The sequence below is a fragment of the Populus nigra genome, chromosome 6, assembly GCF_951802175.1.
Source record: "Populus nigra chromosome 6, ddPopNigr1.1, whole genome shotgun sequence".
Taxonomy (NCBI): Eukaryota; Viridiplantae; Streptophyta; class Magnoliopsida; order Malpighiales; family Salicaceae; genus Populus; species Populus nigra.
In genome coordinates, this window is record NC_084857.1 from 21,810,814 (window position 1) to 21,882,902 (window position 72,089).

Here is a 72,089-nt window from a genome sequence, read left to right on the forward strand (position 1 = left end):
ATATCTCTAAAGAAATGACTGATCTCCGTTAGTGCATCCCATATCCCCTTTGGCAACAAATCACAAAAAGCTAATGGGATGAGTGTTTGCATAAACACATGGTAGTCATGACTCTTCATTCCATATAATCTGCATTCCTCGGTATTAACCAGCCTTGATATGTTCAAGGCATGTCCATCGGGAAAACACAGACTCTTAAGCCATTTGTAGACTAGTAGTTGTGCGTTTTTCTCTAACACGAAACTTGCTCTTGGTTTTGCGACCCGTGACCCATCACAAACCAACTCCATATTTTTACGGTTACAAAACAACGCTACATCTAATCTAGCCTTGATGTTGTCCTTTGTCTTCCCCTTCACATCCATGATGGTGTTGAAAATGTTCTCAAACACGTTCTTTTCAATGTGCATGACGTCAAGGTTATGACGGAGAAGATTGGTCTTCCAATAAGGAAGCTCCCAAAATATACTTCACTTCACCCAGTTATGGGTCAAACCAAAACCAGGAAACTTCTGCTTCCCTGATTGGAGACCAAACACAATGTCACCATACTCTGAAACAACATCAAACAATTCTTCACCGGAAAGACGCGGGGGTGCAACATCCTTTTCAACTCTGCCAACAAAGAAATCCTTTCTGTTCTTTCTGTACCTGTGATTCGGCGGCAAAAAGAGACGGTGACAGTCAAAAAAAGAAGCTTTACCCCTGTTTGTTAGCGTGAATGCCTTGTTGTTCTCCATACAATATGGACATGCTAGCTTTCCATGCGTGCTCCAACCAGAAACCATTCCATAAGCTGGGAAATCATTGACAGTCCACATCAAAGCTGCTCTCATAACAAAATTATGTTTCCTCGAGATGTCATAAGTCAAAGCTCCAGAGGACCACAATTGCGTCAACTCATCAATCAACGAACGAAGACAAACATCTATATTCCAACCCGGACTGCTCGGACCTGGTATGACCATAGATAGAAATATGAACTCCGGCCTCATACACATCCCCGGTGGCAAGTTATAAACCGTCACTATGACCGGCCAACAAGAATAAGGAGCAGCAAATGACTCGAATGGGTTGAATCCGTCTGTACACAACCCAAGACGCACGTTCCTTGATTCAGCTAAAAAGTGAGGATGCACACTGTTAAAGTGTTTCCAGGCTTCACCGTCAGAAGGATGCACCATCACTCCATCAACCGCATGATGTGATTGGTGCCATGTCATGTGCTCAGCAGTCCTTGGTGACATGAATAACCTCTGCAGTCTAGGTGTGATTGGGAAGTATCTAAGTTTTTTATATGCCACGAGAGTCTTTACTCTTCCAATTCTGGGTTTGTAACGGGAATGCCCACATGTCATGCACTCGGTCAGCTCAGCATTTTCAAGGTAGTATAACATGCAGAAGTTAGGGCACATGTCAATTTTCTGGTATCCTAAACCGAGGGGTTTCATCATGGACTTGGCAGCATAGAAGTTCTCTTTCAGCTTGTTCCCCTCAGGTAAAATGCTTCTCGCCCATTCGATAATCTTGTCATAACCGGCTTCACTCAACCCGTGATCTGACTTGATGGTGAACACCTGTGCTACGGCCGATAATTTACTGTGGTTCGTGCAGCCATCCCATAATGGCTCGTCAGAATCTTTCAACAGATTAAAAAACCTTATTGCATCTGCATTAGGTTCTTCTTCTATGTTTGGAAATTCACTGGCATTACCTTCACTCATTCTCATTGCATCCATAACCATATTCCTGTAACGATTACTGTTCTCATTTCCAACTTGATGCATGTTGCTAGCACTAGAAGTTGACCCGACCACCCTTTCAACCATGCTCTCATTAGGAACAAATAGTTCTCCGTGTGCATACCAATACAGGTAGTCCTGCATGAACCCTTTGGCTAGAAGATGCATCGTTACAACATCTTGATGCAGAAACTTTAAATTTTTACACTTCCTGCATGGACACCTAATACCGCCATTAGTAAAATTCCTCAGGATAGATGTTGCAAAATTAATAAAACCCTGAACACCGTTACAATAATCCATCCTCCGCAATCCTTAGGGTGAGTCCCGATACATCCATGAACGATCATCCATGACTTCTGTTGAATCTTTATAAAACATAAAAAAAAATATTGGTTTCTTATGTTAAATATTCACTATCAATTATCCAACAAACTAAAAAAACACTTATGTTAAATATTCATTATCAATTATCAACTATCAACGTTCATACACACAAATTTATACATATATAAATTTACAGAAATCACAACTTCACAGTAGAATTGATAACAATTAAAACATACCCATTAAACAAGCTATAATATAATTCGGTGTAATTCAAACAAAATTTCAACAATTTACAAACAAATATAATTTGATAAAATATTCTAAAACAAACTATAACAACTACAAAATTATACATTCATACAAGAAGTTTCTTTAACAAAATACATATACTAAAAAAACAATAAAATTCACATTTAAAAGTTAAAACTAAAAATGATAGATTTACTTACAAAAAATGATAAAATCCACATGAATTAACGGATGTTGTGACCACGTACAAAAGCATAAGAAACTTGAGTGCTAGCTTGTGTTGAGAAGAGGGGAGAGTTGAGATGGGTGGTTGGCTGCAGTTTGGGAGGGGACAGGTGGGATGTGGAAGAAGGGGAAGAAGAAGGAGAAACAGAGGAAGAGAGGAAGAGAGAGTGTCGGTAGAGGCAGTATATACTGGCGTTTACCGACGGACTCACCGACGGAAATATTCCTTCGGTAACACCGTCGGTCGCCGGTGTTAGCAACACGTCCCTGCTTGGCTGTCCGGGTTTGAATCCCTCGGTATTTTTGTCGGTAAATTCGTCTGAATAAAATCCACGTCATCCCGCCGTTGCAATTTTCAAAAAAAATTTCTCTTTGTCGGCGATGCCGCCGGTATATACCGACGAAATTTTTCCGTCGGCTAAGTCCGACAGAATTTGAGATGGAATTATTTCCGTCAGCAATTTTTACCGACGAAAAGTTTCTGTCGGTAATTCCGTTGGTGTTATCCGATTTTCTGGTAGTGTCAGAGATTGGATAAATAACACCAGCATCTAAACATTTCAGAACTTCTTTCCGAACTACCTCTTTCATTGTCGGATTGTTGTTACCCATTTTTGGATCCCCACACAAAAAGGAGAAAATAATAAAAAAAAGAGTTGAAAAAAATTCAGAAAAAAAAGAAAATAAAAAAATATGTAGCAGTGAGAAAAGATGCTGGAGTGCTTAAAAAATAGACAAAAATTGGTTGAGGAGGTTAAAAAATACAAAGATTGAATTTTAACAGTATATCGTTGACTGATGAGAGCTCTATTGACAAAAAAAATTCAATTTGAAAAAAATATCCAAAATCAATTTAGATCGATAGAGTATCCATGAAAATTCAATGTTTATGGACTCAATTAAATTCTATCAAGGTTTAATTGAATTTATGAAGGGTTTGATTGCAAGAAAAATTGACTTTTAAGTTAATTTATGATTTTATTGGAAGAAATTAAAGTTTTAAGGTCAAATTACAATTTTGAAGAGTTGATTTGGTCAAATCAGCGGCTGAATTGCATAATTATTAAAGTTTGATGGTCAATTAGGAACTTGATTGATAAAATCCAAAACCAAGGACCAAACTAGAAAAGACGCATAAATAGAGGGGCTGAAATTGACCAAGGCAGGGGCTAAATTGAAGAAATCAAAAGTTTATTGATCAATTGAAGGTCAAATCGCATGAATCCAAAACCAAAGATCGTCTTGTAAATGACGCTAAAATCAAGGGATGCAATTACAATATATCCAGGGGCTTGATTACAAAATTACAAAACAATCCAATGACCAAATCAGAAATATTCATTTTGAATTTTGAAACAGTGTCATGTCCTTAACAACTGTTCATTGCCTTCTTCATCAACAACGGTTTCGACAGTAAAGGCGTTAGCAGTAAAGAACAGTGGAGTTGCTTCAATCTAGAGAGCACGTCTCATGGTTGATATCCCCCGCCTCCATGATGCACGCCTGCCATTACAACCTTATGGCATTCTCTAGCCTTATAAAAGCTAGAGAAAGGCTACGAAAAAAATAAGGAGAAAAAAGAGAAGAAGACTAGTGAAGATGCAAACAGACACGGGAGAATAGAGGCAAACAGAGAGCACTGAGAGAAACCAAAAATCCCAAACGATAGAAATGAAATTACACAGCACACGGAACTAAAAAAACCAAAGGAAGAACATGTTGGAATATTGCCAATTATGTAGCTGCCATTGTCAAAGAAGATGGCTGCCATGTGAGAGTCAAAGAGTCAAGAAGGAGGCTATAATGGTGGGTTGTTGGTGGCAGCCAACAACCATTATCTAATGTCAAAGTTTGGTAAGTTTGGCAGCCACCATTGTTGACAAAGGAGCAAGAGGAGCTATCATCGAAGCCTATAAATAGACACCAAGAGTGCAGCACAAAATGAGAGAGAGAGTCTAGTAGTAGAGCTACAAAAGAGAGAAGAAGAGAGAAAGAAAAAGAAGGGCTGCAACCAGCAGCCCTGCTGCTGCCCTATGTAGCAATGAGAGATGGGAGTTGAGTGGATGTGATCCTCCTCCGTGTGTTGTATTCTTTCTCTATCTCTAATAATATTGATCTCTCCCATGGATGTAGGTAATTAGCCGAACCACGTTAAATATTGTGTCAGTGTGCTTAGCCTCCTTTGAGCAATGATCATGAACACCACCATTCCGCAAGGGGGAGCAGAATCCCCAACAATTGGTATTAGAGCTTATGGTTTAAAGTGATGTTTGATTTTTGCTCAAAACTGAAAGTTGTCAAAATGGTGTTTTGACCATACCACTGTGTAGAGGAGGAAGAAACGAAGCCACTAGTGAAAATGTTGTAAGATTCTGACGTGGGACATGTCCGCGCGCACCAACACGCGCTGGAGAGGAGGCTATCCATGCGCACCAACGCACCACACGCGAGCCACGCGTTTTCTTTGCCCGAATGGCAGACCAGCCCGAATACCAGATGATCCGACCCACAAGACTGACCCGGATAAGGATGACATCAGCATGACATAATTGTGACGTCAGCATGCACAGTTGGCATGCCATGTCAGCGACCAGTTAGTTGACACATCAGCATAGTGGGACCCACTAGATACGTCATCAGCCACGAGCCGAGCTGAGAGGAGCCGAGCCAAGCCGAGTATGGTATGGTCATTTCAGATGCAATGGTATGGTCCGATCGTTGAGATTGTGACCAGAAATGGTGGTGGTGAATTAACAAAAGGAAATTGCCCGATCAGGAGGCATCTGAAGGTCATCATGGTGGTCGATGGTGATGATGAAGAAGAAGGTGCACATGTTTACCCAATTACATGTGTTGAACTGCTAAATGGGGAGATTTTTTATTTGCCGAATGAAGGCGAAATTGGGACACTTTGGACACCCGATCATGTGGACGATTTGAGGTGAAGAGTGGAAATTGATGAAGACCAATCTTGTCGAATCTAAGCACTAGCAGTCTCGCCAGATGTTGAGAAATCAGGTATAAAACCAGGATATTCCAGATCTCTTGTAAAGGAAAGCTGCAACAAAGCTAGCAAATGGGTGCTCATGTTTACCCAATTACATGTGTTGAACTGCTAAATAGGGAGATTTTTTATTTGCCAAATGAAGGCGAAATTGGGACACTCTGGACACCCGATCATGTGGACAATTTGAGGTGAAGAGTGGAAATTGATGAAGACCAATCTTGACGAATCTAAGCACTGGTAGTCTCGCCAGATGTTGAGAAATCAAGTATAAAACTAGGATATTCCAGATCTCTTGTAAAGGAAAGCTGCAACAAAGCTAGCAAATGGTTTTATATACGGAAAGATAGTATGATGGATAAATATGGCGTAAGAAGTTCTGTCTAGGAGATTGAGTTTTAAGCGGGACCAATGTGACCCCTTCAATCTTTCCTGGGAACTTGCTTAGTTGAAGGATTATCCATACGGTACTATTTTCGTATATATAGTAGTTTGAAATGAAATGGTTGAAGACTAGCAAGACGACAGCACAAAGGAACAGTTGCGTTCCATAAATTCAAGGATCTGATGGAGTGGTGATTTCTCCAAAGAAGTTAGATTCGGTGACTGTGATTTCTCGAGGGTAGAATTGATGAAAACCCTGACAATGGAAGAGAAATACAACAAGGAGATAAAGATTGGCACCCTATTTTGACTTGGACAGGTGTTGTGACAGGATGAGTTGCTGTCAAACATAAGCAAGGAATAGGGAGAAATCTGGAGAACATAAATTGCACGAGGGCACACGGAGATTGTGCTGGAGTACCCGTGATCCAACGAGGTACTGAAATGAGACAACAGGTGCAAGGAGAAGAAGAGTTCCCAGATGAAGCTCAGAGCAGAGATTGTGTAGAAGTTGTGTACAATATGAAGTCTCTTGTGCTCTTGATGAAGACAACATGCGAAGACCTTTTCAAAGCATGCAAGGATGGAAAGATGAGCTGTTGCAGAGGTACCTAATTGAGGGGGTGCAAATGCCTGTGATAAAAGACGACTGCCTATGATGAAAGGCGAAGACACCAAAAGAGAATTGGTGTAGGTGGAGCTGTCAAAGCAGAAAGGCATAGAAACTCCAAACATAGAAATCGAGGTGGAGGATTGCGAGGAGTATACCGTAACTTTCTCTTTCTATGTAATCAGTGGTAGTGATCTCTTCCATAGCCACTTTGAAGCATCCCAGCTGAAGAAGGATGCGACCGCCTATGAAAAGCGAAAACACCTTACAGAAGTGTGCGGGCCACAATATGAGCCCAAGTTCAGACCGCCGTATGACAACAAGTGGAGACATCTCAGACAGAAGGTGTGAGGGCCGTGATATGAGCCCAAGTTCAGACCGTCGTATGACAACAAGTGGAGACACCTTAGAGAAGGTGTGAGGGCCATGAAAGGAGCCCAGTTTAGAACGCCCCAAAGCCAATGTGATCGCTAGATATGAGTGGACAGGTGTATAGCCAATGAAGTGGCTATGATGAGTATAGATACAAATGCAGGATTGACTTTCATGCCCCTAGGCTAAAGATCAATGAGCTAGATAACATTTGCCTTGGACAATAAATGGATGACTTGTGGAGCATTAAGACACGACCGCTAGGAATGAGCAGAGGACATGCGCAGGTTCCGAGAACATGTTGACTCTTATCAAGGTAGTGAGCTCGGTAATGGCATTGTAATACTCAAAGTATGAAGATAGATATGGATCAACCTTTAATGGGCTGCCCCCATGGTTAAAGGTGAAGAGCTACTTGGACTCTTTGAACTAAGAGAGACTCACAGCGAAGTAAGGCGTGGTTCCTAGAGTGGAACAAAGGGCAGACGCAACTCCGGGACGAGTAGACTCTTGGAAGAGTGGTGAGCTCGTGATCACATTGAAATACTCAGATAATGACTATTGCACTTGGAAATAGATATTTCCATTTGAGAGGGTGTTGTAAGCCTTGATGTGAGGCTTGATAAATCATTCCGAAATGAGCATGGTTGATAAGCTCGAAGGGTAATGTTGTCCCAGAGACAAACGTTAACACTCTTCAGATGTGATGTGACAGACCATCTAGTTGTAGTGATCCTTTTGTGTGAGAAAAGGTGTGCTTTGGTAACTCTGGTGATTGAAAAGTTTGGGAAGTACCTGTAAACTTGGTCAAAGATGCTCTTAGAATGGTAAGCTTGGAAGAGCTGCAGGATGCAAGCGTGTGCTGAAGAAGCAAGAGGACAATTGCCCACATAAATGGCAAAGGGGGTGATTGTTGGAATATTGCCAATTATGTAGCTGCCATTGTCAAAGAAGATGGCCACCATTGTCAAAGAAGATGGCTGCCATATGAGAGTCAAAGAGTCAAGAAGGAGGCTATAATGGTGGGTTGTTGGTGGCAGCCAACAACCATTATCTAATGTCAAAGTTTGGTAAGTTTGGCAGCCACCATTGTTGACAAAGGAGCAAGAGGAGCTATCATCGAAGCCTATAAATAGACACCAAGAGTGCAACACAAAATGAGAGAGAGAGAGAGTCTAGTAGTAGAGCTACAAAAGAGAGAAGAAGAGAGAAAGAAAGAGAAGGGCTGCAACCAGCAGCCCTGCTGCTGTATGCAGCTGCTGCCCTATGTAGCAATGAGAGATGGGAGTTGAGTGGATGTGATCCTCCTCCGTGTGTTGTATTCTTTCTCTATCTCTAATAATATTGATCTCTCCCGTGGATGTAGGCAATTAGCCGAACCACATTAAATATTATGTCAGTGTGCTTAGCCTCCTTTGAGCAATGACCATGAACACCACCGTTCTGTAAGGGGGAGCAGAATCCCCAACAGAACGAACAAGGAAAGAACAGAAAAGAGAGAACAGGGACGAACAGAGGAAGCCTGGGAATAGAGATGCGAAAGAGTAAGACGTGCACAAAACAGAAGGAAATCTACGAGGAGAAAATATAGGGGAAGAGGAAAACCAAAAATAAACGAGTAGAGAGAGAAGCAAACAAACAGAAACAGAAAGCAAAAAACACGCAGAAGAATACTAGGAGGGAGGAGAAGATAGAGACGAAAGGGAAGGAACAAGGCCGCAAGAAGAACATAAAATAGAAACAGAGAGAACAGGAGACTAGAAACCAGAGAAGAAGCAAAAGGAAAACAAAAAGAAAGAGAGGAGAATCGTCCAGCCATTGTCTTTGGCTCTACATCCCCGCACCTGGTAAGTTCTTTTTTTCATTTCATCTTTTGTAGTTATATAACACTGTGCGAAGGTAATTTTAATTACCTTCACACTATGCACTACGTGTGTGAATAGTTCATGCATGCAGGCCTTAGTCAGCAAGGTCAGTGGCTTGGGCTAGTGACCCAGCTAGGCCTGCTGGTATAGCCCAGCTACATTGGCTAAATTGGACCCAACCCAAAAATAAAAATAAAATAAAATATGTATGCATAGATTTAAATTCATTTTATTAGTTTATTCACTAACGCCAGAGTCAGGAATATCATTTATTTTCTTTTTTTGCTAAGTAATATTTACCAACGCCAGAGTTGGAATGATTCATAGTTGAATATTCACTGACGCCAGAGTTAGGAATATTATAAGTAAACTATCATAGCATAAATTAACAAACTCTTAACAATTTAAGACAAAACCAGTAATGCAGCTTACCTTAGGTAGGGTGTGCTAGGTGTCATAACCCATTTTTGGGTTGTTCCCCAATTTACATTTTTCCTCTCTCTTAAAAAAAATATATAATACAAAAAAATAAAAAAATATATTATCAAAAAAATATAACAGTGAAAAGAGGATGCCAGAACACTTAGAAAGTAGTCAAAATTTGGTTGGGGAGGTTTAAAAATACAAAAATTAAAAGTTGGCAGTATTTTATTGACCGATGATAGCCCTATTGATAAAGAAAATTCAATTTCAGAAAGAAAAGTCCAAAATTAAATGTTGGTGGACTCAATTAAATTATATTGAAGGTTTAATTGAATTTATAGAGGGTTTGATTGTAAGAAAAATTTATTTTGGAGTTAATTTGGGCTTTAATTGGAAGAAATTAAAGTTCTGGGGTCAAATTATAATTTTTGAGAGTTAATTTGGTCAAATCAAGGGCTTAATTGCATAAATATTGAAGTTTGATGGCCAACTAGGGACTTAATTGAATAGATCCGAGACCAAGGACCACAATGCAAAACGCGCTAAAATTGAAGGATTGGCTTGAAATCTGGCGCTTTGGCACCAATTTTAATTTAAATGAAACTGCGCGTTTTATGCAAAACAATGCCGTTTCATGCGGTTTAAAAAAAAAAGAGAGACGAAACGGTGACGTTTTGAGGCGGCACTGTTTCTTCTTCTTCTTCCCCCGAACATGCGGCAGGGGAAGAGATGTTTTTTTCTTCTTCTCTTTGTCTCTTCCTTTTCTTCCCACGTGCTCTGTCACCCACCTCATGATGAGATGCCCGAGCAGCCGTGCTCCGCAAGCAACGCCTCTATTGGCCACCACGGCCGGCGTCGTGGCAAAGGTGGCAATGTGCGCCACATGCACGCGACTATAGGACGGGGCAGGGTCGACCCCACTCCCCCTGCCCCTATAAATACCACCCGAACGCAGGAGGAAGAAGAAAAAAAAAGGCAGAAAACGGGGAGGGAAACCGAGAGAGAGAAACCGATAGTGTTGAGAGAGAAGGAACCGAAACAGTAGAAACCGAAAACCGGGGATATTGACAGGGAGACCAAGAGAGGCAAACAGAGAAAAGGAAAAAAAAGGACAGAAGGAGTGAACCGGAGTGGCCCGGTGTCTCTACGCCATGGAGAAGAAGAACCGCCGCGGTCATCGGGCTTCTCCAGTAACCGCCACCGCAGCGCCACTGAGAATAGTAGCCAACACCACCGTCAGCCCAGCCATCCGAGATCATCGCCTCAGGTAAATTCCCTTCCCCTCCCTAGCCGCCGGGCATTAGTCATCTTCTTGCTTGCAGAACGTGCACTGTGCACGTTCTGCATGCAGGGAGAAATAATTAGCCGGTTACTGTGCTGTGCACAGTAACCAACTAATTAATTAACTGGTTACTGTGCTCATGCACAGTAACCAGTCATGGTTTTTCTGTTTTTTCTTTAGGTTGGAACATCAGCCCAGCCCTGTTTTTTTGCTTTGGGCTGGAACATCAGCCCGACCCTGTTTTCTGCAGGCTGGAACATCAGCCCAGCCCACGCGGCTAGGCTGAGTCTAGTCCATTTCAATTTTTTATTTTTTTTTGTTTTTCTTTTCTCCTTTTTGTTTTGTGTATTTTTTATTATCTATATATATTTTTTGAAAGTTGTGATTTTCGCATGGATTTTTCTACGTCATTTCGACTAATATTGGTCTATATTTTTATATCTTAAAAATATAAATTCGGTATTAAAAAATACCCGGTTTAAAAAAAAAATTTGTTTTCATGCATACGACCAAGTCTCCCAAAGCTAAAAAATCATATTGTATTTTTATACAATAAAGAAAACTTCAAAAAAAAATATTATTTTAGCATGCATTTTGGCTTTAATAACCGATTTATTAAAGTCATGAGAACTTTGGCCAATATTTCAAAAAATAAAAATAATAAAAAAATATTTTGTTTTGTTTTAATGTCTGGCATTATGAATTTATATGTAAAACGTAATCCTGATATTAAGAAGGTAGTTCTTTTATAGACATTAGACCGGTTAAGTTTCGCCCTATAAGATAAGAACCTCCTTACTGAGCATGCCCCCTAGTGTGGGGTGTGATCCTAGTCGGGATTTTTTTCATGAAAGAAATATTATTCAGGCTCAAAAAAGAATTGCAAGGGATGTATTTATTTCAGAATGTGAAAGGAATAACAAAGATGGCCTTTTCTCATTTCAAGCACAAGCAGTTAAGATCAATAAACTTTGACCTCATCCAGTATGATGTTTTGGTCTTTGCAAAGATGCATTTCATGAATCATGAGCAACGAGTTCACTACGTACCATTATTCATACATTTAAAAACACATGATTCAAGAGTCATGGGGTAAAGGTGTTTATTCATTTCTTTTTTTTTCACAAATATTTTTTTTTTTATAATTTAGTCACCTCAATGATAGAATTGCTGGATTCCCTTGTCATTCTACAAGTAGAATGTCAAAAATATCGTTTTTGAATAAACATCAAATTATTTTTGAAATCAAAACGCCAGATCAAATTTTCAAAACTCCAATAAGAAAACTGATTTTGGTATGAGAGATGAATTGCGTCTATGAGATCGCGCAACGCTTTAAAGATGTGTTTGTGAGTCTTTATAAGAAAACTCTCTAAAAAAAATGAATAATGCTTGGTCATAAATACGATTAAATGACAAATTCATTATTTTTATTGAAACTTTTAAAAAAAGTTCAACAAAAAAAAAACTCATGAGAACATCTTGGGCTATATGCTTTTATTCACAATTCACAATCCCAACCATGTGGCAAACACGCATTCTGTCACATCGTTATTCACGTCCGCCAAGTGTCCCGAAGCTTTTAACCTATTTGATCAGCACGATTAAAACAAGTTTTGTGGGATGGCTAACTAAGCAAAATGGTCCCGAAGCTTTTAACCTATACAAAAACTATTTGCCATAGGACAATAATTTGTAGTTTTGTTGAACAAGATGAGCACGCTTAATGAAATGTATCAAATATTCCAAATCTTTGCACTCGTTCAACACATGAACTAGAAGGTGAACTAATGAGAATGTCATAACCACATTTTTTGACCTTTTTTTATTTTTTTGAAAACCAAAACAATTGCAAAATACAACAAAAAAATAATCCAAAAAAGATGTTCTTGACATATGTGATTTATTTTCAATATTTTCAGTGTCTTCCTAAAAGAATTCAAAACTTAAAATTTTGTTTCCAACATTTTCAGCTACTAACAAGCCCATTTTAAAATTATTGATTGATTTTTCAACTGAATCAAAGAAAGTGCATCCTGAGTTGTGTACAATGGATTCAACATCTTCGGGTCATTTGCTGCTCCTTATTCTTGTTGGGCAGTTATACTCACTGTTTACAACTTGCCACCAGAGATGTGTATGAGGCCAGAGTTCATGTTTTTATATACAGTCATACTCGGTCCTAACAGTCTGGTTCGGGATAACAATAGTGTTTGTGTTAAGGGATCGACTTATAGTGAGTTTGAAATTGAGTATGATGGTAAATTAGAAGGGGTCATTGAATTGCAATATCATAGCAAGTATAATAGAGTGTTTTTTTATTCAAATGCTATTGGTATGACACCACTAATAGAGGAATCATAGTAGATTTCCACTATGGTCTAGTCAAAATTAACTAAAAAACTAGACTCCGCAACGTAAATGATGTCTTTGTTATTGTCAAGCAATGCCAGCAAATTTATTACACATACACCCCTTCCTTTAGAAAGGATCATTCAATAGTTGATTGGTTATCTGTTTTAAAAATAAAACCCAAGGGTCGTGTCGAGGTTGTTCAAGATGAAACGAAGAAACAAGTGTGGGAGATGATGTCTTTTAAATTAATGAGTTGGTTGAACCATATCGAGTTGGTTCATCGATTGATTTAGAAAAAAAATTCAAATTTTCACATCTTCAATAATAGTCTTGTTGATGTTGATGCTAAGGAGTTATTTGTTGTTCTAATATCCAGCGGACAAGCACAAATCGATGAAGATGATGATAACAATGTTATCAAAGTTGAAGATTGCAATGGAGCTAATGATGATTCAATTGAAGAATAAGAAGATAATTCTGACTAACTATTAGAACATAAAAGTGTAATGCAATTTTTTATAATCTAATATTTGTGGATGAAATTATGTATAAAGAAATATTTATTTTATAATTTTTATGTGGACTATTGTTGTTGTGTTTTGTGTGTCACTTTTAATTTAAGTATTTGCAGGGAGATTAATATACAGCGAATGTAGACAAAATGTGTTATTCTTTCAATGCACACCAGGTACTCAAATCTATGCTCTCTGTGCATTCTATCAACTCATCAATAAAATATGAGTTGTTTTTAAAACATTACATTAATCATTTTAAAAAGTTAGTGGGAAAAAATAATTGTAGTGAATATATATGGCAGTACCTATCTTAAAATAAGATGAGAAATATTTTAATTGATGGAATCTTATAAACTATTAAGCACGAGTAAATAAAGTGGTCCAAAAGCTCAAAACCTAAACGACAACTCTTTGCCGCAGGACTATAATTTGTAGTTTTGTCGAACATCTACAAATGCGTGCACTCTTTCAACACATGAACTAGAAGACAAAATATTAGGACAACTAATTGATACTGATCTCAACAATGAAGATCACTAAACTTCTATCAAATCAATAAATTTTTAGATATCATTTTTTTGACAATTTATAAAATAGTATTTAGTGCAAGAAAATAGGAATAATTTTTTAAAACAATTATTAAAAAATCATCATTTTATACTAGGACCGATTATGGGCTTCACAACTTGAATTTTATCTTGAATTTTATTTGTAAGGTTAATTAGTAGTTTTAATTGAAGTTATTTATAGAGTAGACTATTTTGTTTATTTTCGAGTTGTCAAGCTCACCAATTATTACACTATTAATGATTAAAACAACTGTCATCTCAAAAGAATATAGTATATTTATTTATATTTAAAAGATTTAAATTTTAAGCTAATTGATAGGATCAATTATATAACCTATAAAGCACGAGTAAAACACTTTTTTTGGATAAATCAAGCAAGAGGCAAGAGCTCAAAACCTATACGACAACTCTTTGCTAAAGGACTATAATTTGTAGTTTTGTCGAAGGTCAGCACGAGTAAAACACTATTGGGATGATTGAATCGGAAGGATTCGTTGTGACCACAGGAGGTGTTGATAGATTGAATCGGTTTAAGATCACCAAGTATGAAGGTGATAATAGTTTTTATCAGCTTTCTTTTTGTCCAATATCCGAACCCTTCTGTGAATGCTCATTGGTCCCAGTAGGCGTCAACAGTGACAAGCACTTGGCTCCCAATGTCGACCCTGTTCTTGTGATGTTTGAACCAGATGCATAGAGAGCACCTAAAATGGTGTCAGAATGATATTGATCAGTAATATTATCTGCTGCAATCCAGTATGACGGAGTTCGATTGACTACTATCATGTGTTAGGCATAAATAAAACTAAAATAAATAAGAAGCTTTTTAGCTTTGGCTTTTCCTTGGTTTTTTTTCATGGCGTTTCCATATTTATACTTCGTTTGTTGCTTGATCTAAATGTTCGGAACCAAATGTCAGTTTTCATGGCTATTGTTTTTTGCAAATTTTAATAGGTTTTTAGGTCCTATTGATATATTGGTCAATTAATCAATTTTAACAAATATCGGAAATTTATTAAAATCGACATATTTTGATGTCCACAAACCTTCTCCCACTCGGTTCCTTTTGCGAGAAATGAACAAGTCCTTAACCTCTCCAAATTTAATGAAGGATCTTCTTAGGGGTTCATACTGAAGCTATCAAGGAAATCTTTCAAAGTATATCTTCACAGATTCAAAACGTGGTTATGATTGGTATTGGTAGGTGAAAGCTGATCTTTTTGTGAAGGTCGGAGTTTAGGGTCTTAGATAGGGGTGGTAATATTTTTTAGCTTGATGTTTTACATTGATTTAAGAAATAAGTTTATATTTGTTGTGTTATAGATTGACAAATTTGTGATTATTGCTCATATTTTAGCTGCATTGATCAATAGTTTTTTTTTAGAAATTCTAGGTAAGGGACTCGTTGCGTAAAGAGAATATATTAACACCCCTAACATGTCATACCTGAGGTAAGCTGCATCATTTTTTATTTGTTTGTTATGGTTTGATGAAGTCTATCTCTACTGACTTGCTATGACAAGTCTACTACAATAAACGAATCCTAATTTTCTATGTCAGGAACTTCATTTAGTAAGGTGAAATATCATCAATTATTGTTGAGGCTTTTTTCAAGGGAAAACTGAAAATCTTGTTTTTGGTTGTCACGTCATTCCCAAATAATATTTCAGATTAAATTCCTTGCAGTTTTTTATTTTATATTAGAAATGAATGAATTGTATTGCTACCAATAATATTTTTGATACTGACTTCATACAGATTTTTTATCCTTATATTAAAGGTGAGTAATAGGTAAATTACTATATCTAATAATATTTTTGGTATTAACTCTTTTGTAGGTTTTTTTTATCCTTTATATCAAAAGTGAATAATATATGTTTTTTTTTTGCCTCAAATAAGTTTTTAATTTTTTTTAAATTAAGGCCAAAATCCTTTGGAATTTTACAAACTTGTTGTGAAATCCATGTAATAGTTTTTAAAACATGCTAAAGTATTGAATTTTTTTATTATAAAAATGCTCAGATATTTTTTGAGGATTTTTGGCTATATACTAAGAAAAATGCTAAAGTGAATAATATATATTTTTTAGATGATTTATTTGGCAAAACCCTTTTTTTATTTATATAAAACTACCAAAATAAGCTTAAGGACGTGTTTTCTAAACACACCTTTAAGCTAAAAATTCCTTTATCAAAAAGGTTGAAAACCCAAACAGGGCCTTGCACATCTAACTCGAATTTGACCAAATCAGGTTGACTTGAAATCTTTAATTCGACCATAAATCGATCTGAAGATCACTAGTTTGACCCGAAAAAACAAACCAAAACTCAAAACAGATTAAACTTGTAAAAAAACATAAAAACACAAGTTTTTTGTTTGTCAAAAACGAATCAAAAGCTAGAAAACTCAAGAACAAGAAGAACATGCAAAGTAAACACAGCAATGTGAATTTCAAATCTGACCAGATACAACAAAAACAAAGGCATAGACATGATGGGAATCATTCAACGAATCATAATCAAGCTTCCAACATCAATGATTATCACTTAATAATCATGATGTGGTTAAAATATGTTACGGTGTAAAAACAAAGCTTTAGGATTAAAACAGTTATTGAAGCAAACTAACCTAGATTATTGATTAATCAAGTCTCCCGAAGTGTCTAGTGCAAAGAAATTGACCAAAACGTTTTTAGAATACTTGGACATGTAATCTCATTTTAGCTTGACAACTTGAATTTGATTTCAAAGATTTAATTAGTAGTTTTAATTGAAGTTATCCATAGAGTAGACTATTTGTGTGGGTTTTGTTAAATTTTATAAATGGTGTTTATTTTCAAGTTGTCAAGTTCACCAATTATTACACGATAAATGAATACAATGATAGGCGTTTCAAAAAAGTATAGTTTATTTATTTAAATTTAAGATATTTAAAATTTTAAGTTCATTGATGTAAAACACTTTTGTGGGATAAATCAAGTAAGCAAGAGGCAAGAGCTCAAAACCTATACGACAACTCGTCGCCAGAGGGCTATAATTTCTAGTTTTGTCGGAAATCAGCACGAGTAAAACACTATAATTTATATTTTTGTGGATTTTTTAAATTAATTCTAACAAATAATCCATATGCTTGCTCCATATAAATATATGCTCTCCATGCGTTGTTTCAACACAAGATCAACAAGACACAATATTGAGATAACGAATACTCATATTCAACAAATATGATGATCACTGAAGTTCTTGGGCTCTCGTTCCTTCTCTTTGCCTTCATAGGAACTTCATTTCCTGAGGCCGTTCATGCCAAAGATGCTGCAGCAGTGCTCGATGTCTTCGGTCATGAGGTGCAAGCTGGTGCTCGTTATTTAATCGTAGCCCCCTCGACTGACAATACAACAACTCTTGCAGTCACTATCAATGGCCAGGTCTTATGCAATTCAGATGTTATACTTTCCACATTGAACGAGAGCCTCCCAATAACATTTTCACCAGTTATACAATCCACCGATAGTGTCATCCGCGAAGGAACTCATCTAAATGTGAACTTTGCAGGGCCAAGTGCCATGTGCTTAATGGGAGGCGTGACACCCATGTGGAAAATCCGATTCAGTACAACACTGAAAGGATACATTGTGACCACTGGAGGTGTTGATAGATTGAATCGGTTTAAGATCACCAAGTATGAAGGTGATAATAGTTTTTATCAGCTTTCTTTTTGTCCAATGTCCGAACCCTTCTGTGAATGCTCATGCATCCCAGTTGGCGTCAACGGTGACAAGAACTTGGTTCCTGGTGCAGGCCCTCTTCTTGTTATGTTTGAACCAGATGAATAGAGAGCACCAAAAATCGAGAATAAAATGGTGTCAGAATGATATTGAGGGAAGTCGATTGCCTATTATCATGTTTGAACCAAAACTATTATCTACTGCAATCCTGTATGAAGGATCTTGACTGCCTACTATCATGTGGTGGGCATAAATAAAACTTAAATAAATAAGAAGCTTTTTAGCTTTGGCTTTTCCTTAATTTTCATGTTGTCTCCATACACACACGCACTCTTCGTTTGTTGCTTGATATTGTTACAGATTAGAGTCCATTACAAAGAAGAAAAAAGAGTTTTACTATGTTAGGGCTTTAATACCAAGTCAAGAATAACAAGAGACCTAGCCAATTAGTTAGCCAACCTTTCCTATTTATACATATAGGACAATGTATAATAAATAGTTAATGTAGAGATTACAACACAAGAATAATAAACATTTCCTGAATATATACAAGACTATAATATGTAATATCCTAATATCCTATAATAGCTATAATTTGTTAAATATCGACTCCCAATAGATATCCATGTCAATAGAAAACCTTGTGCAACTTGATTGAAGAGTATATTAGGGTTCTTTAAATTGAATCTTCAAATTTTTCTGGTAAAAAAACTTACTCATTATGATCCTTATGGATAGTTCATATATTATGTGAATCTTCTCAGCTGCAATACATGTAGAAAACTATTTAATCAGCAAGAGTAAAACAAGTTTTGGGGGATGGCTAAGTAAGCAAAGTGGTCCCGAAACTTTTAACCTATACAAATATTATTTATGTTGTAGTCAGCATGCACAAGTTTGAATTAATATTAGGTGACAAATAATACAAATCCTTTCTCACTATATATATAGCAGTACCTATCTTAAAATAAGATGAGAAATATTTATTATTTTCTTCGAAAATGAGATGAGGAAATATTTGAATTGATGGAAGCTTATAAACTATTAAGCACGAGTAAATAAAGTGGTCCAAAAGCTCAAAACCTAAACGACAACTCTTTCCCGCAGGACTATAATTTGTAGTTTTGTCGACCAACAGGTGCACGTATAATTATTATAACGAATAATCCAATTTTTTTTTTTTTAGAAAACTCCACCCCCTGGAAAGCGTATTTTGTGGGCCTAGGTGAGTGAGTAAAACCCCGGCTATCCCAGGCTCTTACAAGAGGTACACGTCCTGACTCAAACTCGAGACCTGTTGTGCCGATCTCAAGCCCTTTACCACCACGCTACACCCCTGGGACCGAATAATCCAAATGTTTGCACTCTTTCAACACATGAACTAGAAGACAAAATATTGGGATAACTAATACTGATCTTAACAATGAAGTTCACTAAACTTCTATCAAAACAATAAATTTTTAAATATTGTATAGTTTTTAGTGCAAGAAAATAGGAATATTTTTTTTTGACAATTTATAAAAAAATCTTCATTTTATACTAGGACATGTAATCTCATTTTAAATAATTAGTAGTTTTAATTGAAGTTATTTATAGAATAGACGCTTTCGTTTATTTTCGAGTTCTCAAGCTCACCAATTATTACACACGATTAATGATTAAAACAATTGTCGTTTCAAAAGAATATAGTTTATTTAATTTTATTTAATAAATTTAAATTTTTTAAGTTCATTGATCAGATCAATTATAACATTTTAAGCAAGTGGTGCCAGCGAGAAGAGCTCAAAATCTATACGACAACTCCTTGCCATGGGACTATAATTTCTACTCAGCACGAGTAAAACACTAGTGTGGGATAAATCAAGTAAGCAAGAGGCAAGAGCTCAAAACCTACACGACAACTCTTCGCTAAAGGACTATAATTTGTAGTTTTGTCGAAGGTCGGCACGAGTAAAACACTGTAATTTATATTTTTGTGGAATTTTTAAATTAATTCTAACAAATAATGAAAATGCTCGCTCCATATAAATATATGCTCTCCATGCGTTGTTTCAACACAAGATAACTAATACTCATATTCAAAAAATATGGAGATCACTAAATTTCTAGGGTTCTCCTTCCTTCTCTTTGCCTTCGCAGCAACTTCATTTCCTGAGGCCGTTCATGCCAAAGATGCTGCAGCAGTGCTCGATGTCTTCGGTCATGAGGTGCAAGCTGGTGCTCGTTATTTAATCGTAGCCCCCTCGACTGACAATACAACAACTCTTGCGGTCACCGCGACTAGCAAGATCATATGCAATTCAGATGTTATACTTTCCACTTTGAACGAGAGCCTCCCAATAACATTTTCACCTGCTATAAAATCCAACGATGGTGTCATCCGTGAAGGCTCTTATCTAAATGTGAACTTTAAGGCACCCTCATGTAGGATGGCGGGCGTGACAACGATGTGGATGATTGAATCGGAAGGATTGATTGTGACCACAGGAGGTGTTGATAGATTGAATCGGTTTAAGATCACCAAGTATGAAGGTGATAATAGTTTTTATCAGCTTTCTTTTTGTCCAATGTCCGAACCCTTCTGTGAATGCTCATGCGTCCCAGTCGGCGTCAACAGTGACAAGCACTTGGCTCCCAATGTCGGCCCTCTTCTTGTGATGTTCGAACCAGATGCGTATTGATATTATCTACTGCAATTCTGTATGAGGGAGTACGAGTGCCTACTATCATGTATTGGGCATAAATAAAACTAAAATAAATAAGAAGCTTTTTAGCTTTGGCTTTTCCTTAGTTTTCATGGCGTCTCACTAAAGAATATGATTCACCACTAATTTTATATTTCTCAAGTGTGACTGGTCAATTAATCAATTTTAACCAATATCTGAAATTTATTAAAATCGACATATTTTGATGTACACAAACCTTCTCCCACTCGGTTCCTTTTGCGAGAAATGAACGAGTCCTTAACCTCTCCAAATTTAATGAAGGATCTTCTTAGGGGTTGATACTGAAGCTAGCAAGGAAATCTTTCAAAGTGAAAGTGATCTTCTCTTAGTCCTCAGGTGCGATGGCTATTTGATTGTATCCTGAATAACCATCTAGAAAACAATAGTATTCATGCCTGGCTAACCTGTCCAACATCTGATCAATGAATGGTAGGGGGAAGTGATCTTCACGAGTTGCCTTGTTGAGCTTTCAGTAATCCATAAAAATCCTCCATCCAGTTATCATTCTAGTAGGTATCAGTTTGTTATCTATATCCCTTACCACTGTCATTCCTCCTTTCTTTGGCACAACTTGAACTGGGCTTATCCATGAGCTATCACACTACACCATTATACAGTTTTACCGACGGATTAATTCCGTCGGTATAAGGAACACAAACCGTCGGTAAAATTATTATGACGGTATCTCCGATGAAAAAAATCCATCGGAGTCATGAGCATCGGTAATTCTAATTCCGTCGTCATTTCTGTCGGTAATAAAAAAACAAAAATACCGACGGAATGTCCGACGGACATACAGACAGATAAGCGCGCCAAAAAAAAAATCCCTCCACCAAGTTACCGACGGAATATTCCATCTGTAAAATTCAACGGTAATTCCGTCGTTGATTCTGTCGGTAATTGTGGCACAGCCCCGTAATTTTTTTCCAACTCTCTGTGAAATACCGACGGCACTATTCCGTCGAGGAGTTCCGTCGATGATTTCCGTCGGTGATTCCGTCGGTAATTGTGGCACAAGCCCGTAATTTTTTTCCAACTCTCTGTGTAATACCGACGGCACTATTCCGCCGGTGAAGTCCGTCGGTGATTTCCGTCTGTGATTCCATCGGAAATTGTGGCACGACCGTAAATATTGTAAACGATACTACAATACTCTCGGTATAAATTTAAAATATTTTTAAAAAAATTATTTATTAACAATTAAAAAACTTATAACCAAATAAATTTTCATTAGACATTAAAAATGTAAAATTAATGTTAAATAATATTCATCGAAATATTCATTACAAATTTAATGTTTTTTTTTTTAAAATTAAACTAATTAAAATAGCGGCGGAGCTGGAGGAGAAGGAGGAGGAGGAGGAGGAGGCTGGTTGTTGCCGGGACCGTATGGCCAAAAAGAAGCAGCACATGGATCATTACCCATCTTTGATCTAATCTCCATGACCATTTGATGGAGCTGAGCATAATCCGTCGAGAGGTGTTCATATTGTTGTTTCAAGGCTAAAAACTCCTCTGACTGGGTGCTCGATACTGATGGAGAGCTCTCAACAGTTGAGACACTACAGGCCAACCGTAATTTATCAGCCGTCATGTTGGAGAGCCCGTAGACCCGATTTTTATCGGGTCCACCAGACGATCTGACCTCCATCCACAAATCCGGATCGAAATCTGGTTGGGTCAAAGGATCGTCCCCATATCACTCTCTCAACCGGCTATTATAGGTCTCCTGAATTTTTTTTAAAAAAAATCATCATATTCAATTCAAGAAAATAATAACTTACAAAATAATTTGATTGATCGGACATACCACAAAATGCTGAGCACGGTTGTCCACGTACTGCTGCACCCCCTTTTGGCGGTCTTGACTCCGCACGTGCGTCTCTACAAATAGCTCCATTGGACTCGGCTCACGTCCAAGAGACGTAGCCTGTAAGGAAAAAAAATATTTCAAGTGAAATATATTTATAAGCAACAACAAATTAATTAACGATATATTTCATTTAAAATATTCTTACCATCCGCTTCGCATGTGCGCTGAACGGGACGGAGCCGCCAGTGTGCGTGGTCACCAAACCATGAATTTCCCGGTTCCGGTTGACGGCTCCGGATTGTGAGCGCCGTGAGAAACGCTCAGACGTCACGTGCTCAATATATGCCGCCCATATATCTCCCGAGATGAATGGCGGTTTAAATTACCGCCAAACTGCCACCTCATTCCAGCCTTCAAGACCGTTGTCCCTCGCATATCTTTTCGCCTTTTTTTGAGTGTCGTACCAAAAATCACGCAACCTACATCCATAGTAACTAATTAGAATTTAGAACATAAAATTATAAATCAAAAATAAATATTATTTTTGATTTTACTTAGTTGCCGCGTGATTCTCCCATACTCTCCTGACAACATTGTTGTCCGCGCTATCCCACTCAAATTTATTCTGTATATATAAATAATTCATTGAAAATAAAAGGAGTAAAAGATATAAAATTACAAAAATTATTTATTAAAAATAAACTGAAAATTAAAAATTAGCAGCTACTTGAAATCGCCGAAACCAGGCATCGATATTAGGTCTCCACTCAGGATGTCTGGAGACCTGACTCCATTGAAACAATGGAATCTCCATCGACGATTTCATGGCCAATGTAATTGTCCTGGCAGCCTCAATGTTTGTGAACCTGAAATTAAATTAAAAAAAATTAATTATTTGTTCATAAATTATGTTATAAGTATTAAAAAAAATATAAAACTTAAACAAACTTACATTGAGAGGTCATCTTTCCATTGTGCCTGTTACTTGCGGGTGAATTGACCCCGCTGTGAAAGCACACCGCTCCTGCGCTGTGAAACTGCGGTAGAAGAGGAAGCATCACACGGTGGCGCAGATGCATCGCCGTGATCAGCACCTAAGGAGATGTCCTCCTCGCTGCTAGAAGAACTATGTGCAACCGTCTGCTGACGACGTGCTGTAGATTTCATTCGATGCATCTACAGAAATGTATATGAATTATTACGTAAATTAACTTTTATTATTTTATAAAAAAATTAAACAACACCTCCTTTATACTATAGACTACCCACAGTTTTCAAATCTGCAATATTTACAATAACCACAATCCATATAACCTCCATCAACATCATATATACAACCTAATATCATTAGGAATTCAATCATTAATAAAAATTTGGCAGAACCTCCCCTATATTGAAGACTACCCACAGTTTTCAAACCTGCAATCTTTACAATAACCACAATCCATATAATCTTCATCAACATCATATATACAACCTAATATCTATACCAATTCAACAATAACAATTATTCAAATAAAAACAATAATATCCTAAAATTAATATAAACTAATTAAATTTAATTCTATATTTCAATAACACTAAACAAAACATCCTAAATACAAAACAAACAATACACAAAACTAAAAAAACAATACATTAATTCAAAATAAATTTTGGAATAAAAAATGCTTACCTTAATAGTGTTGATTTTTAGATTTTATCTATAAAAATACACAAAATAAAGAACACCAAAAAAATAATGATAATTAAAATAAAAAAAATACAAAGATAAAGAGAAACATGACATACCTTTTAATATGTTGAAAAACTACCACCAAAACAATCAAATCTCTTCCAAAACCTAAACTAAAAACTCAGAGGAGAAGAAATAGAGATGAGAGCCAAGAGAAAAAATGAACCAAATAGGGGGGGGGTTATATGCCAATATTTCTGTCGGAATTATCGACGAAACATTAATTGTTGTTGGTGGCATTTATTTCCGTCGGTAATTCTGACAGGAAATAAATTGAAATGCGCACCAAAATTTTCGAAACTGCCGCCTTTTGTTTTTATCCGTTGGTAATTCCGTCGGGAATTACCGACGACCTACAATTCCGTCTGTAATAGTGCGCCTCTAACAGCGTGTGCTTTAGGACGTGTGATTTCTGTCACCATTTCATCGGTAATTTCCGTCGGTAATAGCTGTCGGTGATTCCGTCGGTAATTATGGCACAAACCCGTAATTTTTTCCCAACTCTTTGTGAGATACCGACGGAATAGTTCCGTTGGTGATGCCGTCGGTAATTGTGGAACAAGCCTGTAATTTTTTTCCAACTCTTTGTGAAATACCGACAGAACTATTCCGTCGGTGAGTTCCGTCGGTAAAACAGTCAATATTTATGCGGCTTCTACATGAATTTTCTTCTATCCTCCTGCACACTTAGATCATACACAGCACAATAACAGGAGCTGACAATTAAAAAAGAATAAATATTTCATGTTCCAAATTATTACGTTATAAAAATAAGGTTTTACAACATGTTTAGTCAGAATTTTCATCTTCATCCTCAATTGAATTGTTATCATCCGCTTCATCATGCTCTTCAATGTGGTTATCATCTTCTTCATCAACATTCTGTACTGCACTAGTAGAGCTCAAAACGACATTCATCTCCTATGTGTCAACATCAATAAGACTATCATCGAAAACACAAAAATTCAAATTTTCTTCTAAGTCAATCGAACGAGCAACTCGGTATGGTTCAACCAACTCACTAGCTTGAAAGACTTCATCTATCACACTTGTGTCTTCGTTCTCATCCTGAACAACCTCGACACGAACCCTGGGTTTTGTTTTTAAAATGGATAGCCAATCAACTCTTGATCGGTCCCTTCTAAAGGAAGGGGTGTATATGTAATAAACTTGTTGGCATTGCTTTGCGAAAACAAAGATGTCGTTTACGTTGCGGTGTCTAGCTTTTGAGTTGATTTCAACGAGACCATAGTGAGGATCTACTCTGATTCCTCTGTCAGTTGTGTCATACCAATAGCATTTGAATAAAAACACTCTATTCTACTCGCTATGATATTGCATGGCCCAGGCTTAGTAAAGACAGCGAAATAGTAGCACTAACTCCCATTTGATAAACCTTGTATAATAAATACAACAATAATCAATAAACAGATATTATGTAATATATATTTACGTATAGTGAATTATATCGCAAGAGATTATGAGTTTGTGATAGGACTTACATGTGTTCTAAACCATGTGGCAAATTGTTCATCTTGTAATTGAAAGGTTTAGTTGAATTTATGGAGGGTTTGATTGCAAGAAAAATTGACTTTTAAGTTAATTTAGGATTTTATTGGAAGAAATTAAAGTTTTAAGGTCAAATTACAATTTTGAAGAGTTGATTTGGTCAAATCAAGGGCTCAATTGCATAATTATTAAAGTTTGATGGTCAATTAGGAACTTGATTGATAAAATCCAAAACCAAGGACCAAACTAGAAAAGACGCGTAAATAGAGGGGCTGAAATTGACCAAGGCAGGGGCTAAATTGAAGAAATCAAAAGTTTATTGATCAATTGAAGGTCAAATTGCATGAATCCAAAACCAAAGATCGTCTTGTAAATGACGCTAAAATCAAGGGATGCAATTACAATATATCCAGGGGCTTGATTACAAAACTACAAAACAATCTAATGACCAAATCAGAAATATTCATTTTGAATTTTGAAACAGTTTCATGTCGTTGACAACTGTTCATTGCCTTCTTCATCAACAACGGTTTCGACAGTAAAGGCGTTAGCAGTAAAGAACAGTGGAGTTGCTTCAATCTAGAGAGCACGTCTCATGGTTGATATCCCCCGCCTCCATGATGCACGCCTGCCATTACAACCTCATGGCATTCTCTAGCCTTATAAAAGCTAGAGAAAGGCCACGAAAAAAAATAAGGAGAAAAAAGAGAAGAAGACTAGTGAAGACGCAAACAGACACAGGAGAATAGAGGCAAACAGAGAGCATTGAGAGAAACCAAAAATCCCAAACGATAGAAATGAAATTACACAGCACACAGAACTAAAAAAACCAAGGGAAGAACGTGTTGGAATATTGCCAATTATGTAGCTGCCATTGTCAAAGAAGATGGCCGCCATTGTCAAAGAAGATGGCTGCCATATGAGAGTCAAAGAGGGCTGCCATGTGAGAGTCAAAGAGTCAAGAAGGAGGCTATAATGGTAGGTTGTTGGTGGCAGCCAACAACCATTATCTAATGTCAAAGTTTGGTAAGTTTGGCAGCCACCATTGTTGACAAAGGAGCAAGAGGAGCTATTATTGAAGCCTATAAATAGACACCAAGAGTGCAGCACAAAATGAGAGAGAAAGTCTAGTAGTAGAGCTACAAAAGAGAGAAGAAGAGAGAAAGAAAGACAAGGGTTGCAACCAGCAGCCCTGCTGCTGTATGCAGCTGCTGCCCTATGTAGCAATGAGAGATGGGAGATGAGTGGATGTGATCCTCCTCCGTATGTTGTATTCTTTCTCTATATCTAATAATATTGATCTCTCCCGTGGATGTAGGAAATTAGTCGAACCACGTTAAATATTATGTCAGTGTGCTTAGCCTCCTTTGAGCAATGATCATGAATAATATTTAGCCGAACCACGTTAAATATTATGTCAGTGTGCTTAGCCTCCTTTGAGCAATGATCATGAACACCACCGTTCCGCAAGGGGGAGCAGAATCCCCAACAATTGGTATTAGAGCTTATGGTTTAAAGTGATGTTTGATTTTTGCTCAAAACTGAAAGTTGTCAAAATGGTGTTTTGACCATACCACTGTGTAGAGGAGGAAGAGATGAAGCCACTAGTGAAAATGGCATAAAATTCTGACGTGGGACATGCCCGCATGCACCAACACGCGCCGGAGAGGAGGCTGCCCACGCGCACCAACGCGGCACACGCGAGCCACGCTTTTTCTTCGCCTGAATGGCAAACCCGACCCAAATACCAGATGATCCGACCCACGAGACTGACCCAGATAAGGATGACATCATCATGACATAATTGTGACGTCAGCATGCACAGTTGGCATGCCATGTCAGCGACTAGTCAGTTGACACATCAGCATAGTGGGACCCACCAGATACGTCATCAGCCACGAGCCGAGCTGAGAGGAGCCGAGCTGAGACGAGTGGAGCCAAGCCGTGAGCTGAGGGATAGGATCTAGTATAGCTGATCCTACATGCATCTGGATTTGAGATTGAATCTGGGCCGTTCATCAGGCCAAAATTGTTTTGATCAAATCGTAGCCGTCTGAAATGCGATTTGGATGATTGCAAACTTGTTTCCATCTAATTTGATCATTTCGGATGCAATGGTGTGGTCCGATCATTGAGATTGTGACCAGAAATGGTGGTGGTGAATTAACAAAAGGAAATTGCCTGATTAGGAGGCATCTGAAGGTCATTATGGTGGTCGATGGTGATGATGAAGAAGAAGGTGCACATGTTTACCCAATTACTTATGTTGAACTGCTAAATGGGGAGATTTTTTATTCGCCGAATGAAGGCGAAATTGGGACACTCTGGACACCCGATCATGTGGACGATTTGAGGTGAAGAGTGGAAATCAATGAAGACCAACCTTGACGAATCTAAGCACTAGTAGTCTCGCCAGATGTTGAGAAATCAGGTATAAAACCAGGATATTCCAGATCTCTTGTAAAGGAAAGCTGCAACAAAGCTAGCAAATGGGTGCACATGTTTACCCAATTACATGTGTTGAATTGCTAATTGGGGAGATTTTTTATTTGCCGAATGAAGGCGAAATTGGGACACTCTGGACACCCGATCATATGGACGATTTGAGGTGAAGAGTGGAAATTGATGAAGACCAATCTTGACGAATCTAAGCACTGGTAGTCTCGCCAGATGTTGAGAAATCAGGTATAAAACCAGGATATTCCAGATCTCTTGTAAAGGAAAGCTGCAACAAAGCTAGCAAATGGTTATATATACGGAAAGACAGTACAATGGATAAATATGGCGTAAGAAGTTCTGTCTAGGAGATTGGGTTTTAAGCGGGACCAATGTGACCCCTCCAATCTTTCCTGGGAACTTGCTTAGTTGAAGGATTATCCATACGGTACTATTTTCGTATATATTGCAGTTTGAAATGAAATGGTTGAAGACTAGCAAGACGACAGCACAAAGGAACAATTGGGTTCCATAAATTCAAGGATTTGATGGAGTGGTGATTTCTCCAAAGAAGTTAGATTCGGTGACTGTGATTTCTCGAGGATAGAATTGATGAAAACCCTGATAATGGAAGAGAAATACAACAAGGAGATAAAGATTGGCACCCTATTTTGACTTGGGCAGGTGTTGTGACAGGATGAGCTGCTGTCAAACATAAGCAAGGAATAAGGAGAAATCTGGAGAACATAAATTGCACGAGGGCACACGGAGATTGTGCTGGAGTACCCGTGATCCAACGAGGTACTGAAATGAGACAACAGGTGCAAGGAGAAGAAGAGTTCCCAGATGAAGCTTAGAGTAGAGATTGTGTAAAAGTTGTGTACAATATGAAGTCTCTTGTGCTCTTGATGAAGACAACATGCGAAGACCTTTCCAATGCATGCAAGGATGGAAAGATGAGCTGTTACAGAGGCACTTAAGTGAGGGGGTGCAAACGCCTGTGATAAAAGGTGACTGCCTATGATGAAAGGCGAAGACACCAAAAGAGAATTGGTGTAGGTGGAGCTGTCAAAGCAGAAAGGCACCGAAACTCCAAACATAGAAATCGAGGTGGAGGATTGCGAGGAGTATACCGTAACTTTCTCTTTCAATGTAATCAGTGGTAGTGATCTCTTCCATAGTCCATATGGTGGTAGAGAATTTTAGAGCCACTTTGAAGCATCCCAGCTGAAGAAGGATGCGACCGCCTATGAAAAGCGAAAACACCTTACAGAAGGTGTGCGGGCCACAATATGAGCCCAAGTTCAGACCACCGTATGACAACAAGCGGAGACATCTCAGACAGAAGGTGTGAGGGCCGTGATATGAGCCCAAGTTCAGACCGTCGTATGACAAGAAGCGAAGACACCTTAGAAAAGGTGTGAGGGCCATAAAAGGAGCCGAGTTCAGAACACCCCAAAGCGAATGTGATGGCTAGATATGAGTGGGCAGGTGTATAGCCAATGAAGTGGCTATGATGAGTATGGATACAAATGCAGGATTGACTTTCATGCCTCTAAGCTAAAGATCAATGAGCTAGATAACATTTGCCTTGGACAATAAGTGGATGACTTGTGGAGCATTAAGACGCAACTGTTAGGAATGCGCAGGTTCCAAGAACATGTTGACTCTTATCAAGGTAGTGAGCTCGGTAATGGCATTGTAATACTCAGAGTATGAAGACAGATATGGATCAACCTTTAATGGGCTGCCCCCATGGTTAAAGGTGAAGAGCTACTTGGACTCTTTGAACTAAGAGAGACTCATAGAGAAGTAAGGCGTGGTTCCTAGAGTGGAACAGAGGGCAGACGCAACTCCAGGATGAGTAGACTCTTGGAAGAGTGGTGAGCTCGTGATCACATTGAAATACTCAGATAATGACTATCGCACTCGGAAATAGATATTTCCATTTGAGAGGGTGTTGTAAGCCTTGATGTGAGGCTTGATAAATCATTCCGAAATGAGCATGGTTGATAAGCTCGAAGGGTAATGTTTTCCCAGAGACAAACGTTAACACTCTTCAGATGTGATGTGACAGATCATCTAGTTGTAGTGATCCTTTTGTGTGAGAAAAGGTGTGCTTTGGTAACTCTGGTGATTGAAAAGTTTGGCAAGTACCTGTAAACTTGGTCAAAGATGCTCTCAGAATGGTAAGCTTGGAAGAGCTGCAGGATGCAAGCGTGTGCTGAAGAAGCAAGAGGACAATTGCCCACATAAATGGCAAAGGGGGTGATTGTTGGAATATTGCCAATTATATAGCTGCCATTGTCAAAGAAGATGGCCCCCATTGTCAAAGAAGATGGCTGCCATGTGAGAGTCAAAGAGGGCTGCCATGTGAGAGTCAAAGAATCAAGAAGGAGGCTATAATGGTGGGTTGTTGGTGGCAGCCAACAACCATTATCTAATGTCAAAGTTTGGTAAGTTTGGCAGCCACCATTATTGACAAAGGAGTAAGAAGTGCTATCATTGAAGCTTATAAATAGACACCAAGAGTGCAGCACAAAATGAGAGAAAGAGTCTAGTAGTAGAGCTACAAAAGAGAGAAGAAGAGAGAAAGAAAAAGAAGGGCTGCAACCAGCAGCCCTGCTGCTGTATGCAGCTGCTGCCCTATGTAGCAATGAGAGATGGGAGTTGAGTGGATATGATCTCCTCCGTGTGTTGTATTCTTTCTCTATCTCTAATAATATTGATCTCTCCCGTGGATGTAGGCAATTAGCTGAACCACGTTAAATATTGTGTTAGTGTGCTTAGTCTCCTTGAGCAATGATCATGAACACCACCGTTCCGCAAGGGGGAGCAGAATCCCCAACAGAACGAACAAGGAAAGAACAGAAAAGAGAGAACAGGGACGAACAGAGGAAGCCTGGGAATAGATATGCGAAAGAGTAAGAAAAAGGCATAAAACAGAAGGAAATCTACGAGGAGAAAATACAGGGGAAGAGGAAAACCAAAAATAAACGAGTAGAGAGAGAAGCAAACAAACAGAAACAGAAAAGCAAAAAACACGCAGAAGAATACCAGGAGGGAGGAGAAGACAGAGACGAAAGGGAAGGAACAAGGCCGCAAAAAGAACATAAAATAGAAACAGAGAGAACAGGAGCCCAGAAACCAGAGAAGAAGCAAATAGAAAACAAAAAGAAAGAGAGGAGAATCGTCCAGCCATTGTCTTCGGCTCTACATCCCCGCACCTGGTAAGTTCTTTTTTTCATTTCATCTTTTATAGTTATAAAACACTGTGCGAAGGTAATTTTAATTACCTTCACACTATGCACTGCGTGTGTGAATAGTTCATGCATGCAGGCCTTAGTCAGCAAGGTCAGTGGCTTGGGCTAGTGACCCAGCTAGGCCTGCTGGGTACAGCCCAGCTACATGGGCTAAACTGGACCCAACCCAAAAATAAAAATAAAATAAAATATGTATGCATAGATTTAAATTCATTTTATTGGTTTATTCACTGACGCCAGAGTCAGGAATATCATTTATTTTGTTTTTTTGCTACGTAATATTTACCAACGCCAGAGTTGGAATTATTCGTAGTCGAATATTCACTGATGCTAGAGTCAGGAACATTATAAGTAAACTATCATAGCATAAATTAACAAACTCTTAGCAATTTAAGACAAAAATAGCAAGGCAACTTACCTTAGGTAGGGTGTGCTAAGTGTCATAACCCATTTTTGGGTTGTTCCCCAATTTACATTTTTCCTCTCTCTTAAAAAAAATATATAATACAAAAAAATAAAAAAAAAATATTATCAAAAAAAATATAACAGTGAAAAGAGGATGCCAGAACACTAAGTAGTCAAAATTTGGTTGGGGAGGTTTAAAAATACAAAAATTAAAAGTTGGTAGTATTTTATTGACCGATGATAGCCCTATTGATAAAGAAAATTCAATTTCAGAAAGAAAAATCCAAAATTAGATGTTGGTGGACTCAATTAAATTATATTGAAGGTTTAATTGAATTTATAGAGGGTTTGATTGTAAGAAAAATTTATTTTGGAGTTAATCTGGGCTTTAATTGGAAGAAATTAAAGTTCTGGGGTCAAATTATAATTTTTGAGAGTTAATTTGGTCAAATCAGGGGCTTAATTGCATAAATATTGAAGTTTGATAGCCAATTAGGGACTTAATTGAATAAATCCGAGACCAAGTATCACAATGCAAAACACGCTAAAATTGAAGGATTGGCTTGAAATCTGGTGCTTAGGCACCAGTTTTAATTTAAATGAAACGGCCTGTTTTAAGCAAAACAACGCCATTTCATGCGGTTTTAAAAAAAAGAGAGAGAGATGAAACGGTGTCGTTTTGAGGCGGCACTATTTCTTCTTCTTCTTCCCCCGGACATGCAGCAGGGGAAGAGATGTTTTTTGTTTTCTTCTCTTTGTCTCTTCCTTTCCTTCCCACATGCTCTGCCACTCACCTCATGATGAGATGCCCGAGCAGCCGTGCTACGCAAGCAACGCCTCCATTGGCCACCACGGCCGGGGTCGTGGCAGAGGTGACAACATGCGCCACATGCACGCGACGATGGGATGGGGCAGGGTCGACCCCACTCCCCCTGCCCCTATAAATACCACCCGAACGCAGGAGGAAGAAGAAAAAAAAAGGCAGAAAACGGGGAGGGAAACCGAGAGAGAAACCGACAGTGTTGAGAGAGAAGGAACCGAAACAGTAGAAACCAAAAACCGGGGATATTGACAGGGAGACCGAGAGAGGCAAATGGAGAAAAGGAAAAAAAAGGATAGAAGGAGTGAACCGGAGTGGCCCGGTGTCCCTACGCCGTGGAGAAGAAGAACCGCCGCTGTCATCGGGCTTCTCCACTAACCGCCACCGCAACGCCACCGAGAACAGTAGCCAGCACCACCGTCAGCTCAGCCATCCGAGATCATCGCCTCAGGTAAATTCCCTTCCCCTCCCTAGCCGCCGGTCATTAGTCATCTTCTTGCTTGCAGAACGTGCACTGTGCACGTTCTGCATGCAAAACCGGCTAATTAATTAACTGGTTACAGTGCTCATGCACAGTAACCAGTCATGGTTTTTCTATTTTTTCTTTGGGCTGAGTCCAGCCCTGTTTTTTTGCTTTGAGCTAGAACATCAGCCCAGCCCTGTTTTCTGCAGGCTGGAACATCAACCCAGCCCACGCGGCTAGGCTGAGTCCAGTCCATTTCAATTTTTTATTTTTTTATTTGTTTTTCTTTTCTCCTTTTTGTTTTGTGTATTTTTTATTATCTATATATATTTTTTGAAAGTTGTGATTTTCGCACGGATTTTTCTATGTCATTTCAACTAATATTGGTCTATATTTTTATATCTTAAAAATATGGTATTAAAAAATACTCGGTTTAAAAAAAAAAACTTTTGTTTTCATGCATACGACCAAGTCTTCCAAAGTTAAAAATCATATTGTATTTTTATACAATAAAGAAAACTTCAAAAAAAAAAATTTAGCATGCATTTTGGCTTTAATAACTCATTTATTAAAGTCATGAGAACTTTGGCCAATATTTCAAAAAATAAAAATAAAAATAAAAATATTTTGTTTTGTTTTAATGTCTGGCATTACGAATTTATATGTAAAACGTAATCCTGATATTAAGAAGGTAGTTCTTTTATAGACATTAGACCGGTTAACTTTCGCCCTATAAGATAAGAACCTCCTTACTGAGGAAGGCTTTTCTTGAACCATAGACGGACCAACATGATAAGACCTTAGATTTTTTATCAGATAATAAAACAATGCAGCTTACCTTAGGTAGGGCATATTTGGGGTGCTAATACCTTCCCTTTACGCAACCAGTCTCCGTACCTAATCTCTAAGACCAGTTAGGATTCCTAGTGACCAAAATACTATGTGGCGACTCCCATTCCATTTTTCACCGCTAAGAGACAAAGAATTCCTTGTCTCACCATATTTTCCAGAATAGATAGACATACCACACCCTGATGATAATGATTGAGGGTGGATGATCGCCGCGATGCCGCACACGTGCGACAGGATGGTGACTCAACTAGGGACCTTGTGGACTAAGCATTGTTTTGTCTGGTTTTTTCTTTGGTTTTATGTGTTTCATTTTTAAGATGAATTTCCTTTAGTTATTTGCTCATATGCTTTAAATTTGTACATATTTGTTCATGCATTGTATAATTGTTTCATGCATCATTCATTTTATATGAGAGTTTGTACTGAAAAGCTTTAAGTTAAGTGGGGGACTAGCAGTTTACCTTACGACTTTTAGTCAAGGTTTAAGTTTGTGTAAACTCCAACTCTTCGCTGAGTGCTTAGACTGGTAATAGTTGGTACACGTGCCATCTCATTGCCTACAAGCCCCCATATTGCCTTCACGAGGGTAATCACTAAAACAACAAGAGACCCTTTTCAGACCAGGTAGAAAGCCACCCATCTTATAATGGCCCGAAACCTATCGCTAGAGTCTGAACTCCCTAATATGCATGTATATACATTCGCCCCCATATGCATACATCCATTCATTTGTAAATAACATACATACATACAACAAGTTGGAATATAGGTCCCCAATGAGTCTATAACACCCGATTTCGAGCGAGAAACATGGAAGACGAAGAACGCGCTCACTGTGATGCCCATTTTCAAGAAAAGTTGGAGTCTCTGAAGACAAGTGTGGCTCGCCTTACTAGCTTACTCAAGCAAACACTAAGAAATGCCTCTGGTAAAGGTCCTTCTAACCGACCGATCACCTTTAATCAGACTCCAACAACAGCTCAGCCTGAAGAAAGAATGAGTGAGCATGGTCAAGAGCCTCAATATAATCTAGTGTTTGTGCAGTCAACAACACCTGCACCAGCCCCGGCAGTCATGGATGCATTTGCTAACGAATCCCACCAGGCTAAGTCATCTGATAGCCTTGATCAAGAAAAGATAGCAGTGCTGGAAGCTAGAATCAAAGTCATTGAAGGGGTAGACTTATATGATCCAGTACGGGCAGCGGAGATGTGTCTAGTCCCAAATGTGGTTGTCTCGAAGAAGTTTCGTGTTCCTGAGTTCATCAAATATAGTGGAACACAATGCCTCATGACTCACCTCAAGTCCTATTGCAATAAAATGGCAGAAGTAGTACATGATGAAAAACTACTGATGCATTTTTTTCAGGATAGCTTAAGTGGGGCAGCATTAAGCTGGTACATGAGATTGGACAACACAAAGATCCAGAGATGAAAAGATCTTGTTGAGGCTTTTGTCAAGCAATACAAGTACAACATGGACATTGCTCCTGATAGAACTAGCTTGTCCAATCTAGGGAAAAAGGACAAAGAAAGCATAAGGGAATATGCTCAAAGATGGCGAGAATCAGCTGCTCAAGTCCATCCTCCACTTCTGGACAAAGAGATGGTCACTTTATTTGCCGACACACTTAAAGCGCCATATTACGAGCATGTGATGGGTAGTTCGGCTCAACAATTCACTGATGTTGTGGTAGTATGCGAACGCATAGAGCAAGGTGTCAAGAGTGGTAGAATTTCTGCACCCATTGAGAAAAAAAGGCTTTGAAAGGAAAGAGGTCAACCATGTTGAAGATGGCTACAAGGGTAGGAAAAACTCATTCCAAAACTAACACACTCTATCCTAAATTGCCAACATCAAAAAACCTGAGCCCTTTCAAGCCAAAAGCCAAATTGGAAATTACCAAAGGGTCCAAGAACAATTACCTCCATTATTGCTCCCCCTGAATGAAATGTACCAGAAGTTATTAAGCATCAGGCAAGTAGCTCCCGAACCTCTGACGCTAGTGTAACCACCTTATCCCAGCTGGTACAAACCAGAGCTCACTTGCGAATACCATGCTAGTATTGCTGGACATAGTATCCATACTTGCAACGCCTTCAAGAGAAAACTTTTGCAATTAATCAAGGCAGGGTGGATAGAATTGGAAGACACTTCTAATGTGAACACGAACCCTCTACCTAATCATGCTTGAAGTGGTAGATCAGAAATGCACTAGTGGTGGAATGTTCGGGAAATCTGGAAGCACCGATGATTTAGGTGGGGTGTGAAAGAGGCAGCATAAATTTTGAAGGTCTCGGATCTCGACCATAGTTTTTGTCCATATCGTCTAGGAGTCCTCTACAAGAGTTGTTGTGGGGAAGCTAACCTAAGAGGAGATTTGCCAAAATGAAAGGATGAAGCCTGCCCTATTATTGTCTTTTGTTTGATCATGTCTGTTTTAACTTGTTTCAGTCTTGTTGGTAACTTGGCTCATAATGCAACAAGACTTTCTTTGTCAAAAGAGCCTTCATGTTAATAAGATCAAGTGTTTTCCTGTGTTCATGACATGTTTTCATTTTCGTTGTTGTTTCATGTAATTAACACTCTGAGCACAATATTTACTCACAAAACCACTACACCAAGAATCCTTCAGTGTGTTTCCCTTTTCTTCCAAAGAATTTTTGAGAATTCAAAGTTTAGTACAAAAACAAAAATCATTTTGGTGTTTGTTCAAAACTGACGAGTACTGAAAATTCAAGTGATTCCTTAGAAAGGTAACCATACACCAAAAAAAAACTGAAAAAAAAAGAGATTAGGAAAAAAAACCCATAAGGTGACTCCAAAGCTGAGTTTTATTTAAATGAATAATCATTTGGCATACTCGCATGAAAGCAAAGCTTACCGATCCAAAGTGCCCGTGTTTGAGACGAGGAAAGGCAATTTTTTGATAATCCGTTCATGAGGCTAAAATATATCATTTGCAGTCCCTTTTTGAGCCTAATGCTTTTCTTGAGATAAATAACCTTGGATAGGATCACACCCCACACTGGGGGGCAAGTGCGAGAGACATAGCAAAAAAATTAAAAAAAAAACCTCAATGTTTGAAAGTGCCCAAGCAACACTGGGGGCCATAAAAGAAAATTCTCAATCATCAAAGGTGCCTAAACAAAACTGGCGGGCATGAAAAAAAATCCAAAATATCTGAGCTTAAAAAAAAATAACTGATATGATGATGCTCAACCAAGTGAGGAATGAAGAGAAAGAGCCCAAGCCCGACACTAGGGGGCATGATAGACCATTTCAAAAATAAAAATGACAAAAGGTTAAAAAAACAAGCACAAGTGATCCTTAGTCTTGAAATCCCTTAAAACACCTTTTGAGCTTGTAAATATCCTTTTTCTTCATAACCAATAGCCCAAGCCTACATTACGTGCCTAATCAAGTCCTTTCTGATCAAAGGCAAGCAATCTGGATCGGTAGGCAGTGCTTTCTCATGCGAACCAAATCATTATTCATGCAAATAAAATGAATGCTTTGAACACTTGTTCTTTGAAACCCTCAAATTAAATCTGAAACTTTTTTGACCAACCAAATGTCACTTCATATTTTCAACAAAAGCAAGACAAAGAGTTTTCATCACTTCTTAAAACCTCTTCATAGGAATCACTTGAATTTCTTCAGAATGAGTTTGCTTTGAATCGATGTCGAAATAATTTCTGTGTCTGTAATAGCTTTGAAATTCCAAAAATTCTGCATGAAAACAACTCCTTGTCAAAAACCAAATCTTCCTTCATATATCCTCATCCCCAAACCTGAATTAAATACTTGGGGGCATGATCAAGCTGGGGGGCAAATAAAAATACATGGTAGGGTTGGCTCCTTGATTCTCTTCCTAAGGAAAATGTAGGGCAAAATTGGCAACCCATGAGATAAAGGGGCGGAGGACAAAGAAGTATGATGATATCAAGTCTTTCCTAGAGGTCAAGGTCACAAGAGATTACTCGAGTAAGCAAGAGTGAAAAAGCCATCGAAGTCTATTGCCAACACTCCAACTTTTGAGAAAAGAAAGACACCATGAAGAAATTGGGACCTATATTTCTCAGGTAAGTATACATGCATATTGATCATAATACATTGCTTTAACATTGTCAGATCTGTGTTTCATCACCACCTTTTGGGTAGTGCGTTTTATAACCCTACCTCATTTCGAGTGCGCCTTTGAGCCCTCACTTCCTTTTGTTTGCGCCTTTCAGCCACCATCTCTGGAGTAGTGCGTTTTCTAACCCTACCCCCTTTTGACTGCGCCTTCGAGCCCTCATCTCCTTCTGAGTGCGCCTTTGAGCCACCATATCTTGGGTAGTGCATTTTCTAACCCTACTTCCTTTCGAGTGCGCCTTTGAGCCCTCACCAACATTTTTCTAGGTAGGTCACCCATTACAACGCGACCAATTCTCCATGTTTTTTTTATCTGGGTAGGTCACCCATTACAATGAGACCATTCTTCCACCTGGGTAGGTCACCCATTACAACATGACCACTCTTCCTTTTTTCCATTTTTGGGTAGGTCACCCATTACAACTCGACCATTCTCCATGTTTTTTTTATCTGGGTAGGTCATCTATTACAATGAGACCATTCTTCCACCTGGGTAGGTCACCCATTACAACACGACCACTCTTCCTTTTTTTATTTTTGGGTAGGTCACCCATTACAACTCGACCATTCTCCATGTTTTTATCTGGGTAGGCTACCCATTATAATGAGATCATTCCTCCACTTGGGCAAGTCACCCATTACAACACTACCAATCTTTCTTTTTTCAATTTTGGGTAGGTCACCCATTACAACTCGACCATTCTCCATAATTTTTTTATCTGAGTAGGTCATCCATTACAATGAGACCACTCTTCATTTTTCTACTAGGGCAGGTCGCCCATGAAAATAGACCAACGTAAGTGTGAGTGTGTGGGTCGGTCGCCCGTGAAAACAAACCATTTTTCTTCAAAAGGGGCAGGTTGCCCAAGATAATGTGATCGTTTTCTTTTTTCCTTTTTTCTTTTTTACAAAACTTACTACGCAAAATCTTTGCTTCGTAAGCATTGTAAAGAGGGGGGCAACTGTCATAACCCATTTTTGGGTTGTTCCCCAATTCACATTTTCCTCTCTTAAAAAAAATATATAATACAAAAAAATCAAAAAAAAATTATCAAAAAAAATATAACAGTGAAAATAGGATGCCAGAACGCTCAGAAAGTAGTCAAAATTTGGTTGGGGAGGTTTAAAAATATAAAAATTAAAAGTTGGCAGTATTTTATTGATTGATGATAGCCCTATTGACAAAGAAAATTCAATTTCAGAAAGAAAAGTCCAAAATTAGATGTTGGTGGACTCAATTAAATTATATTGAAGGTTTAATTGAATTTATGGAGGGTTTGATTGTAAGAAAAATTTATTTTGGAGTTAATTTGGGCTTTAATTGGAAGAAATTAAAGTTCTAGGGTCAATTTATAATTTTTGAGAGTTAATTTGGTCAAATCAAGGGCTTAATTGCATAAATATTGAAGTTTGATGGCCAATTAGGGACTTAATTGAAGAAATCCGAGACCAAGAAGAATCGCCGCTGTCATCGGGCTTCTACAATAACCGCCACTACAGCGCCACCAAGAATAGTCACCAGCACCACCGTCAGCTCAACCATCCGAGATCATTGCCTCAGGCAAATTCCCTTCCCCTCCCTAGTCGCCGGTCATTAGTCATTTTCTTGCTTGCAGAAAGTCCACTGTGCACGTTCTGCATGCAGGGAGAAATAATTAGCCGGTTACTGTGCTGTGCACAGTAACCAGCTAAATAATTAACTGGTTACTGTGCTCATTCACAGTAACTAGTCATGGTTTTTCTCTTTTTTCTTTGGGCTGGAATATCAGCCCAGCCCACGCGGCTGGGCTGAGTCCATCAGTGTTTTTTTGCTTTGGGCTGGAACATCAGCCCAGCCCACGCGGCTAGGCTGAGTCTAGTCCATTTTAATTTTTTAATTTTTAATTTGTTTTTCTTTTCTCCTTTTTGTTTTGTGTATTTTTTATTATCTATATATATTTTTTGAAAGTTGTGATTTTCGCACGGATTTTTCTACACCATTTCGACTAATATTGGTCTATATTTTTATATCTTAAAAATATAAATTTGGTATTAAAAAATACCCGGTTAAAAAAAAACTTTTGTTTTCATGCATACGGCCAAGTCTCCCAAAGCTAAAAAATCATATTGTATTTTTATACAATAAAGAAAACTTCCAAAAAAATATATTATTTTAGCATGCATTTTGGCTTTAATAACCAATTTATTAAAGTCATGAGAACTTTGGCCAATATTTCAAAAAATAAAAATAAAAAAAATATATTTTGTTTTGTTTTAATGTCTGGGATTACGAATTTATATGTAAAACGTAATCCTGATATTAAGAAGGTAGTTCTTTTATAGACATTAGACCGGTTAAGTTTCGCCCCATAAGATAAGAACCGCCTTGCTGAGGAGGGCTTTTCTTGAACCATAGATGGACCAACATGATAAGACCTTAGATTTTTTATCAGACAATAAAACAATGCAGCTTACCTTAGATAAGGCATATTTGGGGTGCTAATACCTTCCCTTTACACAACCAGTCTCTGTACCTAATCTCTGAGACCAGTTAGGGATCCTAGTGACCAAAATACTAGGTGGCGACTCCCATTCTATTTTTTACCGCTAAGAGACAAAGAATTCCTTGTCTCACCATATTTTCCAGAATAGATAGACATACCACACCCTGATGATCATGATTGAGGGTGGATGATCATCGTGACGCCACACACGTGCGACACTAGGGGTGCTAATACCTTCCCTAGCTACAACCAGTCTCTTACCTATGAATCTCTAACAAAGACCAGCACACTCGGGTCTCCTAGTGACCCTAAACCAAATACTAAGTGGCGACTCCTAACAACAAACAAAAATCGTTATCGACATTGCGCGGGGATGTACGACAGAATGACAACTCCACTAAGGACCTTTAGGACTAAGCTTTGCTTTTTGTTTGATAATTCTTATGATGTTTGTTATGTTGTGTTTATATGGTTATCACTTTTTATTGCTTTAGCATGCATCCTTGTTTATAATGTCATGTCACACATCATTTTGAGACCACACACCTTAAAATCTAGGATAGGTGGGGAAGTAACAGTACCCCAATGACTTTAGCCTGGGTAAAACTTGTGAAACCATCCAACTCTCGCTTGATTGTTTATTTGGAAGTGGTTGATATGCCAAACTGATATTACTTAAGGCCTCTATCTTCACACTACTTGCAAGCCTCATATCAACCTTTCGAGGACGATCACTGAGCATGTGATAGACCATTTGAGACTAGATAGTAACCTACCCCTTGATGCACTAAAAGACCTTTGTCACCCCGTGAAGGGTGAGCCCACATTTCAAATGTATTTTTCTTATTGAATCAACATTTTTGCATAATTGCGTGATTTTCATTTAGTAGGTTGAAATATAGGTTTCCAGTTGAAACTCGTCTATAACACTCGATTGCAAAAAAAAAAAAGACAAATGGATAATGAAGGAAAATCCCAATTGGAGGCCCATTACCAAAAGGAAATTGAGAGCATCGGAGATGAAGTAGCTAGACTCACAAATCTGCTTGAACAAGTGTTGAGTTTCAAGAAAGGAAAGGAAACATCTGCATAGCCTCCTGTGAAAACACCATCAATCCACATCCCTCACACATCTCAGAACTTGGGGGCAGACTCAATAACTGGGAATCATTTTGTCCTTTTTACTATTATCTATCCAAATCAAGCTCAGATCACCGTGAATCCAACAATGATAGGACCTTCTGACAATAGATTTACCAATCTCACGGGCCATGATAAATGGGTTGCCCTATAAGAAAGATTGAGATCAATTGAAGGAAATAATCTAATTCACCCTATGATAGTAGCTGAAGTTTGTTTGGTTCCAAATATTTTGGTGCTGAAGGAGTTTAGAGTGCTGGACTTCATCAAGTATACCACACTACAATGCCTATACATCCATCTCCAGTCATACCATAACAAGATGGCTGAAATGATCTATAACGAAAAGATGCTAATATACTTTTTCCAAGATAGTCTCACTGGATCCGCTTTGAGCTGGTACATGAGACTAGACAATATCAAGATCCAAGACATGGAAAGACTTGGTAGACGCCTTCTTGAAGCAGTATAAATTTAAGCAGTACAATTTTGAAGAGTTGATTTGGTCAAATCAGGGGCTCAATTGCATAATTATTGAAGTTTGATGGCGAATTAGGGACTTGATTGATGAAATCCAAAACCAAGGACCAAATTGTAAGAGATTTGTAAATAAAGGGGCTGAAATTGACCAAGTCAAGGGCTAAATTGAAGAAATCAGAAGTTTATTGATCAATTAAGGGTGAAATCACATGAATCCAAAACCAAAGACTGTCTTCTAAATGATGTTAAAAAAAGGAATCTAATTACAATTTATCCAGGGGCTTGATTACAAAATTACAAAACAATCTAATTACTGAATCAGAAATATTCATTTTGATTTTTGAAATGGTGTCATTTCCTTGACAACTATTCATTGCCTTCTTCATCAATAATGGTTTCGGCAGTAAAGGCAGTAAAGACGTTTGTAGTAAAGAACATTGGAACTACTTCAATCAGGGGGCACGTCTCACGGCTGCTATCCCTTCCCTAGCCCCAACCAGTCCCTTACCCATGAATCTATGATAAAGACCAGCACAGTCAGGTTTCCTAGTGACCTTAAACCAAATATTAGGTGGCGACTCCTAAGAACAAACAAACAAATGAAAATCGCCATCGACGTTAGGCAGGACGTGCGACAGGGTTAAGCCGTCTTTGATGCTCTAATATTGGCTTGACTTCATCCACTAACAAAATTTTGTGCGTGCAAATGAACGGACTGATGCCTTTGATATTTGCCTTATGTTTTCTCAACACCCCCAGTAATTTTTCTTCCACTATTTTGGACAGCTTTGTAGAGACTATCACAAGATAAGTGGAAGCTTCTCTAAGATATGCATACCGAAGGTGCTCTGGTAGAGGTTGCAATTTCATAATCGATGCTTGTTCATTGGTTGATTTTATTTTTGGTATTGCTTGTCCCAAATCTTCAAAGTATCTTCTGCGGTTAGGTTCAAAAGAGTCCATCCAACATCTATATTATGTTATCTCAGCATCCTCCTCCATTACATTATTTACCAGACATGCTTGAAATAGGTCATTTGGATGCTTGACTTTGTTGTTAATTAAGGAGTCCACCACTTGAATGCTGAAGTAGCTCTCCCCCATACTCCCCCATATCTGGTTGTTTGATGACTTTGAACACATTGAAAATCACCTCCTCTTCATTCATCCTTAACCGCAACTCCCCTTTCTTCACATTAATTAACGCACCTCCAGTGGCCAAGAATGGCTGGCCACAAGCAAGATAGGAATCTCATTATCCCCTTTCATATTCAGTATGATGAAGTTTGCTGAAAAGATGAACTTGCCCACTTTCACCAGTACATCAATTATTCCTCTTTTATCCATTTTGGGGCCCCACATAAACAAAAAAATATAAAATAAAAAAAAGGGGAAAAGAGAAAATAAAAAAAAATAAAAGAAATGTCGGAAGAAATAAAAAATACATATCAGTTGAGAAGAACATACCAAAACGCTCAAGAAATTACCAAAAGATTGTTGTTGGGAAAAGAAATGGGTTTGGGTTTAATCATAAAATTATGATTAAAGTTCAAGAGTCACAACCTAGTATTATGATTACTAGGAACCTATGGTCTACGAGAGTCTAGGTAAGGGACTATTTGTACAAGGGTAAGACGCATCACCCTAGTGCACCCTATTTAAGGTAAGCTACATTATTGTTTGATTGTTTTTCTAGGTCAAGTTTCTATTTGTTGGTCTCATCTACGGTTCGAGGTAGATCTCCCTTCATGAGAGAGTCTCTACCTTTGTCGCACATCACCTGCGCGACGTCGGTAGGTGATTTTTTTTTTGTTCGTTTGCTTTGTTCTTGGGAGTCGCCACCTAGTATTTCATTGAGGGTTACTAGGAAACTCGGATGTACTGATCTTGTCAGAGATTCACAGGTAAGGGACTGGTTGTGGTTAGGGAAGGTGTTAGCACCCCTAACACACCCTACTTGAGGTAAGTTGCTTTGTGACTTTGATGTGTTAAAGAAGTTTTAAAAATTTAGTCTTTTCATCGGATATTAGGAATACGACTTACATATAAATTTATAATCCTTAACCGTGAGCAATGAAAACATAAAATTCTTCTTTATTCTTTGCAATTTTTATCATAAAAAAAAACATTCATAAAAAAATACAAAGAACACCTTCACTTTCACTATATATATATTGTTTTTTTCCTTTTTTACATCCATATTTGCACACTACAAATTATAAAAATTCAAAACTAAACAAAAAATACATTAAATAATTTTAAAATTACAAAAATAGCCCCAAAACAATTTGGAATTACAGGGAAGGCCTTCTGCACCACCAGAATCGTGGCGGCACATCTCCTCCACGCGCCCCCGCCACTGGCGGCACGCGCCGCCACAAGAAAATTGAGGCAATCAAAGGGGTCTGAAACGGCTTCTTACCTTCCTCGCCGGCGGTGACCTACATAACACAAAAAAACACAACAAACAGTTGATTTTAGCTTTTCCTTCTCTTTCCTCATATCTGCCGAATCTAGAGTCGGGTTTCATTGCACACACCGCCGCCAGACTAGACGTGTGGATGGTTGGATTGGTGACTTTCTTCCTCCTACGTTATTTCTATTCTAGTGGTGTCGTCCACCGCTACCATGGTTGGGAGATCGGCGCCTTTAAAGTCTTGGTTTTCTACTCCTTCTTTAATGTCCTCCGGCCTCCCTTCTTATTTCTCCATCTTCTCTACAATGAGCTGCTATTAGTAGCTGGGAGGAAAGGGCGGCGGAATGATCTGGGTCCGTGGAGGATGTTGTTGCTGACGCCGAAGACCGGCTGAAAGGAGAGTGAGGGAGTGTCTTGGCCAGTCTGTGGAGGAAAGGAAGGCTGAAGAGCAGTAGTGAGAGTGAAGACAATGGAGGTGGGGATCTTTGGTTAGCTAGGGTTGTTGCGGCTTTGATGAAGATGAGAAGAAATGGGGGCGATGGGGATGGAAGGAGAGAAGTCAAATCGGGGAAGAGAAAAGACGGAGAGCTGAAATGGCAGGGGGTCCTTTGCTCTGTTCTAGGAGAGCAACCACCAAGGAGCCCGGGGGACGGCGACTTTGTTTCCAAAAAAAAAACCGAAGTGGGAGCTGCAGCTTCTTTTGATCAAGAGGAAGAACACTGGCTCCTCTATAGATGGGTTTAGGTTTATGGTTTTTTGTGGTTCCTCAAATTGTGCAAAATTGCCCTCCCCTTTATGTGTGTTGGAGAGACTAGTATTTATAGGTAAAAATATTGCTAGGTTTCTAAACTTGGTCCCTCAACTTCTTTTGTTTTTTGTAAATTTGATTTTTCTTATTTTTTTTATTTTTCTTATCAACATCGACTCGAATGAGAAAAATCGGTGATTTTAAAAATAACGCGTTAAAAGTCGAACATGTTCTAAAAACCTTTGAAAATTTAAATTCTTTTGAGACGATGCTAAAAAATGCTAAAAATGATGCAAATATATTTAAAAATGTATTTGTTTTTGGATTTTTTCTAAAAATTTATCATAACATGGATAAAAAATTGGGTAGCAAAAACCTTATCGAGTTAAATTCTAATCATTCTAAAGTCTTAATTTTAACATCATATTTATTTTACATTTTGTATCTTTAATATCTAAGATTGTACTCTATCATGTATTCTTACACCCCACAAATTATTCAAATCTATATTTAAACCCTAAAAAAAAAGATTGGAAAAGCATTTTTGATATTATAATCGAACCCTAATAGATAATCATAAACTAGTTACAATATCCATTTTGCATTTTAAAACATGAGAAAGATGCAATTTTTTTTCCCATGAAGATATGCTTGGAAATTTTTTAGGATTTAACCATATGTAACAAAACATTTTTTTTTCTCTAAAGGAAAATTAATTTAAAAGTTTTGAAATTTTTTTTTGAAAATTTTTGGAGAAAGTTAGGTGTTTTAATACAGGGTTTGTATCTTATAGTGTAAAAATATAACCCATTATAGGTTGGGCTGGCCCCTCTTTTATTTTGGTACTCTGGTTCTGAATTTTTATATTTTGACCCTCAATTGACCAACACACTTTCAATCTGTTCAATTTAACTCCTAATTTGGTAAATTTCAACTCCTACATTCATGTGTCTTTTCTAGCTTGGTCCTTGGTTTTTTATTTCTTTAATTAAGTCCCTAATTAACTATCAAATTTTCATATTTATTCAATTAAGCCCCTGATTTGACCAAATTAACTTTTGAAAATTTCAATTCAACCCGTAGACTTTAATTTCTTCCAATTAAAACCTAAATTGATTAACAAATTAATTTTTCTTGCAACTAAGCCCTCAATAAATTCAATTAAACCTTGAAAAAAAATCTAATTGAGCCCTTAAACATCTAATTTTAAATTTCTATCCTCAAGTTGAATTTTCTTTATCAATAGGGTCTTCATCAATAAAAAATATACTGTTAAATTTTTTAATTTTACATGCTTGATCCTCCTCGAACAATCTTTGGCAATTCTCTCGGTATTTAAATATACTCTTCTTACACTACCATAAATTCGCTAAATACCAACGGATTTACCGACGGAATATTTCTGTCGGTAATTTGAGCTCGAAATTACTGACGAAAACTTTTCCATCTGTAATTCAGTTGGTAACTACCGACGGACCATTTTCCGTCCGTAATTCAGTCGGTAACTACCGACAGACAATTTTCGTCGGTAGTTACCAACTGAATTATGGACGGAAAAGTTTACGAATTAAAAAAAAAGGCAGGTCGCTGACGTGGAGGTTTTGGCGGGTTATTTTTTGCCAACGGAATCACCGACGGATTCAAAACGACAGCCTGTACAGTGACGTGACCGGTTCGCCATTTAAATTGCCGACGGACTCACCGAGGGATTTGAAATGGCAAATCTGTACGGTGACTTGTCTATGTTTCTGTCAGAATCACCAACGGTTTCACCGACGGAGTTTCCGTCGGTGAAACCGTCGGAAAAATTTAATATATGTCAGCTCTGCCGACCCTCTCCTCCCTTATTTCTCCTTCTTCTTCCTCATCCCAACTCTCCCCATCTGCAAACAACCAGCCCCCCTCCCCCCCAAAAAAAAATCTTCCTCATATCAGCACAACAAGTTATATTTCTTGAAGTTTTGTGGTCACAACATCTGTGTTCTGATTTACCGACGGATTTTATCAATTTTTGTAAGTAATTTCTATCTTTTTAAATTTTAACATTTAATTAAATGTCAATTTTATTGTTTTTTTAGTATATGTATTTTGTTAGTAGATGTACATGTTTTATTGTTATTTCTCAAACAAACTTGTAGTATATGAATGTATAATTTTATACCTGTTATGGTTTGTTTTAGATTTTGTAAGATTGTATTTGTTTATAAATTGTTAAAACTTTATGGAACTACCGAATTACATGTGCTATTTTGAAATAATTAATAGCTTGCTTAATGGGCCCGTTTAAAGTTTTATCAATGGTATTGCGGAGTGGTAATTTCTGTAAATTTATATATTTTAATTCGTATGGACGTTGATAAATGATAATGAATATTTAATATTTATGAGAAGTTATGATTGGTTTGTTGGATAATCTCGAGGTAAAGTAATATTTTTGCAAGTTTATTTACCTAACTTAGTTAATTAATACATAATGTCATCATAATTTTATAGAGGTTCGATATAAGTCATGGATGATCGTTCATGGATGTATCGAGATTCACCCCAAGGATTGTGGAGGATGGATTATTGTAACGGGGTTCAGGGTATTATTAATTTCGCAACATCTATTCCCAGAAATTTTACTGGAGGCGGTATTAGGTGTCCATGCAGGAAGTGTGAAAATAAAAAGTATTTGCATCAAGATGTTGTAATGATGCATCTTCTACATAAAGGGTTTATGGAGAATTACCAATGTTGGTATGCACATGGATAAATATTTGTTAGCGAGAGTGAGAGGAGAATGGAAGAAACGGTGGTTGGGTCTACTTCTAGTGCTAGCAACGTGCATGAAGTGGCAAATGACAACACTAATCCTTACAGAAATATGGTTATGGATGCAATGAGAATGAATCAAGGTAATGGCAGTCAATGTCCAATCGTAGAAGAAGAACCTAATGTAGATGCAACTAGGTTTTTTGATTTATTGAAAGATTCTGACGAACCATTATGGGATGGCTGCACGAACCACAGTAAATTATCGGTCGTAGCACAGGTGTTCACCATCAAGTTAGATCACGGGTTGAGTGAGGCCGGATATGACAAGATTATTGAATGGGCAAGAAGCATTTTACCTGAAGGGAACTGGCTGAAAGAGAACTTCTATGCTGCGAAGTCCATGATGAAACCCCTCGATTTAGGATACCAGAAAATTGACATGTGCCCTAACTTCTGCATGTTATACTACCTTGAAAATGCTGAGATGACCGAGTGCATGACATGCGAGCATTCCTGTTACAAACCTAGAACTGGCAGGGGAAAGACTCTAGTGGCATATAAAAAACTTAGATACTTCCCGATCACACCTAGACTGCAGAGGTTATTCATATCACCAAGGACTGCTGAGCACATGACATGGCAGCAAGCACACCATGCGGTTGATGGAGTGATGGTTCATCCTTCTGACGGCGAAGCATGGAAACGCTTTAACAGTGTTCATCCTCACTTTTCAGCTGAATCAAGGAATGTGCGTCTTGGGTTGTGTACAGACGGATTTAACCCATTTGGGTCATTTGCTGCTCCTTATTCTTGTTGGCCGGTCATACTCACAGTTTATAACTTGCCACCGAGAATGTGTATAAGGCCGGAGTTCATGTTTTTATCTACTGTCATACTCGGTCCAAGAAGCCCGGGGCGGAATATAGATGTTTGTCTTCGACCGTTGATTGATGAGTTGGCGCAATTGTGGTCCTCCGGAGCTCTGACTTATGATATATCGAGGAAACAAAATTTCCTTATGAGGGCGGCTTTGATATGGACTATCAATGATTTTCCAGCTTATGGAATGCTTTCTGGTTGGAGCACGCATGGGAAACTCGCATGTCCATACTGCATGGAAAACGACAAGGCATTCACGCTAGCAAATGGAAGTAAAGCTTCTTTTTTTTACTGTCATCGTCGCTTCTTGCCACTTCATCACAGGTACAGAAAGAACATAAAAGATTTCTTTGTTGGCAGAGTAGAAAAAGATGTTGCATCCCCGCGTCTTTCTGGTGAAGAATTGCATGATGTTGTCTCAGAGTACGGTGACATTGTGTTTGGCCTTCAATCAGGTAAGCAAAAGTTTCCTAGTTTTGGTTTGACCCATAATTGGGTAAAGCGAAGTATCTTTTGGGAGCTTCCTTATTGGAAGACCAATCTGCTCCGCCATAACCTTGACGTCATGCACATCGAAAAGAACATGTTTGAGAACATTTTCAACACCGTCATGGATGTGAAGGGGAAGACAAAGGACAACATCAAGGCTAGATTGGATATAGCTTTATACTGTAACCGTAAAAAAATGGAGTTGGTTTATGATGAGTCACGGATCGCAAAACCAAGAGCAAGCTTCGTGTTAGAGAAAAACGCACAACTACTAGTCTACAAATGGCTTAAGAGTCTGCGTTTTCCGGATGAACATGCATCGAACATATCAAGGCTGGTTAATATAGAGGACTGCAGATTGTATGGAATGAAGAGTCATGACTGTCACGTGTTTATACAAACACTCATCCCATTAGCTTTTTGTGATTTGTTGCCAAAAGGAATATGGGATGCACTCACGGAGATCAGTCATTTCTTCAGAGATATATGCTTCAGCAAGTTGAATGTTGATCACATTGAGAGGCTTCAAACGAATATCGTCGAGACACTATGCAAACTTGAGATGATATTCCCTCCATCATTTTTTGACTCAATGGAGCATCTCCCTATACATCTACAGTTCGAGGCAAAAGCTGGAGGACCGGTCCAATATAGATGGATGTACCCATTCGAACGGTTAGATATTACAGTTGCAATGTAATTCATATATAAAAGTATTTTATATGTTTTTCTTAATTGAAAATACTTGATTAATATTTCAATGCAGGTACTTGTTTAATCTCAAGAAAAAGGTTAAGAACAAGGCGCATGTTGAGGCTTCGATATGTGAGGCCTATATTGTTGAGGAGATCTCAACATTTATCTCGTACTATTTCGAACCTCATCTAAGAACGAGAATCAATCGCGTTCCACGGCATGATGATGGCGGTGAAGTGCCTTCCAGTGGGAACTTGTCAATATTCTCCAATACTGGACGGCTCACACCTAAAAATGCCGTAAGAGGAAGATATTTGTCGGATATAGAGTTCAAACAAACACACAACTATGTTCTATTTAACTGTGATGAGCTGAGACCTTTTATTCAGTAAGTTTATACTAATTAAACTTTGTTAGTAATATACTGTTAATTATATATTGTAATATCATACACTCATTATCACTTGCAGGCAACATCGTCAATATTTGCTATCCAATAACTCACAGCTGACCGAATCCTAGATCTTTCAATTACAAGATGAGCAGTTTGCCATGTGGTTCAGAACACATGTAAGCACTATCATAAACTCATTCTAGCTTGAAAAATTACTGTATGTATGCATGTCATTACGAGATTCTCGTTCATTTACTGTTTATTGATGTACATTACATACAAGGTTTATCAAATGGGAAGGAGTGCACCTAAGTCATTGTCTTCACTAAGCCTGGGGCCTGAAAGAAAATGTAAGTGCTACAACGGGTATTTTGTCAATGGATATGTTTTCCATAATGAAGAATACGGGCAAGGAAGAAAGACATACAACAGCGGTGTTTGTGTTAAGGGATCCACTAGTAGTGAGTTAGAAGTTGACTACTATGGTAGATTAGAAGAGGTCGTCGAACTGCAATATCATAACGAGCAGAATATAGTGTTTTTATTCAAATGCTATTGGTATGACACGACTGATAGAGGAATCAGAGTTGATTCGCACTATGGTCTGGTCGAAATCAACTCAAAAGCTAGACTCCGCAACATAAACGATGTCTTTGTTTTCGCAAAGCAATGTCAACAAGTTTATTACACATATACCCCTTCATTTAGAAAGCATCGATCAAGAGTGGATTGGTTGTCCGTTTTAAAAACGAAACCCTGGGGTCGTGTCGAGGTTGTTCAGGATGAGAACGAAGACACAAGTATGCGAGATGAAGTCTTTCAAGTTAGTGAGGTGGTTGAACCATATCGAGTTGCTCCTTCGATTGAATTGGAAGAAAATTCAAATTTTCGTGTTTTCGATGATAGTCTTGTTGATGTTGATGTTGACGCAGAGGAGTTGAATTTTGTTTTGAGCTCTAGCGGACAAGCAAATGTCGATGAAGAAGATGATATTCATATTGAAGATTGCGATGAAGGTGATGACAATTCAATTGATGATGAAGAAGAAGAAAATTCTGACTAACTACCAAAATGAAGCCCTATGTAAAACCCTTTTTTTCATGTAATTTAGATTATGGATGATATATTTTAAAACACAAAATATTTATTACTTGAAATAATTAGTTGAAATGCCACAATTACGAAATAATTACTTGAAATAATTATTGATCATGGATGATATATTTTGTAACATGAAATAATTACAGGTAATGCCACCAAATCACCGACGGCCACGCCGACGGACTTAAGTCCGTCGGTGTTTCATAGAGAGTTCGAAAATAATTACTGGTAATGCCACCACATCACCGACGGACTTAAGTCCGTCAGTACGCTCTCAATTTTACAGACACAATTACCGACGGACCGCCCGAATATCAAAGGGTTGTGCATTAAATGCATCTCTGACCGCGTCATCTTACCGACGGACTGCGAAAAATATGGAGCGCCATTAAATAATTTGGTGCGAAATTCAAAATTTACCGACAGATTTTTAACACATCACCGATGGAATAAATTAAAATAATAATTAATTTTATATCCGTCGGTGAATCCGTCAGTAAAACTTGTTTTTAACCAACCCCGACCGCCTCTTCAGTTCATTTTCTCTTCTCTTCAGTTTTTCACCATTCTTTTCCTCTCCGTTCTTCACTCCATTCTTCAGGCGATCTCAAGCTTTTTTTATCGTGAATCTCCATCAGTTTAAAAGGTTAGTGTTTCCTCTATTTCATTTTACTTTAATGGTTTTTTTTTTGCTATTTTTTTGGTTATTGTTTTTTTTTTTGGTGTATATTTTGTAATGTAGATAAAGTCTATAGTTTTTTTTTGCATAATTCATTGCTAAAGTCTATAGTTTTTTTTTGAATTTATTGAATATTTTTTATTGTTGTATTGGCATAATTATTATTAGTTAATTTGTTGAATATTTATTGTTAATGTTGAATTTACCATAGAATTAGTAATTGAATATGTTGGAATAATTATTAATTTTACTTTATTATTGCATGATTTGTGTTTAATTTTTTCCATTTATTTTGATTGTTATTCTACAGTTTTTTTTTAATTTACTGTTTTGTTGTATTGGCATAATTATTGAATAATTTGTTGAATTGTAATTCTTAATGTTGAATTTACCTTAGAATTAGTAATTGAATATGTTGGAATAATTATTAGTTTTACTCAATTATTGCATGCTTTGTGTTTAATTTTTTCCATTTATTTTGATTGTTATTCTAGAGTTTTTTTTTAAAATTTATTGTTTTGTTGTATTGGCATAATTATTGAATAATTACTTGAATTATAATTCTTAATGTTGAATTTACCTTAGGATTAGTAATTGAATATGTTGGAATAATTAGTATAGATTGGGTAAATTGGTTGTGGCTATTGTTAATATGTGCAGGTTTGTGGATTTGGATAGTATCCGGTATAGGGGAGGTGCTGTCGAAATTTTTTTATATATTTGAATTTAATTATATAATTATTTGTATCAAATTGTGTAGATGCGTAGAATGAAAACCAGAGCTGGTCGCTCAAGTGCAGTCACAGCTAGTTTGTCTAGCAGCGAGGATGATATTTCCTTAGATGCCGCTCAAGAAGAGGCACCTACACCACTTGCGACGTCAACCGATGCTGCCTCTTCCAGCGGTACTTCACAGTGCAGAGGCAGCGTGCCTTCGCAGCGGAATCAATTTAGCCGCAAGTACGAGGCACAGTGGAAGGACGACCTTTCAATGTAAGTTTGTTAAGGTTTTAGTTTTTTTTTTAAATTACAACATAATTTATGAAGTAATCTCTATTGAATTTATTTCATTTATTTTCAGGTTCACAAACATTGAAGCCGCCCGAGTAATATCATCGGTGTTTAAATCATCGATGGAGATTCCATTGTTTCAATGGAGTCAGATATCCAAGCATCCTGAATGAATGCCTCAAATCAATGCATGGTTTGGCAGATTTCAAGTTGGTGTTAATTTATAATTTTCAGCTTATTTCTAATAAATTATTAATATAATTGTAAACAAATTATTGTTTTTATTTAAACTTGTTTATTTATAAACAGCACCAATTCTGCTGGGACAGTGAGCATAACACTGTTGTGAGAAGGGTGTGGGAAAATCACGCGGCAACTAGGTAAGATCGAAAACAATACAGGATTTTTTTTAGACAAAAATTTATGTTTCGAAATGTAATTTTTGGTTGCGTGATTTTTGGTATGAAGCACAAATAAAGGCAAAAAAAACCGTGAGGGATAGGGGTTTCCAAGGTTGGAACGATGTTGCGGTTTGGAGGGATTTCAAATAGATATACATCCCGGAAGATATATGGCCGCACTATCTTGAGCACGTGACGTCTGAGCGGTTCACACGACGCTCACAGTCCGGTGCTGGCAACCGGAATCGGCCAATTCATGGTGGGGTGACAACGCACACTGGCGGCTCCGTTCCATTTGCTGCACACGCGAAACGGATGGTAAGATTAATTTAAATGAAATATATCGTTAAATTCAGTTGTTGTTAATATATCTTTTTTCATTATAGGCTTCGTCTCTTGGACGTGAGTCGAGCCCAATGGAGCTGTTTGTGGAGACGCACGTGCGGAGTCAAGACCTCCAGAAGGGGGCGCAACAGTTCGTTGATAACCGTGCTCAGCATTTCGTGGTATGTTTGTTTTCAACCATTTTATTTTGTAAGTTATTATGTTCATTGTATTGAATATGATGATTACTTTTTTTTTTTAATTTTCAGGAGACTTATAATAATCGGTTGAGGGAGAGATACGGGGACAATATTTTGACCCATCCAGAACTCGATCCGGATTTGTGGATGGAGGTTGGCTCGTCAGGTGGACCCGATAAAAATTGGATTTACGGGCTCTCCAACACTACGACCGACAACTTGCGGTCGACCCGTAGTGTTTCAACCGTTGGGAGCTCCCAATCAATATCGAGCTCTCAATCTGAGGAGTTCGTGGCCTTGCAGCAACACATGGCTCAGCTCACCGAGAAATACGATAACCTACAAGCGGAGTACGCACAACTCAAAGCGTCTCATGCACAACAAAGAGCGGAGTCTGAGCAACTCAAAGCGTCTCAAGCACAACAAAAAGCGGAGTATGAAGCGGCTCATGAACAACAAAAAGCGGCTTATGAACAGCTTCATGAAATGATTATGAACTTGTCAAATACTAGAACATGTGCGCCTAATCTTTTTTGGCCGTATAACCACCAGCCTCCGCCAGGATCTCCTCCTCCTCCACCAGCTCCACCTTTATATTAATTTGTAATCAACATTATCTACCTTTAAAACTTCATTTAATATTTTTCTTGAAACATATTCAGTTTGTAATGAATATTATTTAACTTTGTTTTGTTTTTTTATGTTTAATATAAATTTTATTTGCATAATTGGTTTGTATTACAATTAATTTATATAGTTTTATATTATATATCCTAAATAATTTTTTAAAAACAAATTTTTTTAAAAAATATTACCAAGGATTTTACTGACGGATGAATTCGGTCGGGATTTTAAAACATCACCGACAGACTTACCGACGGACTTAATCCGTCGGCATTTAACAGTAGCTTCTACACTTACCGACGAATTTCCAAACGGACATATTCAATCGGTATTTCATACACTCACCGACAGATTTACCGACGGTTAGTTTCCGTCGGTCAATCACAATATCACCGATGGACTAAAAATCCGTCGGTATATTTCAAGCGAGAATTTTTTTTTTGGCGCGCAAATTCCGTCTGTAAAACCATCGGCAAAAGGTTTTTTTGTTTTTCCGACTGATATGGCGACGGAATTGGGAATCACCGATGAAGGGGAAGCCGATGGACGTTATCCGTCGGTGATGACGTCGGTAAAAAAATCACCGACGAACTTCTAATCACACACCGACAGAATGTTTCCGTCGGTAAAACTGTGGAATCTTGTAGTGTTAATAGTAAATTTTTTGATATTCTTCCAACATATTTTTAATTTTTTTTTGTATTTTCTCTTTCCTCTTTTTTTTTTTTGTTTATGTGGGGCCAAAAAAAAAGACTAATAATGTTTTAAGTTTAGTACTTATAGTGAGCTGTTGGATTTTTACAGGACAATTTTATAGGTTCCATGGTTCTTCAATTCAATCTTTTTAAGTTTGATATGACAATAATAAGGTATGAATATATATGGTCGTAATGAACTGTCCTATATTTTTCTCACTAATGCTTGCATTGGGCAATTCATGAAGAAAAAATACGGAATATGTGTGTCTATATGCTTTTATTCCTAGATATAATTATTCACAATCACAACCATTTGGCAAACACGCATTCTGTCCGCCAAGTGGTCCCGAAGCTTTTAACCTATTTGATCAGCACGATTAAAACAAGTCTTGCGGGTTGGCTTACTAAGCAAAGTGGTCCCGAAGCTTTTAACCTATACAAAAACTCGTTGCCATAGGACAATAATTTGTAGTTTTGTCGGACAAGATGAGCACGCTTAATGAAATGTAACAAATATTCCAAATCTATGCACTCGTTCAACACATGAACAAGAAGGTGAAATAATGAGAATGTCATAACCATATTTTTTGACCTTTTTTATTTTTTTGAAAACCAAAACAATTGCAAAATACAACAAAAAAAAAATCAAAAAAGATGTTCTTGATATATGTGTTTTATTTTTGATATTTCCAGTGTCTTCCTAAAAGAATTCAAAACTCAAAATTTTGTTTCCAACATGTTCAGCTACTAAACAAGCCTATTTTAAAATTATTGATTAATTTTTTAACTCAATCAAGGAATGTGCGTCCTCGGTTGTGTACAACGAATTCAACCTATTCGGGTCATTTGCTGCTCCTTATTCTTGTTGGGCAGTTATACTCATGGTTTACAACTTGCAACCAGGGATGCGTATGAGATCAGAGTTCATATTTTTATATACGGATATACTCGGTCCTAACAATCTGTATCGGGATAACAATGGTGTTTGTGTTAAGAGATCGACTTGTAGTGAGTTTGAAATCGAGTATGATGGTAAATTAGAAGGGGTCGTTGAATTATTGCAATATCATACCGAACATAATAAAATATTTTTTATTTAAATGTTATTGGTATGACACCACTAATAGAGAAATCAGAGTAGATTCCCATTATGTTCTGATCAAAATTAACTCAAATGCTAGACTCCACAACGTAAATGATGTCTTTGTTATTGTCAAGCAATGCCAGTAAATTTATTACACATACACCCCTTCCTTTAGAAAGAATCGTTCAATAGTTGATTGATTATCTATTTTAAAAACAAAACTCAAGGGTCGTGTCGAGGTTGTTGAAGATGAAACGAAGAAACAAGTGTGGGAGATGTCTTTCAAGTTAATAAGTTGGTTGAACCATATCGAGTTGCTCCATCGATTGACTTAAAAAAAATTAAATTTTCATGTCTTCGATAATAGTCTTGTTGATGTTAAAGTTAAAGAGTTAGTTGTTGTTCTAATCTCCAGCGGACAAGTACAAGTCGATTAAAATGATGATAACAATATTATCAAAGTTGAAAATTGCGATGGAGCTAATGCTGATTCAATTGAAGAAGAAGATAATTCTGACTAACTTTTAGAACATAAAAGTGCAATGCAATTTTTTATAATCTAATATTTATGGATGAAATTATGTATAAAGAAATATTTATTTTATATTTTTTATGTGGACTATTGTTATTGTGTTTTGCGTGCCACTTTTAATTTAAGTATTTGTATGAAGATTAATATACAGCGAATGCAGATAAAATATGTCATTCTTTCAATGCACATTGGGGACTCAAATCTATGCTCTCTGCGCATTCTTTCAACTCATCAATAAAATATGAGTTGTTTTTGAAACATTACATTAATCATTTTAAAATGTTAGTGGGAATAAAATAATTGTAGTGAATTTAGCAATACCTATCTTAAAATAAGATGAAAAATATTTATTATTTTCTTTGAGAATGAGACGATGAAATATTTTAATTGATGGAATCTTATAAACTATTAAGCACGAGTAAATAAAGTGGTCCAAAAGCTCAAAACCTAAACGACAACTCTTTGCCGCAGGACTATAATTTGTAATTGATGAAAAATAAACTACAAATGCATGCACTCTTTCAACACGTAATCCAAATGTTGCACTCTTTCAACACCTGAACTAGAAGACAAAATATTAGGATAACTAATTAATACTGATCTCAACAATGAAGATCACTAAACTTCTATCAAATCAATATATTTTTAGATATCATTTTTTTTGACAATTTATAAAATAGTTTTTCGTGCAAGAAAATAGGAATAATGTTTTAAAAAAATTATTAATTAAAAAATCATTATTTTATACTAGGACCGATTATGGGCTTCACAACTTGAATTTTATTTGGAAGGTTAATTAGTAGTTTTAATTGAAGTTATTTATAGAGTAGACTACTTTGTTTATTTTCGAGTTGTCAAGCTCACCAATTATTACACTATTAATGATTAAAACAATTGTCGTTTCAAAATAATATAGTTTATTTATTTATATTTAAAAGATTTAAATTTTAAATTAATTGATAGGATCAATTATATAACCTATAAAGCACGAGTAAAACACTTTTTTGGGATAAATCAAGTAAGGAAGAGGCAAGAGCTCAAAACCTATACGACAACTCTTTGCTAAAGGACTATAATTTGTGGTTTTGTCGAAGGTTAGCACGAGTAAAACACTATTGGGATGGTTGAATCGGGAAGGATTCATTGTGACCACAGGAGGTGTTGATAGATTGAATCGGTTTAAGATCACCAAGTATGAAGGTGATAATAGTTTTTTATCAACTTTCTTTTTGTCCAACGTCCGAACCCTTCTGTGACTGCTCATGCGTCCCAGTCGGCGTCAACAGTGACAAGCACTTGGCTCCCAATGTCGGCCCTGTTCTTGTGATATTTGAACCAGACGCATAGAGAGCACCTAAAATGGTGTCAGAATGATATTGATCAGTAATATTATCTGCTGCAATTCTGTATGAGGGAGTTCGATTGCCTACTATCATGTGTTGGGCATAAATAAAACTAAAATAAATAAGAAGCTTTTTAGCTTTGGTTTTTCCTTAGTTTTCATGGCATCTCCATATTTATACTTCGTTTGTTGCTTGATCTTAATTGACACTAGAAAATCATCTGGTTATTACAATTATTGGTTGATATCATCTAAATGTTCGGAACCAAATGTCAGTTTTCGTGGCTATTGTTTTTTGCATATTTTAGTGGGTTTTCACTTGGTCCTATTTATATATTGGTCAATTAATCTAACAAATATCAGAAATTTATTAAAATCGACATATTTTGATGTCCACAAACCTTCTTCCACTCGGTTCCTTTTGCGAGAAATGAACAAGTCCTTAACCTCTCCAAATTTAATGAAGGATCTTCTTAGGGGTTGATACTGAAGCTAGCAAGGAAATCTTTCAAAGTATATCTTCACATATTCAAAACATGGTTATGATTGGTATTGGTAGGTGAAAGCTGATCTTTTTGTGAAAGTCGGTCTAGGGTCTTAGAGAGGGGTAGTAATAAGGTGGTGCTGAGGATAAGGGTTTGAAAGAAGTTGCTGCTGTAGTTTCAAAGAAGTTGCTGCTGTTGGAGAGGTCTGGTACAAGCTGCTGCTGTTGCTGGCGTGGGAGGGGCTGTTGCTGGCGTGGGAGGGGCTGTTGCTGCTACAATGATTTTAGTGAGTATAATACCATCAAATAACCATATTAATCCAAGAAGTTAAGCTATTAAGGAGGTCCCAAAAATAGTTTTATATTACTCTCTATAATACCTTCTCAAGTGAAAGTCTTTTGAGCTTAAAATCTACACAGATCGACACTACTTTATGCGTAATTTTTTATCAATAAACAAGAAGATGGTGAGATTTGAACTCATAACCACTTGATAAAAAAGGCTTTGATACCATATCAAAAACTTATTTCAACCTAATAACTTAAACTATTAGATGAGGTCTCAAGAATAATTTTATATTACTCTCTAATAAATGATAACAGGGATTTTAGTGAGTATGCTCGTTCACGAACATTTTTGAAATGGTAGAGGTTGTTTTGCATATCAAGGCAGTGGAATGAACTGGTTTTTTTGTATAGATCGTGGTGGGATCTGCTGGTTTTTTGTTTTTTTGCAAACCAGGTTAGGAAACGATTCATCTCTAAATGATGGCTTATATATCAACAAATAACTATTTAGTAGGATCCGAGTCATTAGACAAGAAAAATATTGTTACCATATGTCGCACGTGTGCAACGTCGCAGCGAAAATAGTTCCACTTTAAATCTAAATTGTATCTATCTACCTGGCAAGCTGGTGCTCGTTATTTAATCGTAGCCCCCTCGACTGACAATACAACAACTCTTGCAGTCACTATCAATGGCCAGGTCTTATGCAATTCAGATGTTATACTTTCCACATTGAACGAGAGCCTCCCAATAACATTTTCACCAGTTATACAATCCACCGATAGTGTCATCCGCGAAGGAACTCATCTAAATGTGAACTTTGCAGGGCCAGGTGCCATGTGCTTAATGCTCATGCGTCCAATTTCCGAACCCATGTGTACCAGTTATACACCCATGTGGAAAATCCGATTCAGTACAACACTGAAAGGGTACATTGTGACCACTGGAGGTGTTGATAGATTGAATCGGTTTAAGATCACCAAGTGTGAAGGTGATAATAGTTTTTACCAGCTTTCTTTTTGTCCAATTTCCGAACCCTTCTGTGAATGCTCATGCGTCCCACTTGGTGTCAACGGTGACAAGAACTTGGTTCCCGGTGCCGGCCCTCTTCTTGTTATGTTTGAACCAGATGAATAGAGAGCACCAAAAATCGAGAATAAAATGGTGTCAGAATGATATTGAGGGAAGTCGATTGCCTATTATCATGTTTGAACCAGAACTATTATCTACTGCAATCCTGTATGAGGGATCTCGAATGCCTACTATCATGTGGTGGGCATAAATAAAACTAAATAAATAAGAAGCTTTTTAGCTTTGGCTTTTCCTTAATTTCATATTGTCTCCACACACACACACACACTTCGTTTGTTGCTTGATACTGTCACTAGAAAATCATCTGGTTCTTACAATCAACTGAAAATTTTATAGGCTTCAAACTTGCATAACCTCACACTTCTTTATCCTTAATTTTTATCAAATAAAATAGGAGTGGTGAGATTTAAACTTGTGATCACTTGGTTAACAAGACTCTGATACAATATCTAAAAATCATCTCAATCCAAAAACTTAAATTGTTAGGTGAGACCCCAAAAGCTTAATTTTTTATGTTCATGCTTTTTTTTTCTTGCCTATTTTAGTGGGTTTTTAGGTCCTATGTATATATTGGGCTCGGTTAATTTTAATATAAAATTCTTTCAATTTTATTGCAATCCGTGTATAGGAAAGGCATTTGACAAAATAAGTTTGATATTAATCACTACAAGATTTTACAGTTTTATCGATGGAAATATTCTGTCGGTGTGTGATTAGCAGTTCGTCGGTGATTTATTTACCGACGTCTTCACCGACGGATTACGTCCGTCGGCTTTCCCTTCGTCGGTGATTCCCCATTCCGTCGCTATATCAGTAGGAAAAACAAAAAAATCATTTGCTGATAGTTTTACAGATGGAATTTGTGCGCCAAAAAAAAAGTTTCCCGCTTGAAATATACCAACAGATTTTATTTTGTCGGTGATATCGTGATTTACTGACGGCTAGGTATCGTCGGTAAATTTGTCGGTGAGTGTTTGAAATACTGACCGAATATATCTGTCTATAAAGTCGTCGGTAATTGTGGCAGCTACTGCCAAATGCCGACGGATTCAGTTCGTCGGTAAAGCTGTTGGTGAGTGTATGAAATACCGACCGAATATATCCGTCTGTAAATGCGTTGGTGAATGTACTGTCAAATGCCGATGGATTCATTCCGTCGGTAAAACCCTTTGTAGTAGTTTTTTCTAAATTTGTTTTTAAAAAATTAGTTAGAATATATAATATAAAATTATATAAATTAATGGTAATAAAAACCAATTATTCAAATAAAATTTATATTAAACATCAAAAACAAAAAATCAAAGTTAAATAATATTCATTACAAACTGAATGTGTTTCAAAAAAAATATTAAATGAAATTTTAAAGGTAATTAGTGTTTATTACAAATTAATATAAAGGTGGAGCTAGAGGAAGAGGAGGAGATACTGGTGGAGGAGGCTGGTGGTTATACGGCAAAAAAGGATTGGGCGCACATGTTCCAATCTGTGTTTCCATGTTGTTGCGATGTCGCGGTCGCACAAATTAATTACCCTAGCTTCAAACACAACACACAAGATAGTATAGAGCAAGCAAGGGGTCGATCCCACGAGGAAGATTCAAGTCAGATTTTTATGCTAGATGATATGCAATTTGGGGGGGGGGGGTTGGACGTTATCTAGGCTAAAGCAAAAGAAAACAGAAAACTATCAAACTAAATTTAATAAAATCAGAAAATTATCAAGAGAACAAACCTTGGTCACAAGCACACATCCACCTACAGAAATCAGAACTGATCATGGAAACGAAACATCAATTTATATTCTGAATATTTATCTCTTCTTAACATTGGTTAGTTAACGGATCCGCCGTATAACTAGCCCTAACCATCAAACAACCACAGTGTCCGCACTAGTAATTTAATGCAATGGCAGCCTTAAGAACTAGATAAGTTGATTAATCAAGAAAACATAACTGTCCGCAGTCTATGTTTGATTTGATTGAATGTTCTCCCTAAGATTAATAACGTAGATCCGCCACAATTATTAAACTCAGTTGCTTCACAAGTTCATATACCACAACTCCGGTTTTGATATCAAAACTTAACAATAGATTGTCTACAATAATAACTTAGAGTCCGCTCTAGCAATTAAAATAAACAATCATAGGAAAAATAAGCATAGGAGAACAAACATATTCATCATATAAACTGAAAAGAAAAGGTAAAATAAATCTCACAGTTCTTGAAATCCGAAGGTTTCCATGTCCTTGCAACCAAGAAAAAGTGTTTAGCCTTGCATGTTTGTTGAACAACTAATCAAAAAGAAAGAAGAATGCATAATTTAGGGTTTCTTAGAGGAAAGGGGCGTTTTTCTCTCCTTGGCTGGCTGCTCCCCTTCTCTTCTCTCATTCTTTTTATATCCTAGGAAACCCTAGGTCTCTATTTTACAAAATAGTCCTCCATTAAGTAGACTGTTTACATTTAAGTACTTCAATAACTATTTTCCTAAAAAGGAGAAATAGCCTTGCATGAAATATTCAAGCTTTGATTTAGAGGAGCTAAATTGCTGAAATAAAAACTTGGATATCGGTTTAAATGCTTCGGAATGTCATTTGGACTCGTTTCTTCACGAAACCTGTTTGCTGGCAGAATTCAGATGTCATCTTTGAAAAATCATATCTCCCTCATATGACATCGTTTTTGGCTGAAATTTTGAGCGTTTATATAACTTTGAGTCATGAATCCAACAAAATTGAGTTTGCATCAATTGGACTTCTGTAGCTCCAGATATTCAAGTTGGAATGGCCGAAGGTCAACACTGGCAGATTGCGAGATTTGACTTTGAAGGCTGCGATTTCCATGCTCTTCCTTATTTTATTTTCTTGCCTTAGATGTCCAGAAAGGTATGGATGTTACCTTTTTAATTCCACTGGAATCACTTCATTTCAACCTCTAGAGCTCACGCTCTGCACAAAACATCGACTGAAGGTCAAATCTGCCAATTATCTCCAATTTACTCCTTTTTGCATCTTTCATCCAAAAGTGCCTTCAAAACATAAAACAAAGAATATCAAGGCATTTTATATATAAAACATAGGCAAAACACTAGTTAAATGTGGGTGAAACTATTGAATAATATGGTTGCATCAAATACCCCCACACTTACCTCTTGCTCGTCCTCGAGAAAGGATAGGTAAAACCAAATTGAAGTTAAATTAAATGAAATCACTATGACTAATCTTCTAATCTCCCATCAATATCCAAGAATATATGCATTATAAACAAGAACACAATTAAGAAGGATAAAGAGTATAAATTTTCATGAATTTATTTACATGCAAACTTCAAAACTTAATTAATCGTCGGGATTTAAATGAAATCTATGCCATGCCAAAGTGATAGGTCCTCTCATTGATATACACTCCAACACTCACGTGTTTAGGGCTTATGTGTTTAAATCTCTCAAATTCAATCAATGAATATGTTCTACTATAAGCTTGCTCTTCAATCTCATCTCCATTAATAACATATTACAAACAATGCATGAATCAAAAGGTCTTATTTTCTGGTTGTAATGGGGCTAAGGTTCAAACCAAAGAAAGTAGAGCATTCTGAAAAATGATATTTCAAACAAGATATTCCATCGAAGCACATAAATTTTCCATCTTTAATCACCAATGCTTAACTTCTTTTGATTTCAAGCTTTTTCAATATAAAATCTTAAGAACATAAAGGAACACTTTTTTCTTTTTCTTTTTCTTTTTTCTATTTTTTTTTATACCTTTGGCAACTTTGCCCATCTTTTCATCAAACATCACTTCTTCTTTCTTTTCACATAATTTCCAACCATAATTCCATGAAATATCACTAGTATATGCTCTACTAATCCTTGGCCAAGGGAAAAGGAAAACATATATAAAGTTAAGGCTTATACATGGATAAAGCAAAGAAAAGATAAACAAGCTCAAAAGGGGTTTACTAAGGATAATATGCTTTAGGTTGGCTTTTTGGCTCAAATGGTTAAAATTCCTAATGCCTTTATCATCTTCATGTATGTATGTAATATGAATGTAATCTCAACAAGATATGAAGCAAGTTCTAAAGATACATATCATTGAAAGAAGGCACAATCAAAGAATATAATGTTGAAGGCTCAAAAGCTTGCATTGGTATAACACTATAAAGTCAACATGGCATATTCTCAAAGTCAATCCCTAAACCAATTAAACCTTAAAACTTGCATGCACACTCCTTCATTCGATTTATATCTTCATCTATCTCAACTAATTCTCATACATAATACTCATATTCTAAAAAACCAATGGGAGTTCAAAAGATCAAACATAATTTTTTTTTATTTTGAAAAATAACAAAGAAAACCAAAATTAGAAAACCAACATTCTCCCAATACCCCCACACTTAAAACATAACATTGTCCTCAATGTTAAAATAAAAGAAAAGGAATATTGGAGAATGACAAAAATAAAGTAAAATGCGAAAAATAAAAGACAAGGGAAAAAGAAAGCAAATCTGTTTTTTTTTTTTTGTGTTGGGTTGCCTCCCAGTAAGCGCTTTTGTTTTATGTCATTGGCTCGACATGTTGCATGCTTATTCTTCATAGATTGGTTCAGCTAACTCCGCAGAAGCGGTGAGTTCTGTCGTCCAACCTTCATAGAAAGGTTTCAAGCGATGCCCATTGACCTTGAGTACTTTGTTGGTTTCTAAACTTGTAATTTCAACTGCACCATAAGAAAAAACATTAGAAACAACAAATGGTCCAATCCAACGAGAGCGTAACTTTCCAGGAAAAAGTTTCAAACGCGAATGATAAAGAAGGACTTTGTCTCCAACATTAAACTCTTTTCTTGTAATCATTCGGTCATGGAGACTCTTAGTCTTTTCTTTATAAATCCTTGCATTCTCGTAAGCATCATTTCGAATCTCTTCCAACTCTTGCAATTGCAACTTTCTTGCAATCCCAGCTGCATCATAATCCATGTTACATTTTTTAATGGCCCAAAAAGCTTTGTGTTCAAGCTCCACCGGTAGATGACATGCTTTTCCATAAATCATCCTATAAGGTGACATTCCTATAGGTGATTTGTAAGCAGTCCGATAAGCCCAAAGTGCATCACCAAGTCGTAGACTCCAATCTCGCCGGTTAGGTTGCACTGTCTTCTCCAAAATGGACTTGATTTCTCGATTTGAAATTTCAGCTTGGCCATTCGTTTGAGGATGGTATGCTGTGGAAGTTCGATGAGTCACATGATATTTGCGTAACAATGCTTCCATTGAACGATTGCAAAAATGAGTGCCACGATCACTAATGATAGCTTTAGGGATTCCAAACCTGTCAACTATGTGAGTCCTGACAAAATCTAAAACAACCTTAGCATCGTTAGTTCGTGTGGCTTTCGCCTCAATCCATTTGGACACATAATCAACAGCAAGAAGGATATAAAGATTGCCAAAAGAAGAAGGAAATGGACCCATAAAATCAATACCCCAAACATCAAAAATTTAACTCACAAGAATATTTGTTAAAGGCATTTGATTCTTGTGAGTGATATTACCTGTTTTTTGGCATTTTTCACATGATTTGCAAAATGATATGCATCCTTAAAAATAGAAGGCCAATAAAAACCACTTTCAAGTACCTTGTGGGCCGTTCTTTTTGCTCCAAAATGCCCACCACAAGAATGAGAATGACAAAAGGTAAGAATGGAATGAAATTCATCTTGTGGTACACATCTCCTAACTACTTGATCCACACAAAATTTCCACAGATAAGGAGTATCCCAAAAATAATATTTAGCATCAGCTCGTAACTTGTCTTTTTGGGATGTAGACAAACCTGGAGGGAATTCTTTGGTGACTAAATAGTTCACCAAATCAGCATACCATGGTCTTGTAGAGGAATGTAACACATACAACTGCTCATTGGGGAATGTCTCTCTTATTGTTTCGGTTTGTATATCCTCAGTCCTTAGTCGGCTCAAGTGATCAGCCACATGATTTTCGGCACCTTTTTTGTCTTTGATCTCAAGATCAAATTCTTGTAAAAGCAAGATCCACCTAATCAATCTTGGTTTGGACTCCTTTTTCTTCAAAAGATACCTTAAAGCTGCATGATCAGTAAAAACAATGACTTTTGTACCAAGTAGATATGACCTAAATTTTTCAAGAGCAAACACCACTGCAAAAAGTTCCTTTTCAGTTGTATGGTAATTGCATTGTGCACCGTCCAACATGCGGGAAGCATAGGCGATAACATGCAAATTCTTCCCAATTCTTTGCCCAAGGACAGCCCCTACCGCATAGTCACTTGCATCACACATTATCTCAAAAGGCTCATCCCAATTTGGTGGTTGGATGATAGGGGCAGATGTGACACGCCTCTTAAGCTCATCATGGGCATCTTTACATGCTTGATCAAACACAAAATCCACTTCTTTGGCTAATAGTTTGCACAAGGGTACTGTAATCTTTGAGAAATCTTTAATAAAGCGTCGATAGAAACCTGCATGGCCAAGAAAAGAACGAATTTCCCTCACGCAGGAGGGGTAAGGCAATGATGAAATAACGTCTATTTTAGCTTTATCAACCTCTAATCCACGTGAAGACACAACATGCCCAAGAACTATTCCTTGTTCTACCATAAAATAACACTTCTCATAGTTTAAGACAAGGTTAGTTTCAATGCACCTTTTCAAGATCAAAGATAAATTTTCTAGACATTTATCAAAAGAATCACCATACACCGTGAAATCATCCATGAAAACCTCAATTATTCTTTCAACATAGTCAGAAAAAACACTCATCATGCATCTTTGAAAAGTTGCAGGTGCATTACAGAGACCAAAGGGCATTCTCCTATATGCATATGTACCAAATGGACATGTAAATGTAGTCTTTTCTTGATCCTCAGGATTAATAACAATCTGATTGTATCCACTATATCCATCAAGAAAGCAATAAAAAGACTTACCTGCTAGGCGTTCAAGCATTTGATCCATGAATGGTAATGGAAAATGATCTTTGCGTGTAGCAAGATTTAGCTTTCTGTAATCAACACACATTCTCCATCCACTCGAGATGCGAGTAGGAATGAGCTCATCATTTTTGTTTTTCACCAACGTGATTCCGGTCTTTTTAGGCACCACATGGATTGGCGCAACCCATTTACTGTCCGTGATGGGATAAATGACTCCTGCATCTAACAGTTTTAAAATTTCAGCTTTCACTACCTCCATCATAGGCGGGTTCAACCTCCTTTGCATTTCCCTTGTTGGTTTCACATTGTCCTCCAATAGTATATGATGCATACACATTGAGGGACTAATGCCCTTGATGTCAGCTAAAGTCCATCCAATGGCCGTCTTGTGATCACATAACAATTTCACAAGTTTTTCCTCTTGCGTATTTGTCAAACCTGATGCTATAATAACGGGAAGTGTATTGTTGTCGCCAATGAATACATACTTCAAATTATCGGGCAAAGGTTTCAATTCTAACTCGGGTGCCTGTAAAATAGATGGCAAAAGCTTTTTATGTGAGAGTACTAAATCAACAAAGACATTACCATGGGGAACAGTTTGCAATGATTGCAAAGCCAATGCTGATTCGTGCACGTTTTGGGGAACACATATGTGCCTCTCCATCTCTTCTATCTCGGTAAAATCATAGCCATAGCTCAAAGCTACGCTTAATCCATCCTCACAATCAAAATCAAAAACTTGCTGCACACACTTATCAACTTGGTCATAGCATGTGATAGAATAAACATTGCTATAAGGATATTTCATTGCATCATGAAAATTAAATTCAATCTTTTCATCTCCTACTTCCATAGACAAAGTATCCTTACCACAATCTATCCTTGTATTGGCAGTTTTCAAGAATGGTCTCCCAAACAATATAGGAGTGCTGTTTGATGAATCACAAGAATCATGTTCCATATCAAGAATATAAAAGTCGCATGGAATGACCAAACTATCAATCTTAACTAGGACATCTTCTATCACACCAAGTGGGTAAACAAAACTACGATCCGCAAGTTGTATTACAATGCTAGTTTTATTCAAAGGCTCAAGACTAAGAGAATCATAAACATGTTTGGGCATAACACTAATGGATGCACCTAAATCGCATAAAGCTCTTTTAAAACTAGCATTACCAATAACACATGGGATAGTAAACGCATCTGGGTCTTTTTGTTTCAAAGGCAGATTCTTTTGAACAACGGCAGATACAACTTCACCCATACTTACCGTTTCATGACCTTTCAGTTTGAAAGCTCTCTTAGTAGTACACAACTCCTTTAAGAATTTTGCATACTTGGGAATTTGCTTGATAGCATCAAGCAAAGGAATGTTGAGTTCTACTTTCTTGAAAACCTCTAAAATCTCTTTTTCTTTGTCCTCTTTCTTTGACCTAGAAGAACTCACAGGAAAGGGTGGAATTATTTTAAAACTGGAAGTCATTGATTGAGGACTTACCTTTAGAGTGTTGGTCGTGGTTTCAATTTGTGAAGGAGAAGGATGTTTCTTTTTTGTACTCAATTCAGTTTCTATCTCTTCTTCTTCCTCCATCTCAATTTTTTTCGACCTTTTCTCTTCAAGTTCTTTCCCACTTCGCAGCATGATCGCACTAACATTCTCTTTTGGATTCAATGCTTGGGAGGGCAATTTTCCATTCATTTGTGCTTCCAATTTCCCCACACTTGAAGCTACTTGCCCCATTTGCTTCTCCAAGTTGTGAATACTTGACCTTGTTTCCTGTTGAAAAGACATGACATTTTGTTGCAAGGTCACAGTGTTAGAAGCCAAAGTTTTCATCATCTCACGAAGATCATCACTGGATGACGACCCCATAACATTGGAGTTTGTGAATGAAGGGGGTTGTCTTGCTTGATAATTCTGTTGGGGCTGAAATCCATGGGGATGGAATTGTCGGCCTTGATTGCCTTGTTGAGGCTGGTTCCCATACCGTAGGTTGGGATGATCTCTCCATCCAGGATTGTACGTGTGGGAAAAAGGATCATACTTACGCTGAGGTTGTCCATTGAATGCTCCATCAACTGCATTAGCTTGTTCAATGTAATCTTCTTGCATTGTTGGGCACATATCTAAAGCATGTCCTTGTAAGGAGCATATGCTACAAACTTTCACCTGCTGTACATTGCCACAAGCCAAAGAACGCACAAGAGAAGTAAGATCATTAACTTTATTCTCAAGGTTAGAAATACTTATCTCATTTACTCGTTTATTTGCAAAGTCTCCACGAGTGCCAAACTGTTTCGAGTTGGCTGCCATGTTTGAGATCAATTTGCGTGCAGCCTCGGGTGTCTTATCTACCAATGCCCCTCCACTTGCAGCATCAATGATACTACGGTCAGTAGGCATCAATCCTTCATAGAAATATTGAATGAGTAGCTGATCGGGTATTTGATGATGAGGGCATTGAATGCACAGTTGCTCAAATCTTTCCCAATACTCGGAAAGTGTCTCTCCATGAGATTGTCGAATCCCACATATTTCTTTCCTTATGTTGGCAACTCGAGATGCTGGGAAATACTTCTCAAGGAAGATCTTCTTCATGCCATTCCACGTTCCAATTGAACCTGGGAGAATGGAGAAAAGCCATACCTTTGCTGCCCCTTTTAAAGAGAAAGGGAAAGCTTTCAACTTAACCTGTTCTTCATCAACTCCATTCGGTTTCATGCCAACGCAAACCATATGGAATTCCTTGAGATGAGTATGAGGATCTTCTCCTGCAAGACCATTGAAAGTTGGTAGCAAATGTATAAAACCAGATTTGAGCTCAAAGTTTACATTATTGTCGATGTTTATGCACAATGGCTGATTTTCCACGTTAGGAGCAGCAAGCTCCTTGAGTGTTTGTTGTCGTGCAACAGCCATGGTGTTAAGGCGAGCTTCCTTTCGTAACCTGCGTAAAGTTTTTTCTATTTCGAGATCCAAATGCACTTGACTTTGATTAGTAGAACGGGTTACTGGCATAAATCATCAATAAAATTCAAAATAAACCAACCACACAAGAGATCGAAAACAATGCAAATTGTACGAAAATCCTACGGTAGAAAACAAAAACTGCCTAAAAACCCTAGAAAACAGCGGAATTTGGCCTCGATAGGGTGGGGCTAGTGGTTTACCACTAGTCCTGTTTAGAACGTCGTTTCCCTTCAGAAAAAAAATGGCCGATACCTAATTCCACCAAAAAATCTGTTTTGAACAGTACCGCTGCCGTAATGAACAGTACCGCAGCAAACAAAAATTCTGTTTTTTTTTTTTCAGAAAAAGAAATAAAAATCACAGCAAATAAAAATAATAGCACAAGAATCAACTAAAATTACTTCCCCGGCAACGGCGCCAAAATTTGTTGCGATGTCGCGGTCGCACAAATTAATTACCCTAGCTTCAAACACAACACACAAGATAGTATAGAGCAAGCAAGGGGTCGATCCCACGAGGAAGATTCAAGTCAGATTTTTATGCTAGATGATATGCAATTTGGGGGGGGGGTTGGACGTTATCTAGGCTAAAGCAAAAGAAAACAGAAAACTATCAAACTAAATTTAATAAAATCAGAAAATTATCAAGAGAACAAACCTTGGTCACAAGCACACATCCACCTACAGAAATCAGAACTGATCATGGAAACGAAACATCAATTTATATTCTGAATATTTATCTCTTCTTAACATTGGTTAGTTAACGGATCCGCCGTATAACTAGCCCTAACCATCAAACAACCACAGTGTCCGCACTAGTAATTTAATGCAATGGCAGCCTTAAGAACTAGATAAGTTGATTAATCAAGAAAACATAACTGTCCGCAGTCTATGTTTGATTTGATTGAATGTTCTCCCTAAGATTAATAACGTAGATCCGCCACAATTATTAAACTCAGTTGCTTCACAAGTTCATATACCACAACTCCGGTTTTGATATCAAAACTTAACAATAGATTGTCTACAATAATAACTTAGAGTCCGCTCTAGCAATTAAAATAAACAATCATAGAAAAAATAAGCATAGGAGAACAAACATATTCATCATATAAACTGAAAAGAAAAGGTAAAATAAATCTCACAGTTCTTGAAATCCGAAGGTTTCCATGTCCTTGCAACCAAGAAAAAGTGTTTAGCCTTGCATGTTTGTTGAACAACTAATCAAAAAGAAAGAAGAATGCATAATTTAGGGTTTCTTAGAGGAAAGGGGCGTTTTTCTCTCCTTGGCTGGCTGCTCCCCTTCTCTTCTCTCATTCTTTTTATATCCTAGGAAACCCTAGGTCTCTATTTTACAAAATAGTCCTCCATTAAGTAGACTGTTTACATTTAAGTACTTCAATAACTATTTTCCTAAAAAGGAGAAATAGCCTTGCATGAAATATTCAAGCTTTGATTTAGAGGAGCTAAATTGCTGAAATAAAAACTTGGATATCGGTTTAAATGCTTCGGAATGTCATTTGGACTCGTTTCTTCACGAAACCTGTTTGCTGGCAGAATTCAGATGTCATCTTTGAAAAATCATATCTCCCTCATATGACATCGTTTTTTGCTGAAATTTTGAGCGTTTATATAACTTTGAGTCATGAATCCAAAAAAATTGAGTTTGCATCAATTGGACTTCTGTAGCTCCAGATATTCAAGTTGGAATGGCCGAAGGTCAACACTGGCAGATTGCGAGATTTGACTTTGAAGGCTGCGATTTCCATGCTCTTCCTTATTTTATTTTCTTGCCTTAGATGTCCAGAAAGGTATGGATGTTACCTTTTTAATTCCACTGGAATCACTTCATTTCAACCTCTAGAGCTCACGCTCTGCACAAAACATCGACTGAAGGTCAAATCTGCCAATTATCTCCAATTTACTCCTTTTTGCATCTTTCATCCAAAAGTGCCTTCAAAACATAAAACAAAGAATATCAAGGCATTTTATAT

General features: G+C 37.4%; 3 protein-coding genes across 3 annotated transcripts; all 3 read left to right on the forward strand.

Moving 5' to 3' along the window:
• Window positions 1-17,082: 17,082 nt before the first annotated feature.
• On the forward strand, window positions 17,083-17,950 carry LOC133695689 (wound-responsive protein GWIN3-like). Its single transcript, XM_062117612.1, has one exon. The coding sequence runs from the start codon at window positions 17,149-17,151 to the stop codon at window positions 17,755-17,757; it is 609 nt and encodes a 202-aa protein (XP_061973596.1). The 5' UTR covers window positions 17,083-17,148; the 3' UTR covers window positions 17,758-17,950.
• A 1,758-nt stretch (window positions 17,951-19,708) lies between these two features.
• On the forward strand, window positions 19,709-20,439 carry LOC133695702 (wound-responsive protein GWIN3-like). The gene has a single exon (XM_062117629.1). It carries the CDS (start codon window positions 19,737-19,739, stop codon window positions 20,328-20,330), a length of 594 nt encoding a protein of 197 aa, XP_061973613.1. The 5' UTR covers window positions 19,709-19,736; the 3' UTR covers window positions 20,331-20,439.
• Window positions 20,440-58,822: 38,383 nt separating this feature from the next.
• On the forward strand, window positions 58,823-60,312 carry LOC133697339 (wound-responsive protein GWIN3-like). Its single transcript, XM_062119808.1, has 3 exons — window positions 58,823-58,841; window positions 58,975-59,061; window positions 59,684-60,312. Exons 1-3 carry the CDS (start codon window positions 58,823-58,825, stop codon window positions 60,193-60,195), a joined length of 618 nt encoding a protein of 205 aa, XP_061975792.1. The 3' UTR covers window positions 60,196-60,312.
• Window positions 60,313-72,089: the final 11,777 nt, after the last annotated feature.

Bases quoted from the DNA above. Each gene is read 5' to 3' on its own strand.
- LOC133695702 (XM_062117629.1), top strand. From the start codon at position 19,737: ATGGAGATCACTAAATTTCTAGGGTTCTCCTTCCTTCTCTTTGCCTTC.
- LOC133695689 (XM_062117612.1), top strand. From the start codon at position 17,149: ATGATGATCACTGAAGTTCTTGGGCTCTCGTTCCTTCTCTTTGCCTTC.
- LOC133697339 (XM_062119808.1), top strand. The intron at 59,062-59,683 runs GTATAATACCAT...CTACCTGGCAAG, and splicing joins TGCTACAATGATTTTAGTGA to CTGGTGCTCGTTATTTAATC.